This window comes from Saccostrea cucullata, unplaced genomic scaffold (assembly GCF_032062105.1).
Source record: "Saccostrea cucullata isolate Sc308-1 unplaced genomic scaffold, CSIRO_AGI_Scuc_v1 ctg2162, whole genome shotgun sequence".
NCBI lineage: Eukaryota > Metazoa > Mollusca > Bivalvia > Ostreida > Ostreidae > Saccostrea > Saccostrea cuccullata.
In genome coordinates, this window is record NW_026934230.1 from 412 (window position 1) to 60,034 (window position 59,623).

At 33.4% G+C, this 59,623-nt stretch overlaps 3 protein-coding genes, 1 long non-coding RNA gene and 1 pseudogene across 4 annotated transcripts; 3 read left to right on the forward strand and 2 right to left on the reverse strand.

Annotated features, from left to right (window-relative positions):
- Positions 1 to 681: 681 nt before the first annotated feature.
- Positions 682 to 2,835, reverse strand: LOC134240244 (uncharacterized). Its single transcript, XR_009986398.1, has 3 exons — positions 2,712 to 2,835; positions 1,176 to 1,324; positions 682 to 797 (listed from the first exon to the last, which is right to left on the reverse strand). It is a non-coding gene; the product is annotated as an uncharacterized LOC134240244 (long non-coding RNA).
- An 11,839-nt stretch (positions 2,836 to 14,674) lies between these two features.
- On the forward strand, positions 14,675 to 17,168 carry LOC134240245 (uncharacterized). The gene is made up of 4 exons (XM_062722335.1): positions 14,675 to 15,506; positions 15,801 to 15,983; positions 16,873 to 16,996; positions 17,165 to 17,168. Exons 1-4 carry the CDS (start codon positions 14,675 to 14,677, stop codon positions 17,166 to 17,168), a joined length of 1,143 nt encoding a protein of 380 aa, XP_062578319.1.
- An 8,699-nt stretch (positions 17,169 to 25,867) lies between these two features.
- LOC134240238 (uncharacterized) lies at positions 25,868 to 30,575 on the forward strand (annotated as a pseudogene).
- A 764-nt stretch (positions 30,576 to 31,339) lies between these two features.
- Positions 31,340 to 40,926, reverse strand: LOC134240239 (putative nuclease HARBI1). The gene is made up of 3 exons (XM_062722331.1): positions 40,658 to 40,926; positions 38,857 to 39,194; positions 31,340 to 31,610 (listed from the first exon to the last, which is right to left on the reverse strand). Exons 1-3 carry the CDS (start codon positions 40,862 to 40,864, stop codon positions 31,340 to 31,342), a joined length of 816 nt encoding a protein of 271 aa, XP_062578315.1. The 5' UTR covers positions 40,865 to 40,926.
- Positions 40,927 to 49,159: 8,233 nt separating this feature from the next.
- Positions 49,160 to 56,395, forward strand: LOC134240240 (uncharacterized). Its single transcript, XM_062722332.1, has 3 exons — positions 49,160 to 49,358; positions 52,703 to 54,151; positions 55,662 to 56,395. The coding sequence occupies exons 1-3, from the start codon at positions 49,160 to 49,162 to the stop codon at positions 56,393 to 56,395; spliced, it is 2,382 nt and encodes a 793-aa protein (XP_062578316.1).
- Positions 56,396 to 59,623: the final 3,228 nt, after the last annotated feature.

A 59,623-nucleotide genomic window follows, 5' to 3' on the forward strand; every position in this document is an offset into this window, starting at 1 on the left:
GTACTGCTGTCTAAAACTATGTACACGTATATCACGTGAAAAAAAAACTCGATGCTTTATCGACACAATAGCATCTACATATACGTCTCTTCGAACAATGGTTTAGGCCAATGTATTATACTATGTGTTATAAGTTGATATATATTACTTCATAAAGCAAATTTTGTAAATGTGAGCATAGAAAAGAAAGATTATACATCATTTTATATATTTCTTCCATAAATCTAAAAAAAGAATTCAAAATAGGTTTCCAAGGGACATTTCAAGTTGGCCTTTATTTTCAACACAGCTGGGTACTTGTAGTAGCCCACAATGCATTGCGACTCATTCATCAGTGGGTAAAGCTAATTTACATGCAAATTTATTCTGACGTCAGAAAATCTAGTGGTCTCGACCTGTTGAAGTAGTTTACAATTATAGAATATAATAATAACTGAATGAAATAAACTCTTATTATATAAACTTTATAATTATAATATAATAATAATAAGGCTTCACAAGTACTTACATTTATTAAAGGTAGATGTTAAGAGAATACAAAGAAATGAGGGAATATAAATACATATGAATGTATTAAACAATGTTCAGTAAAAAAATCAGTTCTAAACCCCTACCTCTTTAATCCTTACACACAGAGAATTCTGGGTACAGGTCTTTCTCAATCATGTTGCTGTCGGCAACGCCAGTGATGCCAGGTTTCTGGGTCCCCATTTCTGTTGATTCTTTTTCTCTATGGGTCGGTGGTCAGGATTTGGCGGCTGATGATGGGATATTACGTGGTGAAAGTCTAGGAGAATCTATAATATCAAATCAAATTCATGAAATAACAAGTACATTCAGAAAATGTGGTTCTTTGCTATTACTCATAGGTTGGGGATAAACATCAAGGTCATTATAACTAAGTCAAGGTCATTACATAAAAAATTTGATAAAATCAGAAAGGTCCTGTCACATAGGGATCACATTTGTTGAGGTTAAACATCAAAGTCAAGGGCTTGACATAAAAAAAAAAAAATTAAAAAATTCACCAGAAAGTTCTTGTCACATGTACATGTGTAATATATAATTTTGAAAATAAAACATCTTTTGTCTTCACTCATTGAAAAATTATGATTATACAGTTAAAGATTTTGTAACAGTCAGGCTGGTAACTGACTGTTGGACAACATACTTACTTGAGTCTATATGTTAACTGATGACATGGACAGGCATGTCCTTGTCTCTGGGATCTTTAGGGGGGACACCTGCTGGAAGAAGTTATACACTATCATTTGCCCTCATTCTGCCACTTCTCCTCAGTTAGAACAACAAGAGGACTGCTCAGCTGAAAAAAAAGATCAATTACTTATTAGCAATGAATTAGTTTACATGTCTATTTATTATGTTAATTGAATTAAAATATACTTTTAGAGGATACATATAAAGTCCGTGTATAATACATGTAGATAGTCTAAAGTTGGCGTATGTTTGGTGAAATCATCTGATTCTTGCTTTCAATAACTAATAACTTGTCTGCATGATGCAGTGGTTAGAGAGTCTGCTCTAGAGTCGCAGAGTAAGGAGTTGATCCTTAATTGCAGGTTCAATTCCCAGTGTGGGACATGGAGACCATGCAGTCCCTCGGATAAGACAAATTATGGTATAAACCATGTAAACTGAGGACCCGTGTAGAAGTAGATGACTGCTTGTTTACCTTGATTGTCAAGCATAAGTCAAAATTTGCAGCCCCCATCAGCAAGTGAATAAACTTCCATTTTTTAAACCAAACAAGTTTTAGGGGACTTCCCACCATCCCTAGGACCATAGTGCACTGACCTGTATGGACCTGCTGGGACCATACAGTACCGACCAGACCCAACCTGACACAAAGCAGTCCCAGAGCAGTCCCAGGGACTGCTTTCTGGGACTGCTAAAGCAGTCCCACAGCAGTCCCAGAGCAGTCCCACACTGTCAGCAGTCCCAAAACCTTCACAGCAGTCCCCACGGTCCCAGAGAGCAGTCCCAGCAGTCCCAGAAAGCAGTCCCAGTGGGTGGGGTTTATTAATTTAATGGGCGGAGCTAACTCAGAAATGAGATTTGCAATAAACAATGGAACTATAAAAGGCTGTAGAAATTGATTCTGGGTAGTATGACAGGACTTCTTACATGTATGCGAAGGTCATTTATGAACAGTACGCGCATAGAAACAAACTGAATGATTATTTATTGAAGGAAGAAGGGTTTCACACGTACATGTATGAATTAAACTGAACATGAACATTTAATCACAATTATCGGGTGTATTAAATTAATAATTCAATTTCTTTATTTTCTGTGATTTGTACTGTTTCCCATTTATTTTTTATACAGAAAATTAAACGTTAATTAATTATTTTCCACAGTAAGAATTGGCTTTAAATAGATCTCATCATAAAATGGCCAATTTCCATACTATCGGGATACTCAAAAAGAATTTGGCTTTTAGAAAATTCTTTGTTAATTTTGCCAAGTATTTTTCTGTCCAGAATTAGTTGACGATTGTCAAAAATTTGCACAAATAAACAATAAAAAAGCGTTCAGTTTTATAAATAAAATTAAAAAGGGTAACTGATTCTTCATTGCATCCTAGCCTTCTTCTTGCATCCTTTTCTTTCCATCTTCAAACATAATTTTTCAAACACTTTGCCTTTAAGACAACAGAAAACAGAACATTATTGATAAAGCTTACCTACTTTTTCGTTTCACGGCTGTTAGTAGTGTTTGTCGAATATTATGGGCACTACATTTTGTATCCAACCTTAGCATGTCCAGTGTACAACTGTCGACTGGCTACACTACTTCGAGGTTTTTTGATTTGACGCCAATATGAATCTAATATTTTTTTCAATCTTGAACCCGATGCAAATTTGACATAAAAAGTGAATACAGCACATGAACAGTTTTTAATTCAAATGGGACATCTTAAAAACAAAAGTGATGTGTTTGTGAAACACTGATTCAGCTGATGACAGCTCTATATAGACCAAGATGAAAGTTTTCAAATATATTTAAAACTCTAAGATCAAGAACTACATGTATATCTATCTATACAGTATCTATGCAAAATTATATTTTTGCGTATGCTTCACTGCTTTTTAATTTTTATTTTTAAGTAACTTGGACATTGACAAACTGATGGGGTACACACATTTTTTATTCGTCAGTGAGTACAAAGATAAGAAATTTGATATATTGTCATAAGTTTTCATATTCAGAGGAGGATTTTTCTTCTTAAATCTATGATATATATGTATATTACATTTTTTTATGTCTACAAGATCACAAAAAGTGCTGCTCTGGCCTTGTTTTTCATGTCTGATTGCCACTTGTCTTTTATCATAACAAATTTCTGGTGTTATATGTACCAAGACTATGGAATGCCATATACGACAGCCAACTGCTTACTGCCAACTGCTGACTGCTTACTGCCAACTGCCACACATATTTGAATAAATTTTATTTTTATATTGATATTTATGTAAATTTAAAAAAAAAAAGGCGCGGATCTATAGGACATTTTTTCCAAGAGGGTCACTCTGGTAAAAAAAAAAATCCAACCCAGAAATTTCTTGACAAGAAAAAATTACGTAAAGTCCTTTCCTAAATGTGAAAATTTATTTCGGCCGGGGAGATCGGGTTCTTATGCGTCATATCTTCATGTGTATGACATTTTTCATACCAACTTAACACGAATCCACATTTTCGGTTGGGAGGGGGGTGGGGGTTCTAAGGTCCCTTTTAGTTGATTTATTTTATACATTAAATAACTTTTAGTTGGTTTAGTTTGTGCATTAAATAACTTTACAAATTTCAGAGGGGTGTTTCGGACCCCTCTCTCTAGTTCTATGCATGTAAAACATATTTTATTTGTAGGGCTGGGCAATAATATCGATATTTCAATATATTGCAATACAATGACAACAAATATCGTATCGCAATACGATTTTGTAATATCGATATATTGGCAATAAGCTTAGATTAAGGAATTTTGTCATAAAATATAAAAATGGACTTATGAAAGTTGGTTATTAAGCCAAACAGTAAGACAGAAGTTGTTTTGTGGGAACATTTCGATCGGAGCATAACTTTAATGAAATCAACATTTTTTTTGTCAGTGTTGGTTACTTATGTACATTCTGCATGTATATTAAAGTAAATATAGTAAGAGAATGCCATTTAAATTACATTAAAAATATTGCAATACATATCGCAATACAGTTACAAATATCGCAATATATCGCAATACGAAATCTCGGGCCAATACCCAGCCCTATTTATTTGTACAAACAAAGAGATATAAATTAGGGCTGGGCAAAAATATCGATATTTCGGTATATTGCAATACAACGACAAGCAATATCGTATCGCAATGCATTTTTGTAATATCGATATACCGGCAATATGCTTTGACTTAGGAATTTTATATCTAAATATAAGAAAATGTAAGAAAGGTTTGTTATTAAGCCAAACAGTAAGACTGGAACTGTTATATTGGTGTATTTCAAAGCAGAAATTTAATAAAACCATCAATATTTTTTCTTCCTTTGCTTACTTATCATAGTTATATACATTCTGTATGTAAATTAAAGTTCATATAATAAGAAACTGCCATTTTAATAATATTAAAAATATTGCAATACATAACGCAATACACTTAAAAATATCGCAATATATCGCAATACAAATTCTTTGGCCAATACCCAGCCCTAATATAAATGTTTGATCGGCGTTTTCTAAGTGGAGGGTCCAAGGTCAGTTATACCGGTAGTTCGTTTAGTTTATTTAACGTATGACCGTACAAATTTTAAATGCCCCCCAGATCTAAGCATGTGAAACATTACAGGGACGTAGCAACGTCACCTTGACTATTGCAAATGTATATTGAAAGGATGGTTGCCCCCCCCCCCCACTTCTTACCATAATATAATGATATCAAAGATATGTAGTATTGTGTGGAAAGAAATGTAAGTGAAAGGTAGTTGGCCTTAAAAAAAGAAAAAAAGTTAGTCCCCCCCCCAAAAAAAAAAACGAAATAGGATTTTCGAGTTTGGGCTATTTCCTTTTCTTTTTTTTTTTGCTCGTCAACTTTTTAAGGTAAGTAAAAAAAATTTTCTCTGGTTGCCCCCCCCCCCCACTTTCAAAAACGATGCTAGGTGCCTGCATTATAACACAGAGATATACATCTTTAATTTGAGGAAATTTTTAACTATAGAATATAATGGAACACGGAAATTTATTTTCAAAACATCTTTCTCTGCAAAACGACAAATCTTTTTTTATTATTATTTTATTCTCTCTTCAAAGGTTTTGTTGTCTCCGGGGGAGGGGGGGGGGCTTCTTTAAAGCCTAAAAGCAGAAAATAGTCATTTTATTACCTATTTCAAATAGGAAAAAAAAATAAAAAAAATAAACAATGTACTTTATCAACCGCATACCGGTATATTGAATATTACATAAGATAAAACATATTGGTCATTTATTCAATTCAATTTTACCAGGGTGACCCCCTTGGAAAAAATGTCCTGGATCCGTGCCTTTTTTCTCCTTTTTTGTGAAAATTCATATAAATATCAATACAAATATAAAATTTATTCAAATATGTGTGGCAGTTGGCAGTAAGCAGCTGACAGTTGGCAGTAAGCAGTCAGCAGTTGGCAGTAAGCAGTTGGCTGTCGTATATGGCATTCCATACAAGACCGCTTAAAGAAATTTTTGTGCCTCTTACAAATAGCACAGTTTTAAAAAAAACTTATCAGGATTCTCAATGGGACATAAAAAAATTAAAATCTAAAATGCAGGGGAGGGGAGGGGGTTTAAATGTTTTACTGATTTACATGTACAATACAAAGGAAATAAATGATAACATAAATTAACATAAGGAAGTTAGTAATTTTTTTTTCTGTGCTAAAACACGTAATATGGGTGTGTATGATGTTGAAGGGATTAACTTTATGAACACAGGGCATATTTTTATGTCACTTTTTTTAATGAGCTTTGAACTCGGCAGTTTTAATCATTAATTGCAAGTTTGAACAACTTCCTTTATGGGTTTACATTTATCATCCCTATATTTATTAATATCAGTGAAATATTCTGGAGAGGGACGTTAAACACTATACAATCAATCTATAGCAGTACTTATTGTTGGAGATAAAAAAAAACAGATTCCAATTCCTTAATTTTATATTGCACCAAAAATACTACTACATAAAACATTTGAATGAAGCCATTTCGGTACAGGTTAATTAAGTTGCTAGTTTATGTTTTTGAAAAATGAACAATTCATAATTTGGCCCATGTAACCAATTTCTTGATCAATTTTTTCTGGTTAATGAGAAAATTTAAAAAAAAAGGTTATTTATCCCCAGTAGATTTGTGGGAACATCTTAAACCAGACAAGAGCACACAAAAAAATTGTCAAAACATTGTAGTACGGTCTGAAATTTCCTTTTTTACAGATTGACTTCGCAAAGTATATTCCTGTAAGTTATGTGCATTTGTATCGGTACATCATTTTTTTTCTTCCTTTTGATGTTCTATGATGTGGTGTCTTGCGTTGTGTATATTTTCGTCAGAGATAATCCACATTTAATCTGTTTTTCTCCTCCCTCTTGTATATTGATGCTATTGTAACTGGTAGATATATTTTTATTTTATACAATTAACAAGTAGAAAAATCCGCAATAAATCATTGCAAGCTATGAATTATCTTGGGGTTTGTTTTTTTTTTGGACAAAGAACAGAATTCACCTGATGCACAAAAATGTTTGAAATTTGACTAATTAAGGTGTTGCCATGGAGGAGTGAGCATCTCTTGCCGACTGGTCACACAAGCCGTGTGCTCATTTTCATGATCACAGGAACTAACGAAAAAGAACTTTATTCGGTAATAACCAATATTTGCCCCACAAATCAAACTTTGATGGAGATATATTTAATTAAGTTCTTAAACAGGGGAGTATATGCTGACTTCAAAACACTGAATATTTTCATAAGTTATGACGTCATATGTACGTAATGACGTCACAAACATGACGTAAATTTCAGTTTTTTACGAATTTTATAGAAAAATGTACATATTTCGTCGATATTTTGAGTAAAAGTCGCCGAGCGCATGCGTGTTCAGGATCAATATTTTAATATAATGTGTAGAATGATAATATCAATGAAATATGTCAATATTGTTCCTGAACAAACTTGCGCTCTATCAATTTCAAAGCTGAAATTGTTGAAATTTTGTCTATTTTGTCCTCTCTCTGAAAAAGGATATAAAATCGGACTAGTTTGTGACTTCATAAATCAAAAAATTGTGAATATACTTCTTTGAAACTATGATATTTTCTGTTAATTTATATTTCTCATACAATTTATTGAATTCAGCACATTTCAGGAAGTTTTCAAAATTTGACCTTTGTGGGGGCAAATATATGCAACATACCGCATATAGTTCTTTGTCGACAATTCAGTGTGTAAATAATGGAATGACAAAAAGCATGAAAAACGTCAGTATTTGACTTGATATTGAATTGTATTTGATGACAAGGTCATTGTATTGACCACTTATAAAATGAGTACTTCATATGAGGCTGCTGATATTCTTGTTTTAGCAACTTGTTAGTCAATAACTTACCTCGTTTTAGAAATTGTTCATTAAAAGAGCATGCTCTTATGTATCGAATCTACTGAGAGATAACAACTCCGTATGCAGACGATGAAGGTACATATTGCTGCATAAGTAAGGAAAGTAAATTGAAAAGTTGCTTGGTTGTTAGATTTAAGTTAACATCTTTTTCAAATATGAAACAGATGTATCAGATTCTGTGGTATCATTTATTACAAGGTCACTGGGATATATCGTAACGGCATAAGACATGATAAGAATGGAAAATAAGCATTGTTTATTGACAATGCCTGTCGTTGATATATCTGATGTATCTTGAAGCCACAGCATGTGTTTTCTTCTTTTTATAAACACAAGATTTCGCACAAATTCTGCTTTATATGAATACAAAAATAGGTCGGCTAATAATTGGGCGGAGCTCATTAAAATTCAAATAGATTGTTAGAAAACCTAGTCTTCAAAAACCACATAGATAATGTCGATTGGAAGCTCAAGCATCCTTTTAATATAAGCTTTAGTGTATTCCGCAGTTTTTACGATCAGAATGTTTTCTAACAAAATGATTTTGCAAATGATCAATGACAAGATGAGTTAATTTCATTTTTAATAATTTTTTTTTTATTGAAAAAGCAGCTGTCAATGATATAAAAAAGCTTGGACTTCAATGTATCGAGGGGGAGTGGTTGTATAAAAAGTTAAATTGTCTACTGTTAATTTTGGTAAAAATTTTTGATTTAATATTTTCAAAAAGTTCTTTGGAAATTTTAAGTATCCACATCTGATTTCCACTACTTCTGAAAACATTATTGCAAAGTAAGATAATGAACACTTCCTTACCGATCTTAAAAAAAGAAATCAATAAAAACCAGTGAAGAGGGCATTGTTGCAACCACTATTGAAATAACGACACCCACTGAAATATTTATATCAATAGTGGTTGAGAGTGCATTTCAATAGCAAACATAGTTAGTAACCACTATTGAAATAACGACACCCATTGAAATAATTATATCAATAGTGGTTGAGAGTGCATTTCAATAGCAAACATAGTTAGTAACCACTATTGAAATAACGACACCTATTGAAATAATTATATCAATAGTGGTTGAGAGTGCATTTCAATAGCAAACATAGATAGTAACCACTATTGAAATACATCCACTATTGAAATGATTATATCAATAGTGGTTGGGAGTGCATTTCAATAGCAAACATAGTAAGTTACGACTGATGAAATACGACCACTATTGAAATAATTTTATCCATAGTGGTTAAGAATGCAATTCAATAGCAAACATAGTTAGTAACCACTATTGAAATACAATCACTATTGAAATAATTTTTTCAATAGTGGGCGAGAGTACATTTCAGTAACAAACATACATGTAGGTTGTAACCACTATTGAAATAATGTTCACTTTTGAAATAAAGATTTAAATATGGATTAAATTATGGTTTTAGTTTTGAAGTTTTATCAGCAACTATCAAAAGAATTATTTAAACCACTTTTAATTTCAATAACTTTCTAAATCTTCATTTAAGGACAAATGATACAAACAAAATATGGATGCCTGGATTGATATCTATTCTTTGGTCTGATTTCATTGAAAATGATGAACATAATAAATTTCTAGAAAATAAAGAAATTGTAAACCTTCTGTGATGTTAAATATAATTTTGCCTTATTAAAACCATCCTTATTAATTTATACACTTTAATTATTAATTTACATATTTTTCACCCCAAATCCAATTTTTGTGAAATTTTGCAAAAAAAATTAAAAAATCACGCGATGAAACGTTTTTTTTTAAATATTGATCGTATTTCTATAGTGGTTGAAACCTATGGCAAAGCACTCTTCCCCCACTATTGAATAATTATTTCAATAGTGGTCGTATTTCAATAGTGGTTGCAATCTATGTTTGTTATTGAAATGCACTCTCAACCACTACTGAAATAATTATTTCAATAGTTGTGGTATCTCAATAGTGGTTGCAACATACAGCGAGTAGACGTTAGACTTGCTATATCCATATTTGTAGTTTAGGTAATTCCATGAATATCAGCTAAAATTTAGTTCTATTATATATTCTTTTTTATTTAAAGTAACTATATTTTCTGTAGAAAGTTAGTACACATAATTATCATTCATCTTTCTTTTTTTCAATGTTGTCTAGATATTCCGGCTAATTTCTACAGCTAGATGTATTTATGATCCTTTACTTTCAAAATCAATGAAAAAAATGAATTTGATATAAGAAAATGATTTCAAGCATATTATTACATGTACATGTAGTTGGTTGTCTGTAGCTCTTTGCCGATTCGGCCAGATTCAGCGGGAGCTTACTTAAACATTTGCATACATGTTTGAATGATAGGTAGGTCGATATAATAGAAAGTGTCTGTGTATTTGAAATTACTACAAAAACGGAAAACATAAAACAATTTTAGTTATCATATTTTAAACTCAATAATTTAATTTCATGTGTAAGAAAACAGAATATCTAATCCTTATATTTGTTTTAATAGTTGGGAAACCTCTATATAGCTTGAAATGTGGTTTTGGAGTTGAAATTACTAGTATTACAATAGTGGTTGCAACTTATGTTGGGTATTGAAATGCACTCAACCCCAACTGAAATAATTCTTTCAACAGTGATCGTATGTCCATAGTGGTTGCAACCTTAAAGTTTGTTTGTTTTTGACTTTGTTTTCATAAAAAAGTTAAAAACGTACTAAATGTAAAAAGTTGAAGTGTTTATGTTGTTATTAATGTTAAGAAAAGTGAAGACAAAATGGAAGTTTATTCAACTTACATGCTATCATATTTTATACTGCGTAAATCTAGTATTGGACGTTTGCAAGAAGCACTGACTTGAACAGTTGACGGTTTACTTGGACACTTTAAACTTGTGTCATGTACGGAGGTACAGAATTGATAATAGATAAGAAAACCTATTCTAATGGTCATGGGTATATTGTTAGAGGCACTGACATTTGAAGACCGGGAGTTGAGGGTAGAGTGATTGTCGTTTTCTTTGAGGACAACTTACATTGTATATATGCATTGAAATAATGCGTCAGTTTCGTTGAATTAAATGTTGAGTTAAATATTCATATCGTAAAAGAGCTGCCGTACATTGTCCTTGTGTAAAGGTAAGCAGTCAACTGTAAAAGTCAGAACTCCTTGTTAAAGTCCAGAGGGAAGTCGGAAGTACGTATATCTGGTACGTATAATTATAACAATTAGTCAGCGACTTTACCTATGATAAATAAATACTAAGAAGGCACCAAAAAGTAGTATTATTTGATGGTAGTAAATTTTTATTTAGATTTCATAAAATAAATTTGTAAAACTTAAATAAAGAAATCAACTTTCCTTTTCGATAAATTCTATTCCACTCGGTCAATTTTAGACTGGTGGCATATTTCTGTCACCACTTGTTAGATAAAGGACACACAAATACACAAATACTGCATCTCAGAGAGGCAAGCTTGTGCTCTATGTTTTCCAAACAGAAATGTATCTCAATTATGATACAATTCCACCAAAATTGGGGAAATTCTGGAAAATGTCCTACTTCTGCACCTTCTAGTGGCTTCCATGTAAGCTTTGAATCTAAATTAATACTTGTTTTATATAGTAAGCATCATTTTAACTTCTTAACTACAAACTATCACAATTTTATCAGTGTTCTGATTTTTACATCAAATAAGGGGCCAGATTCGGCCGTTACCCTATCTTGTCCTTTGTCGACTTGTCTCATAAACATATTTGTTGATTTTTAGATCTTTTTTCGATTTGTCATTTATGTACATGTTTAAAATTCAAATTGCGTTCTGACAAGTCGTCATTAATATTAAAAATAACATATCAGGCAAGTTGACAAGAGATCCAACGAAAAACTGTATTTTCTGACAATCTGCTGAATCAACTTGTCAGAAAATTGTTGACTTATCAAAGTTTCTGATTAAAATATTATTAGGTATTGATCAGTTAACAATGTTTTATTCTCGAGCCAACAGTCTAGACGAGCTCCAAAAATACATACCTCAGAAAACATACTCCGAAAAAAGTTGTGCAAACACACAAAAAAGCATTTTTCAGGAAAAATGATGGGTCTACAAAAACTATCTGTGAAAAGAAATACTAACCAAAATAAAAGGCTTCGGTAGAGATGATCGTATTTGTCAGATTTTATATTCTATATAAGCAAACGAAGATATATTAACTTTCAAAGTTGACGTTTTTAAAACACTGTTCATGCAATCATGTGAGAAAATTATTTTGAGAAAAAAAAGACACCGTGACGCACAAAGGGGAAAATTGACAAACGTACAGTAGAATTTTTCGATGACCGGTGTATAAATATGGTTCAATTCCCAAAAGTATAAGGTTTCAGAAAATTACAGGTTTTCAAAAACCAAAAAATCTATTTTTATGAAGATTGATTGATTGATTGTATATTGTTTAACGTCCCTCTCCAGAATATTTCACTGATATGGAGACGTCACCATTGCCGGTGAAGGACTGCAAATTTAGGCCTATGCTCGGCACTTATGGCCTTTGAGCAGGGAAGGATCTTTATCGTGTCACACCTGCTGTGACACGGGGCCTCGGTTTATACGGTCTCATCCGAAGGACCGCCCCATTTAGTCGCCTTTTACGACAAGCAAAGGGGTACTGAGGACCTATTCTAACCCGGATCCCCATGGGGAATTTTTATGAAGAAAAATGAAAGTTAATATTAATTATAGCATGCCCCAAAGATTTCCTTCTTCCTCCCTATTGAATGCTCGCGGAGAAGAGTTTGAATAAGTTACCATGGTCTCAAATAACCAGAAATGAATATAAGTAGACCAAAAATTTTGATGCAGTCTTTTTACTTAATTGTAGCTCACCTGAGCCAAAGGCTCAAATGAGCTTCTCTGATCACATTGTATGAATTTCGTCATCCAAGCGTCCTTCAGAAAACTATTCACATTTCCGACCTCTTCTCAAGAACCACTGGGTCAATTTTAACCAAACTTAGTACAAATCCTTAGATAAAGTGGAATTTAAATTGTTAAAATGGGCCAAGTCTCCTTCACGGGGGGGGGGGGGGGGGGGGGCAGGAAAAGACTTAAATAGGGTGGGTCATTCAAAATCTTCTTAAGAACCACTAGGCCAGAAAAAATGAAATTTTATGGAAGCATCCTGGGGAAGTTGAGATTCTAAATGTTCAAATCATAGTCCCTGGGGTTTGTGTGGGGCCACAAAATGAATCAAAGTTTTACAATGAAATTTATGGAGAAAATTCTTTAAAAATCTTCTTCTCAAGAACCACTTGACCAAAAAAGCTGAAATTTATGTAGATTCTACATTGTTCAAATCATGACCCCAGGGGGTTGGGCAGAGCCACAAAAGGGAATCAAAGTTTCATATCGAAATATATAGGAAAAAGAATTAAAAATCCTCTTCTCAAGAACCAATGAGCCACAAAAGCTGAAAATTACGTAGAAGTATTCTATAATAGTGTAGATTTGAAAATGTTCTAATATTGATCCCTGGAGTTTGGAGGGTGTCACTAAAGTGAATCAATGTTTTACATAGAAATATGTGAGGAAAAAATTGAAACTACTTGGCCGGAAAGTTGAAACTTAACTAAAAGCATCCTTGAGAAGTGTAGATTCTAAATTGTTCAAATCAAGAACCCTGGGGATAGGGTGGGACTACAGTAGGGAATCAAAAACTACTGGTATATGGGAAAAATCTTTTCAAAAGTAATAAAGTAACCCAAATACAAATCTATCCAATTTTCATAGTTTTCGGCGACACAGTCAAAATATTTTCGCATATTATGCTCCCATGCTTTTCTGTTTTCTTTCAGTGCACATCATTAATGTAAGATTTATAGGGTATTCTTATTTCCTTGTGCCAAAGATGTTTGTTGATGTATTATGTTTCAATGAGTACTAGAAAACAGTTCCGTCATAAATTACCGAAAAAATGTCTTATTGTCTATACTGAAATTAAATTATAAGGAATGAAGCTAATTTCAACTTATGTTATACGATATAACAAAACTTAAGGCAGTTTACGCTTTTTTATAAACCGCGTCGCCCACTACCCCAAGTTATGTTATATCGTATAACATAAGTGAAATTAGTTTCATTCCTTAAAGAAAAATCTTCTTTTCAAGACCCACCACCAGTAAAGCCACAACCTGTGGAAGTACATGTATCATGGGAAAGTGTAGATTCTAATTGAATGGCTCAAATCATGACCCCTGGGGTAGGATGGGACCAGAATAGGGAATCTTAGTTTTACTTTAAAATATATAAGAAAAAAATGTTTTTTTTAAAAATCTACTTCACTCGACCAGAAAAGTTAAAAGTTATGTGGATGCGTCCTGAGGTAATAGATTCCAAATTATTCATATTATGACCCCTAGGGGTGGCACATGCATGCTGAAGTTAATGTAATGTACTAGAATATTTGGTATAAGTTTAAAGTTTTTCTGTGGTAGTTTTTAAGCAATAAAACCCCAGTTGCCTCCCTTGAATACAAACAGGTAGAGTTACATTTTCATAAGAGATTTTGGTAAATTATTAACATAGAAACATAACTATATTTCATTATTGATTATTATAATGATTAACTTTAATGCAAGTTTCAATGTAGTATTTTTTTTAAAATTTATTTTACAGATCCCATTCCATAAACTTTGTCGTCGTCCGCATTGCCTTGATTAAAAAATCAGCACACTTGAGGTTTGTCTCCAGTTTAAAGAGTTGTTACTTTTCTGAATCCTCTGTACAAAGTGAAAACAGAGAAAAAACATATGACATTTAAAAAAGTTAACATACAAAATATTAGATATACATGAGAATTAACTTGACACATAATTAAATTAAATTCAAAGAGAGTCAGGTTATGATTTGAAGAACTACTGTCTCTCTAAATCTTTTAATGCTTGGGGAACCCCACGCAGGATTCTGTAAGTGGATCAACATAAAAAAAGACGAGTTCGAAATGAATGTCTGCAGTCAGTGATGTATAGATTAGAGTTACGGAAATCTATCAGAGTACCAGGTGTTAGTAGTGTATGGCATATTTCCTACGTGACGTCAGACCGGTTCTGGATCAGTGATGGTTACAATCTCATCTTAACTAACACATCAGGAGATGAACTACATCATCAGACAGATATACTTAGTGACGTATGGGGAGGACACACTGTGAGCACTGAGGGTGATTTAATTTGTATAGACAGTGAGTATAACATTAATAAACTGTCTACAGATAACAAACTTGAGACTACATTAATAAAATATACTGAAGCATGGAAACCTCTATGTGTCTACAGCTCTCCCTCCACTAGAGACCTGCTGGTCGTAATGTGTGATACAGATACAAACATTTATATAGAAGCAAAGGTAGTCCGGTATAACATCACAGGGGAAAGCATCCAGACCATACAGCACGACAACATTACGGGTAAGAGATTATATAGTGATCCTATCTACATCACAGAGAACCGTAATGGAGATGTAATTGTGTCTGACTGGGGCTGTGTAGTGGTGACAGATCGTGGTGGTAAACATCGGTTTTCCTACAAAGGACATCCATCAGGAGCAGAGCTATGTCCACTAGGAATTTGTACTGACGCGCTGTCACACATCCTGCTGTGCGATTATATTACCGAATCAGTACAGATATTAGACAGGAATGGTGAATTCCTGTCTCAGATACAGATATCATCACACGGGATAAACTATCCAAGAAGCCTGAGTTATGATGCTGACACGCACTTACTGTGGGTGGGGTCAGCCGACGACAGTAGAGTAAACATATACAGTTGCATATATGGAGACCTTCTGACCGGTCAGTAAATTTTATTGTGTTTTAACATGATTGATTTTTTCTATATTAATACAAAATAATAACCATATGACTTAATCTTTTACTTGTAAAAGACGTTAATGGTAATCTAACAACAAAGCTAAATGATAAACGTGATGACTTTCACTTTTCTATCATCAACTTCCCTTACTTATGCAGCAATATACTGTACCTTAATCACCTGCACTATGTATTGTGCATAAACCCAGTTCAAACATCAAAAACACTTTCCTTGTTGCATTAAGTGTAATTATGATCAATTTACTTTACGCACAGCGACTGCTGCAGAGGAAAAGAAGACAGGAAGTGATTTCCTTGATGAATCCCTCAAGCTGCATCAACAGAAATATGGAGAGGAACCGTTTACAGTTCCCCACGACTTTGACCCATTCATACATAGAAAAGACTTAGAAACAGAACTGATTACAACAGAAATTGAAGAAAAGACATATATAGGCAGTATGTGTATTATTTTCTTTCTACTAAAGACATCAATACATGTATATAGATAAATGCAGATTTTGACATGATAACTTAAACAGTTTTGACTGTTTTTTGAACAGAAATATTTAACAATAAGAAAAACAGAAACGTGTCTTTTTGTATCACATTTCTTAATTTGTATATAAAATATTTTGTATATATATATTTCGTATATATACCCCCGCCGAAATATGGCTTAAATATTGCCGACTCGGCGATAGAAAAAAACACGAATCGTATATATACCGTACAGTATCTTGACCTAATATTTTTCTCGTAGCTATTTCAAATTTATATACTGTGGAAGCCTTTTATTTCATAAGAATCGATGTGCCTGGACATGCAGGGTGTTGTTGATTCATGGGGACGTAATATCGGGGGATTAATCATATACCTACCTAGTCCTTGTTGCACCTGGAGGCACATAGGGCAAGGACTAGGGATTTCCATTCCTCTCTGTTCTTAACTATATTCTCTGCCTCCCCAGGTAAGATTTATCTCCTTTAGCTCTTTCTCTACAGTTCGCCTCCACGTTGTTTTTGGACGGCCTTTCCTCCTCTTCCCTTCTGGGGTCCATCTGAGTGCCACTCTTGTGATGTCATCTGTGGGTTTTCTCAAGACATGGCCTATCCACCTCCATCTGTATTTTACTAGTATTTTAGTCCTCATGTCTGTTGTTTTGGTTGTTTCATGCGCTTTTTGTTGGTTATTTTTGCTGGCCAAAATATCCTCAAGATCGTTCTGAGGCACCCATTATGAAAACTTGATAGTTTCTTAATGTCACTTTCAGTCATCCTCCAGCATTCAGCACCATATATTAGGACAGATAGGACACAGCTATTATACAGTTTGATCTTACATGTAGTATGTCTGCTAATGCTGCTTGACTTCCATATGTTCTTAAGCTTGAAAAAGGCTCCTCTGGCTTTACCTAATCTTGATATTATGTCCTTGTCAGCTCCGCCATCTGATGTTACCACACTTCCAAGGTATGTAAAATAATCTGTATTTTTGATATCTCCTCCATTCAACTGTATTTTGGGTGGGCCTTTTGTATTTAGGGACATTACTTCTGTTTTCTTTATGTTGATGTTAAATCCGATTTTGCTGGTATTAATTTGTAAATTAGATATTTTTCTTTTCATTTGTGTTTCCAGATGAGATAATAAAGCCAGGTCATCTGCATAATCTAAGTCCTCTAGTTTGTTGAAAAGAGTTCATCTGATGCCCGTATTCTCATCACTAAGGGTTGATCTCATTACCCAGTCTTCTGCTATGATGAACAATAGAGCTGACATCACACATCCTTGTCTCACTCCTGACTTAACAAGAAAGCTTGTGTTTGATGATCTACCAATGGAGCATTTAAATTCTGCATAAAATGCTTTTATTAGGTCAACTAGTTTAGATGGTATACCGTAGTGCCTCAGGATTTTCCACAGACCGTCTCTGTGAATGCTATCAAAAGCTTTTTCAAAGTCAATGAAGTTTATGATGAGTTGTCTTTGCCACTCTGTGCACTGTTCTATTATGTTTTTTAGTACAAATACTTGGTCACAGCAGCTCTTTCCTTTTCTGAAGCCTGCCTGTTCTTTCCTTAGCTTTTTATCCACTGCTGTCTTTATTCTGTTTACAATTATTTTACTAAAGATCTTGCTTGGTATAGAGAGTAAAGTAATACCTCTCCAGTTGTTACAGTTTGTGAGGTCTCCTTTCTTTGGTAGTTTGATGATGCTTCCTTCAGACCATGTTGCTGGTATCATGTTGTACTTCCATATCTTGCAGAAAAGGGGATGAAGGATATCTGCTGCAAGGATAGGGTCTGTTTTGAATATTTCAGCTGGTAATTTTGTGATCTAAAATCTGTTTTTCAGCTCTAATCTAAAATCTTGCTTGGTTTTTGTATCACTACGTTTGCCAATATCGAATCTTTTCCAGCTGTACTTGGGTATAGTTTTCATCAGTTTAAGTTTAAAATCAGCAGTTACAAGGTGCTGATCGCTGCCTACATCTGCACCTCGTCTTACTCTCACATCCTGAAGAGATCGTCTCCATTTACCATTTATAACAATATGGTCTATCTGATTTTTGTCTCTTCCTCCGGGTGATATCCATGTGAGCTTATGTATGCCCTTGTGTGGGAATAATGTCCCACCTATCACTACTGTTACTAAAAAGCACTGAGAATCCAACAAAACCCTGAGGAAGTACTGAGTGGTACTGAGCCCGGTACTGAGAAACTGAGGAGATCCTGAGTAGCACTGAGGTTTTCACTGTGCATTCTGTTGTGCTACTGAGGAGCACTGAGGTTAGCACTGTTGCTACTTTGGAAGTACTGAGGGGTACTGAGGTCATTCTGAGGCCACTGAGCTGGTACTGAGTAGCTCTGAGGTTTAATACTGTGGCTACTGAGGTAATCCTGAGTGACACTGACGCTTTTTTTTCAAAAACTTGCTATTTTTTATGAGTTTTATTGTAATCTAATGTTCAAATTTCTTTATTCTTAAACCCTTTTCAAATCAAAATGTGTAGGTTCAAGTATCTTGAAATTCCCCGTCGACAATAAAACTGAAATTCGCCTCTTGTTCATTTAATTAATTAAATTATTTGCGTACTTTGTTTGGAATTTTCAAAAAGATTAAGTGTTCTATGCATATTTTATTAAGAAATTTGATATCTAATTTATTTCTCTTTGATATCAACCAATTAATTATAAAAATAAAGTATTTTTGAAATCCGGTTTTTCCAAATTTATCCAACCAATGTTAAACATCATGATAAATAGTAGTTTCCGTCTAATAAATCTCGATCCACACCTGAAAATTTGATAAGTTACGTATTTGTTGTGCAAATAAAGATGTCTTTAATGTTAAATTAACATATAATTTGAAAATGAACATGGGGATTACTGAAAATTTTAATATTTCTATGTGCTTGCATAATAAAATGAACACCGACAGCGGAAAATAATACCGGTTTATTTTGCTTTAAGTCCGAGTTTTATTTCAAAGAAGTTTCATTTACTATTTATTTAGCACACGCGCACATGATTATAGAAAATCATGTGTAAAGATTGAATACTCATAAATTTAAACAAGAAAGTAGTTAGAATAATTAGGGGATCTCTATGTTAAACCAGGGACCTATATACTAATATAGGTCCCTGGTTAAACACGTGGCGCTTAAATTTGATAACAGTCATGTAGTTACTGAGAATTATAATATGATATCTAATAATGCAATTATCTTTTTTTTTGGGGGGGGACGGTTGTCTGTCAATCAGACTGATAGCAAGTTCACTTAAATCATAATTATGTTCATCGCTTAATTCACATGTACCGGGAATTTATCATTGTCATATGTTTTCTTAAAGACATCAAATTCATTAAATGAAAATAAACTTGAACTCCGTCTAAAAAAAATCTATCTTTTATTTATTTTTACTGGTTCTAATTACGCTGCAATATTTATTCGCTGTGATAATGTCCTACTGCCGATCGGTTAGTGTACAGCAATAATAATTGTCACGAATGATTCAGTAGACTCACTGCCTTTTATAAATATTGATACCCGTTTACAGGAAAATGAATTACTCACTTATGTTCAACTTAAAATGTGACTTTTATCTTCCTTTCATTTTGAAAAATAACTACTACCATCAGATTTATATATATATATATATATATAAAAACTCTTGACAAGCCATACTGTGAACTCTTTTTTTATTTTATTTATTAAAAAGAATTAATCGGAAATAATTATTTAGTAAATAATTGTGTACATGCAATGTATTTTTTAATTAAAAGAAGACTTTTAGTCAAACACAGCACCGTATTCATGAATATTAATATGAATATTGTACACAAACGGCAGCGCTTTGAAGTACTACACTGGCGTACTACACTGGTGCCGACTGGTAACGGAACCTCTATGAAGTACTACACAAATGGAAGCTCTGTGAATTGCGCAATGCAGTAGCGAGAAACAAGACAATAGGTGTCACTTCAATATATATACAGACGGGCACCTGCCGGATATCACTAGCAGTCAGTTACGCAATGTTAACCCAACATGTAGACTCAGAAGACACCCTCAGATCAGCCTGGCCCCTCTTTTTCATTCTTTCTCACACACTTAAAAGAAATCTAATTAAAAAACACAGAAAATTAAATTTTTATTAGATTAAATTTGCGATGCATTTATAATTATTTTCTATATAATCCAACTGGGTTTCAAAACTATATTTATTTATTAGGGTCTTCCGTCTTCAGCGGAAGACCCTTCTATTATTCTTCGGTTTCTTTTTTACCTTTATTATTATTATTAGGGTCTTCCGTCTTCAGCGGAAGACCCTTCTATTATTCTTCGGTTTCTTTTTCCCCTTTATTAGGGTCTTCCGTCTCCAACGGAAGACCCTTTAATTATTCTATTGTTTCTTTTTCACTTTTATTATTATTATTTTTTTCTGTCCTTATTTTTGTGCAGACGATTTCTCAGAGATGCTTGGACGGATTTATATAAAATTTTCAGGGATGATGTATCATGATATGAACTTGATACATTTTTCTTAATTTTTGAAAATTCACTTCCGGTCGGGAATTATCGCCCTTTAATCGCATTTTAGTGACCATTTTGTCCGGACAAAAACTCCAAAACGGCAAAAGTTAGAGTGCCGAAATTTTTAGCGAATATAGTTGACACCTTGTAGTTTTGTACCTATACTTTCAAATCTTCTGGAAGTGCCTAGTATGGAAGCTCGGTAGGGGTCGAAATTTAGGACACGAATCTTGACTGATTTTTGAGACATTTTGCTTTGCATCTTTAAAAGTATAACTATTTTGTCAAAACATATTGAACAATATTTGTGTAGAACTACAAGATCTTTCATATGATATCAAGAAAAAAGTGCTGACTCATCACATTAAGGGCTGAAAGGGGCCAAAAGTCTTTCTTCAATAACTTTTTAGCAGTCAATTTTTTGTTAACCATTACTGAAGCAAAAATGTTTATCTTAACAATCTTCACCTATATATTAACATTTTCCTGTCGTATGCTATATAATTAGGGGCCACACGGGGCCAGAATGCTAAATCTTTGACGCTTTATATCTCGATTGGGAGAAATATTTTGATAAGTAATATTGAACAAAAGATGTTCAAAATAATGTTCTGAACAATATGCAACCTTTCATTTTTCGTTAAATGTCCCTGTTAGGGAGTTGAAGGGTTGGCCCCTAAATATTTCTTTTGCAAATAACTCAAAAACGAAAATGAATCTCTGAATAGTTGTTGAACAAAAAGTGTTCAAAATCATAAGAGCTTTACGATGAAATCAAGAAAAAGGGGCTGGGCACTTCAATTAGGGGCCGTGAAGGGCCAAAAGTCTTTAATCGATAACTACTTCTCAGTTAATATTTTGTAATACATTACTGAAGCAAAGATGTTTATCTCAACCATTTACAACTATATATTATGATTTTTATGTCGTATGGTACATAATTAGGGGCCACAAGGGGCCAGAATGCTAAATCTTTGACGCTTTACATCTCGATTGGGAGAAATATTTTGATAAGTAATATTGAACAAAAGATGTTCAAAATCATGTTCTGAACAATATGCAACCTTTCATTTTTCACTACACGTCCCTCTTAGGGAGTTGAAGGGTTGGCCCCTAAATATTTCTTTTGCAAATAACTCGAAAACGGAAAGGAATCTCTGAATAGTTGTTGAACAAAAAGTGATCAGAATCTTGAGAGCTTTAAGATGATATGAAGAAAAAAAGGGTTGATCCCTAATATTAGAGGCCTTGAGGGGCCAAAAATCGATTTTTAAAGTCTTTAATATTCAATGTCTTTTTTACAGATTATGGAGGCAAAATCGTTCTTCTTCACAATCTTTATCATTATTTAAGATTGAAAATCTCAATCAAAATCTTATCTCATCTCATCAAGAATCGGACGGAAGACCCACTCGTTGCTCGCAACGAGATCGTATCTAGTTATTATGTCGCCCCGAACGAAGTCGGGGACGACATATTGATATTGTACGCATGTTTTTTTTATCCAGGCTGTTTCTCGGAGATGGCTGGGGCAATCTTACTGAAACTTTCCTCAAAGGACAATCACTGGTTGTAGTTGTGCAGTGAGGTCGTTCAGTTCCAATATGTCTACCGTTGCCATGGAAACCTGTAAAAAGCGACGAATTTTGTCCGAGAGTGTTCTCTCTGGTCCATTAAACGTTCGTCATGAAACTCTTTTTATTTTAATGATTAGTATTTGTAGTTGTGCGCCTTGCATTTAAAATTTTCAAATAATCGATTATTGCCATGGAAACCAGGGGAATGTTAAAATTCTTTAATTTCAATTTTCTCCATAACTACTCAAGCAATCGTTCTGAAACTTTCAATGTTAATTCCTTGCAATGTGTCAAAGTGATTTATACTTTTGAGATAATTGTAATGAGTCGCTCACAGTTGTCATAGAAACGAAACAGAAAAAAAGGTTAAGATGTACACATGTGTTCTCCAAGGTCTAGGTCAAAGGGTCAAAGTTCTTCGTGTCCAATAAAAGTTCTTTTCACAAGGATTACATATTTGAAATACGAAAGCCCTAGCCCTTACCGTTCAAACGTAAGGTACTATGTTCAAAACGACCCCCCCCCTTCGAAGCGCACTGCCAGTTAGAATAAACATATCTAACATATACAACTTACAACTGACGTTTTAAAAATTTCATTCATAAAATTCAGATCTCCTGATGTGATTTCATAGTTTGCCAACCTTCATTCTTCTTCTGTCTTGTCTCTAGATGTTATAATTATTTTATTTTATCTATATATAAAATAACGATTGTCAACTTCATTTATTAGCATTTCGCATTTTTTTGTATATCTATTACTTGTATATTGTTAATTTCATTAGATAGTGCAAGTATAAATTAGAAAATTGGTACGTTATTTCCATAGTTTTTATTCATTCATAAATCCTGGGATCCGCTCCTAAAGGTGGGCTAAGCCTTGATCACTACTGTAAACAAAACATTCATCTCGCCGAAAATGTTCACGATTCCGCTAAACTGAGAAAGTTTACACATGATTTATCATCTCATAAGATACACCAGCCCTGTACAATGAAGAAATGCTCGAATTGAAGGTGGCATGTCAGATTCGTTTTCCGGCAGAACCTCTAAAAATGAAAGTGAAATTTCAGAGTTCTCACTGGCTTTATAATACACAAAATAATTCGGCTGATCTTCTTAAAAAATTACATTTGCCAAGCTTTATTGGAAGGAAAGATACTGCCAATAAACAAGTATGAGGCTCAGTTCAGTACATCTGCCCAATTTCTTTTATGCAAGTCTGCAAATTAAGGAACTTGTAAATTTTTCCTGCACTACTTTCTTCTCCTACCGATTCTAAAAATAAAATGGGATGTACCCAATTAAGGTCTTCCGTTTACAACGGAAAGGACTGATACGACTCGATGGTTGTCCAAGCTTAGCTAATGAACCGTTGTTTTAGTGATGATAAAAATGAAAGTCTTGTCCAGTATGGGGCGACATATGCTATTGCTTGCAATAGCAGACTTTCTAGTTATTATTATTTTTATTCTTTTTTCTTCTTACAAAATTTGTGCAGAGGATTTCTCGGAGATGGCTCGTTCGATTTTATCCAAATTTTCATGGTTAATGCATTGACATCTGAAGTTAATTCCGGCAAGTCCTTTTTTGGAAATTCCTTTTTAGTCGAGAGTTATCGCCCTTTGATCGAAATTTAGAGGACCTCCGTGTCTGTCGCGTTACTCCAAAACGGCTCAAGCTAGAAAGCTGAAATTTTCAGGGATGATAGAGGACATGTTGCCATGTTGCACCTGGGTCATGATATTTTCCGGAAGTACCTAGTATGGAAGCTCGGTAGGGGTCAAAATTTAGGACTCGAATCGTGACTGATTTTTAAAGACATTTTGCATCAAATCTTTTAAAGTATAATTATTTTGTTAAAACATATTGAACAAAATTTGTGCAGAATGACAAGATCCTTAAAATGATATCAAGAAAAAAGTGCTGACTCATCACATTACGGACCAAAAGGGGCTAAAAGTCTTTTTTCGATAACTCTTAAATGATCAATATTTTGTTATACAATATTGAAGCAAAAATATTCATCTCAACAATTTACAACTGTATATTATGATTTTAATTTCATATGATACATAATTAGGGGCCACAAGGGGCCAGAATGCTAAATCTTTGACACTTTATATCTCAAAAGTGGGACATATTTTGATAAGTAATATTGAACAAAAGATGTTCAAGATAATGTTCTAAACAATATGCAACATTTAAATTTTTGCTTAACGTCCCCATTAAGGAGTTGAAGGGCTGACCCCTAAATATTTCTTTTGCTAATAACTCGAACACGAAAAAGAATCTCTGAATAGGTATTGAACAAAAAGTGTTCAAAATCCTAAGAGCTTTAAGATGAGATCAAGAAAAAGGGGCTGGGCACTCAAATTAGGGACCAAGAGGGGCCAAAAGTCTTCAATTGATTACTTTTTAGCAGTTAATATTTTGTTATACATTACTGAAGCAAAGATGTTTATCTCAACCATCTATTACTATATATTATGGTTTTTATGTTGTATGGTTCATAATTAGGGGCCACAAGGGGCCAGAATGCTAAATCTTTGATGCTTTATATCTCAAAAGGGAGAAATATTTTGATAAGCAATATTGAACAAAAGTTGTTCAAAATAATGTTCTAAACAGTATGCAACCTTTCATTTTTTGCTAAACGTCCCCATTAAGGAGTTGAAGGGTTGGCCCCTAAATATTTCTTTTGCTAATAGCTCGAAAACGAAAAGAATTTCTGAACAGTTGTTGAACACAAAATGTTCAAAATCTTAAGATCTTTAAGATGAGATCCCGAAAAAGGGGCTGGGCACTCGAATTAGGGGCCAAGAGGGGCCAAAAGTCTTCAATCGATAACTCTTTATCAGTTAATATTTTGTAATACATTACTGAAGCAAAGATGTTTATCTCAACCATCTACAACTATATATTATGATTTTCATGTCGCATGGTACATAATTAGGGGCCACAAGGGGCCAGATTGCTTAATATTTGATGCTTTATATCTCGAAAGGGAGAAATATTTTGATAAGCTATATTGAACAAAAGTTGTTCAAAATAATGTTCTGAACAGTATGCAACCTTTCATTTTTTGCTAAACGTCCTTATTAAGGAGTTGAAGGGTTGGCCCCTAAATATTTCTTTTGCTAATATCTCAAAAACGAAAAAGAATTTCTGAACAGTTGTTGAACACAAAATGTTCAAAATCTTAAGATCTTTAAGATGATATCTCGAAAAAGGGGCTGGGCACTCGAATTAGGGGCCAAGAGGGGCCAAAAGTCTTCAATCGATAACTCTTTATCAGTTAATATTTTGTAATATATTACCGAAGCAAAGATGTTTATCTCAATCATCTACAACTATATATTATGATTTTCATGTCGCATGGTACATAATTAGGGGCCACAAGGGGCCAGCAATGAGTTTTACTAAAGGTCGTAAATTTTGCCGTAGACGTAGACGTAAACGTAGACTTTACGACTGAATTTACGTGTGCGTAGATAGCGTTTTACTAAAGGTCGTATCTGCGCCCGTAACGTAGCCCTACACGTAAAGATTCTCGTAACTTACGACAGGAACTCTTCAGAAGGAAAGGCAAATAAACTATCCTAGTAACGAAAGCTGCGCATGCGTATTAGCTACTTTCAATATATTGCGAGTCGTCTGCAAATCATTTTGGTGATATTTGTATAAAAAGAAACAACCAAAACAAAGTAGACTAACGTTAGGCCTAATGGATAAAATTAAAATATGAAAACCTAACTGGAGTGAGATTGAGCTGGAGGTGCTAATAGAGGCTTACTGTAGAAATTTTAAGGTTATTCGGGGCAAATTCTCGCCTTCTATAACATCGGATACAAAGAAAAGGGCTTGGGAAGAGATAACAGAAAAGTTAGTTTTTATTTTTATTTATTCATTCAGGTCCGGGACTCCAATCCAATATTTATTTTTTACATTTATCTGATTCCGTACGTTAAATTTGCAACCATAAAGAAATAAATCTATAGGCCTAAACGTCATGATGAAGTTCTTAAATTGCTTGAAAAATATTCAAAGGACACTTTTGTGATTTAAGAATTAGATATGTCTATATCTATCATAGGCGTCGGAAAATTGGGGCTTAGCCCCCCCCCCCACTTTTTTTCCAAATATATACTTTGCATTGACTTAGCCCCCCACTTTTTTCCAAATGTATACTTGTATAGAACATTGCTTCGTAGGTTTAGACGCCAATGTCTATTATGTATGCATTAGACCTAATACTTATAACCACGTAAAAATGTATTCATTAACTGAGCAAGTCGTCTCCGGAGAATGTAACTTATACGCGAATCGGTGTTCTAAATCTTATCAATATTAATATCGATACATGTTATGGATGTAAGCGAATAAGATATTTATTAATTTATATAAAGATATCTTTAACATTTTATAGTATTATATTTTTTCTCAATACGAGTTAATGTACTGTGATTTTTCGCCACAATTTGGCCTATAGATCCGCATATTCGTTTCAAATACAAAGCGAAAGTAGAAAAAAATAATGACGATACTCGATAGACGGTAGTGAATCGAAGATGAACTCATGAAGATAATTCCATGTGTACATGTATGATATCTTTTGTACCCATTTAGCAGTGTTTATTATAATTATTATCATAATAATGATGAGCAATAGTAAAATGTTTTTACATATATTTTTATAATAAAAAACAGAGTGAATGCTGTAGCAGTATCATGCAACAGATCACTAGATGAAACAAAAAAGAAAATACAGGATAGTTTGTCCAGTGTGAAAAAGAAGGAGGCTTTCCGGAAGAGAGAAGCATCAAAAACAGGTGGTGGACCCTGTACAGAAATAATTTTTAAGCCATGGGAGGTGTCTGTGAGTATTTGGTAGTGGGTTAAAAGTTACTGAAACATTTTAAAGTTAAAGTAAAGTGAGTAAATAAAAATTATATTTAATCATACATACACAAGGTGATAAAGCGATTGAGAGGTTCTGAGAAAGTATATTTGAATTCTTTTTTCTAGTGATGTTTTTTTTTATTATATCAAAAAAGTAATATTGTAGTCACTTCATTATTATCATGATTATTTATATGTTTTGTATGCAAACAAATTAAAGCTTACATATTTATATGTACTTTGAATCTTTAGCTTCTTGGTACTATTCCAACAGAGATGATACATGGATTAGAAGGGGCAGTAGATACTAAATCAGATGCAGATCAAGGTAATCCCACATAACGTACTTTAGTATACACACATGTACAAATGGAAATCACTGTAGGATTTGATATTTTAAGATTTTAAAGGTAAGGCCACACCAATTTAATTTTTTGTTTGTTTCATTTGATAAAGAAAGTACGAGCGGGCTAGCGGTTAAATAATAATCTTATTACTTTTTTGTAGGCAAGATTTTTAGGTGGGGCATGAAAAAATTTGAGCGGACAATTGTATTTTTTCTGATTTGCAGAGTAAGTAGATTAAAAGTACGATAAATAGAGCGGAAATATACAAAAAACAGCACAGAATTCCCATGGTGCGGGGATTTTAAATGAATATTATTTGTATAATTTTGTTTAATACAAGCATGCAGGTCCGATAAACATTTTTTTTTATTGGTGTGGCCTAATGACTGAATCTTAGCTGCAGAACTGTAGCTCTCAATCTGCTTGAGAAAATTTGGACACATAAAGTAGAGAGCTACAGATCCAAGGCAAGCGTTATAAAAACCTTCCATTTTATACGCTGATGATTATTTGTCGCTACTGTAGGCTTTTATTTCGTGTAGTTTAATCTTTCTCTGACTATTAGATTGGTATCCTATAATTAATCATATATTTAACTATTACCCTTGATACTTTATATTAGGGATGGGTATCGCCAAAAATTTCGGATCGCGATATATCACGATTTTTCCCACAATATCACGATAATATCATGATATTTCTAAAAGCAGATTTTACAATGATTTTATATGAAAAGTCATTATTTTTCTAAACAATTTGCTTGAAAAACAAAATTTTATTTTCTTGAAATATTTATGTATATAAAATCAACTCTGTTTGGGCGGTAAGCTGCCGTTCTTTTCACGTTTTACAACATTTTTATACTTTCTGTAATTGTAATTTGAAAAGATTAAACAAATAAATGAATAATTTCTGGACTTCATAATATGTTCTTAAATACCGATATTTAGGTCTCCGTATCACGATACGTATCACGCAACAAAAAATCGCGATATACCGGTATACCGATAAAATCGCACATCCCTACTTTATATACTTTTTAGCGGTCTTAAACATATGCAAGCAAAATATCTGAAGTGAGCGACTAAGCTTCAGCGATAATCGAAGGATTTTACAATGCTTCGATCTGTAGCTCTATGCTTAATCTGTCCAAATTTTCTCAAGCAGAGAAATACACTTCTGCAGCTACATGAATCTCAGACATTTACTTTTCATAAATTAAATGCATATACAAAGAACTTTATATGTATGATAAAATTGCTTTATGATTGGAAATCTAGCTGTAAAATTTTGTAAGCATGATACATGTACTGATTTATACTCTTTTTTTATATCTGATGAACAGGTCAAACAAAGGGGAAATTGGATTTGAATTGTGATTTGAATTGTCCAGGAGCAACTGGAGATTGCAGTGCAACATCTAACAATGTTTCAGGTCAAAGGAATATATATTAATACATTTTGTTTATGGTAATCTGGTTTAGTCATTGAGTTGATTTTATAATCAAAATTCACATTTTTTGAGCCCCCTTCATGAAATTCCCCTTTCCGTCTATCATTATGATGGTCTGTTATTCCTTCATTGCTGTAGCTTACCTCAAACTTTTTAAGCAAATTAAATGTGGAGTGTAAATATATTTATTTCAACTAGTATGCACTTAGAAAATATTCATCATTTAAGAAAAAAATTAAAATTTAATTGGAATTATTCTTACATATGAAAGACATTTTCTTTTATTTTATTTACATACACTGTATGTGCTATCTAATATCATCAAGATTTTTAAATTTTAGAATGTGTGGTTGACATACATGTAACTTCTGAAGAGCCCTCAATTCCATGTACTGGTATGTATGCATCTATACTTGATATCTGACACTTTTCATTCATTATTCATAGCTCACCTGAGCAGAAAGCTCAAGTGAGCTTTTCTGATCACATTTTGTCGCTGCCAAAATCATCGAATATTTGTTGACGTTACCAAATCGAATAAGTCTAGAGTTGTTCCAAATCTGACCTCTGACGTGACCCTCTATGGGATGTTGTTAGATGTTAGTGTAGCGAGTATGCAAGCCGATCTAACATCTAATTTTAATTAGATTGGGGCCATAGTGGCCGGTCAAAGTTTTACATACAAACATATAGGGAATTTTTTTTCAATTCGTCTTTTTAAGAATAGCAAATGCATGAAGGATCTTATTTATATGGAAACATCCTCAGGTAACGTAGATTCAGTGTTGTTCAAATCATGACCCATTAATCCTTGACCTTCATGTTTGACCTAATTTTCAAAATTTTTCACCTTGATGATTAATTTTGGTGGTTTTAGCACCACCCCTCTGGCCCCAGGAGGGACGAAAACAGATAGCAATAGGTCACCAAACTTTACTCAGGTGTCCTAAAAATTTTAGCTTTAAATTTAAATGATTGAAATGCTTTTAAGCAATGTATTCTTTTGTCATTAGTGTTACTTGGATGTTTTCTTTTAAGATAAAAAATTTACCAAATGTCTTTTACATCTGTTTTCATAAATTTACATTTCAGCTTTGCCATCACAAACGTGCAAGAGTAAAAAGAGTCTGGAACCAGTAGGAAAAAAGAGGACTGGAGAATATGGTAACAGTTAAAAGAATTTCCATCATTAATAAAAACAAGACATCAAAATTCAACCTTGTGAAATTTCTATCTAGTTAAATTCATGAAACAAATGACAAATGGTTTCTGAAGAAAAATTCAAGGTAGATTTAAAACATGCATGTGTAGAGAATGATACTCAAATGGTCAACTTTTAATAACCTCCAAGGAAATGACATTGTAAGCTAAGGAATTTGCAGTCTCAATTTATTGAGTTTCAACCGGTAAACTTTTTTAGTACTGACATCAATCTAATGGATTTATTGAAACGTTTTTCCACCAACTGAACTTTTTTTCAACATGCCCTTTTTTGCAGATAATGGGATGAAAGAACTTGTTGAATTGAAAAAGAGAAGATTGGATGTTGAGGAAAGGAAGGCTCAGGCACTGGAGAGAATTGTAACAATATTAGAGGGATGGCAGAATTTAGACTCTGGACTGTCAGTTCCTCCAGTTATTGAATTTTAGCTTAAAATGAACTTCATTTGATTACACTCTGTATATTTTGTCTGAATAGATAAATACTTCTCTGTAAAAAATGCTTAAAAATACTGTATTTCTCTTCTAGGGTAACAGATAGTAATATATAAAATTATAAGATTATAGATAGTATTCATATATTATTTATTGTTACTACAATTTATTAAAAAATAAATTACGAAATCAAAATACAACAGGTTCTTCATTATTTCAGCTTGTCCTCCTATCTACAAAATAAAAATATATTTAATTAAATATTGCGTATGAAATGAAAGTTACTTAAATTGAAAAAAAGTCTATGGCAAATGAATTTTCCTCTAATAGTTATGAATTTAAACTAATTACAGTTTTCGCAAATACCTATGACATCATAGGAGGGTGAAATTACCTTAAATTTACTTAAAATCTTGATGCAATGTGTTGTCTCAGGTCTCTGGCTGACCGCGGAGGTGCTCCTCCATGAACATACATGTGTTGTTGTAAAACAACACGACCACCTTGTTGGAGGGGGATTCTCTCTTCAATTGCCTTGTTGTGGAGCCGGCAACATGTCTCGATGATAATTGCACATTTGGTTGGTTTGAAAGGCAAACATCCTCCACTTTTGTGAAGACATCTGCAAAATTTGCATGATTTGATTAATCAAATCCTCAGTGTCCTAATTATGAAGGCTGATTTATGATATCAGTATGTTTTACATGTATATACATGTATTGTTCAATGTTCATAATGTTCAGTAGATGATGACCATGAGCACTCATGTAAACTTATGATACCTGTACAACTTTTTTGTTACAAATCATACTTAATAGAAAATAATTATGATGTTTTGAAATCATATCACATGCCTGAATCTGGATTTGAGCACGCCAAATGCCCTTTCTACAACATTTCTGGTCTGGCAGTGAGCACGATTATATCTTTCCTCCGTTGGAGTGGAAGGGTTATTGAAGGGTGTCATAAGAAAATCTTTCAACGGATAACCAGAGTCACCCAGCAGCCAACCACCCTCTGGCAAATTAGCCATGATGTCCGGAATGGTGGAGTTTGACATGATGTATGCATCATGCGCACTGCCTGGGAATCGGCAATTGATGTTGAGAAATCTAAAATAAAAGTATAATCATTATGACATTGTGTGATCGTAAAGAAAATTCAGCAAGAAGAGAAACAAAATGTTCTCCATTTTAAAGGTACTTAGACACAGATTTGAAGTTAATATTTTCTCATTTTTTCTGTATAATATCACGAATTATATATTTTGATAGCATTTCACACAAAAATTGATTAACAATCTTATTTCGATTAAAAGTTATTAAAACTTTAAATTTTTTGGCGGGTTTGATTGACACATCTTTGCACTTTCACAAATTTTAACTTTATTCTTAATCCTTAGGAAAAGTGGTAATTATGTTCCCCAAACGAAGTTTGGGAACATATTGTTTTTACTTTTTCTGAATTTTTTCTTTGTTCTCCGGTACTTTTTTGTCCGCGAGTGTTCTCGTAAACTACTCATCCGATCTAGGTGAAACCTTTTTAGGGTCACTAGGTATGTTATGTAGATGTGCGGAACGAAGGTCATTTTGCGCGCACGTGCGTGCAGGTGCGCGCACGTGTAACACGTGAAATGACCAATATAATAGATTTAGCCGTAACTTTTTAAATATTGGATGAAATGCTTTGAAACTCATAATATAAGGATATAATAGTAGTATAGACATGATGACATGGTCAAAATAGCAAGATCTCACGCGCATGCAGGTGCCCTTCGCTGCGATTGGCTGAAACTTAAAGTCTAAATATCTATTTTTTTTTCTGACAAAATCCTTTGAAATTTTGAATATAGTCTTACATTATGAAGATCTACAGCATGATATATAAGAATAATCATGAACGCACGCACATGCACGTGTGCTGCAATCTGATTGGCTAAAACTTTAAATGCCTACAACTTTCTTGGTTCTCAATAATACAGGGTGAAATTTCAAATATGAATAGATATAATGATTGCCTACTACTATCAAAAGTAAATACATGGACGTGCATGCACATGCGACAGCACACAATGTATTAAAAGACAGTATACTTGAGTGATTGATGTTCGTGCAGAATTCAAAATATGTAACATACTGAAGCATGCAGATCTTTTTACCCTTGACCTTGAAACTTAGGTCAAGGTCACTGGTAACCTGAATAAAATGTTGATATTAACTATTTACCAAAATCACCTTGACCTATGAACTTGAAATCGACCTTAACCTTTGTCCTTGACCCAAGGGTAAAAAGAAACATGAAGTACATGTACATGTATCTAGAAACACCTTTCAGAGTTTATTTCGGTTGACAGGTTAGAAGTTAAAGAGGTGGTGGTTTTTAATGACCTTGACCTTTCATCCAAAAGTCACAATCAATCTTAAGTTCTTGGAATAAGATACAAGATTCAACTCCAACGTTAAATAGGTTAAGAATAAAAATAACCAACCACCACCCCCCCCCCCCCCCACACACACAAACAAATCAAATTAATGGCAACGTAGAGAATCATTGTTAAACTCAAATAACACCTCGGACCCACATAAAATTTCAGGAAAACTGCAGAAAAGAGCTCGAGGAAAGTGTATTAAAATATTTCATTTGAGTTTCCAAAGTATATAGAAATTATTAATTTATACAGAAAAAATTACAAATCCTGTCGTGTTTAAAATTAAAGTGCAGATGACCAAAGTTGGCATATAAGCCTTTTATAGCCTATTTATTCAGATGTCGTTAATAGCATTCGATTCTACTGATTTGAAATAATATTTTAATACCAAGCATCCTTTGTTAAATTTACCTTTGAAATTTATTTGAATTTTTTAGAATTATGCAATCCCCAGAAATAGCGATTTTCGGTATATTAAAAAAGCAATATACATGTACGCTCCTTCGTAAAATAATCAGATATTTGCATTCATAAAAAAATATTAATAAGAAGGTGTTAAACAATATAGGTCACATATGCTGACACGAATGTCTTTTTAAACATCTCTTGTAAAACCCAGAGAGTAGCCCCCTATGCATTGGAAAAAATGAATAGTTCCGGTCAAAAAACCTTTATATATTTATTTACAAAGTATATAAAATTTACCAGGCACAGGTATCAGAGTTGTCAAAATGGCCTGAGAGGAAATATCAAAAAAAATTCTGAACAGAAAGGAAAATCCCTTTTCCATGTATGGAACTACTATTGAATATAACCAACCCCGAGCCCGATCTTAAAAACACGGTAGTAGAAAATTAGAATTTCGCTGTTTTATTAATTTTTTTGCTTTTAACTTCTTTTCTTGAAGCCAAATGATATGAAAACACTCAAAAAGGTGAAAAGACTTCATATTGTTATCTGAATTAAAGTCAAAATTGTAATCTGAACAATTAGTCTCCTTATTATGTTCCCCAAACGAAGTTTGGGAACATATTGTTTTTACTTTTTCTGAATTTTTTCTTTGTTCTCCGGTACTTTTTTGTCCGCGAGTGTTCTCGTAAACTACTCATCCGATCTAGGTGAAACCTTTTTAGGGTCACTAGGTATGTTATGTAGATGTGCGGAACGAAGGTCATTTTGCGCGCACGTGCGTGCAGGTGCGCGCACGTGTAACACGTGAAATGACCAATATAATAGATTTAGCCGTAACTTTTTAAATATTGGATGAAATGCTTTGAAACTCATAATATAAGGATATAATAGTAGTATAGACATGATGACATGGTCAAAATAGCAAGATCTCACGCGCATGCAGGTGCCCTTCGCTGCGATTGGCTGAAACTTAAAGTCTAAATATCTATTTTTTTTTCTGACAAAATCCTTTGAAATTTTGAATATAGTCTTACATTATGAAGATCTACAGCATGATATATAAGAATAATCATGAACGCACGCACATGCACGTGTGCTGCAATCTGATTGGCTAAAACTTTAAATGCCTACAACTTTCTTGGTTCTCAATAATACAGGGTGAAATTTCAAATATGAATAGATATAATGATTGCCTACTACTATCAAAAGTAAATACATGGACGTGCATGCACATGCGACAGCACACAATGTATTAAAAGACAGTATACTTGAGTGATTGATGTTCGTGCAGAATTCAAAATATGTAACATACTGAAGCATGCAGATCTTTTTACCCTTGACCTTGAAACTTAGGTCAAGGTCACTGGTAACCTGAATAAAATGTTGATATTAACTATTTACCAAAATCACCTTGACCTATGAACTTGAAATCGACCTTAACCTTTGTCCTTGACCCAAGGGTAAAAAGAAACATGAAGTACATGTACATGTATCTAGAAACACCTTTCAGAGTTTATTTCGGTTGACAGGTTAGAAGTTAAAGAGGTGGTGGTTTTTAATGACCTTGACCTTTCATCCAAAAGTCACAATCAATCTTAAGTTCTTGGAATAAGATACAAGATTCAACTCCAACGTTAAATAGGTTAAGAATAAAAATAACCAACCACTCCCCCCCCCCCCCCACACACACAAATAAATCAAATTAATGGCAACGTAGAGAATCATTGTTAAACTCAAATAACACCTCGGACCCACATAAAATTTCAGGAAAACTGCAGAAAAGAGCTCGAGGAAAGTGTATTAAAATATTTCATTTGAGTTTCCAAAGTATATAGAAATTATTAATTTATACAGAAAAAATTACAAATCCTGTCGTGTTTAAAATTAAAGTGCAGATGACCAAAGTTGGCATATAAGCCTTTTATAGCCTATTTATTCAGATGTCGTTAATAGCATTCGATTCTACTGATTTGAAATAATATTTTAATACCAAGCATCCTTTGTTAAATTTACCTTTGAAATTTATTTGAATTTTTTAGAATTATGCAATCCCCAGAAATAGCGATTTTCGGTATATTAAAAAAGCAATATACATGTACGCTCCTTCGTAAAATAATCAGATATTTGCATTCATAAAAAAATATTAATAAGAAGGTGTTAAACAATATAGGTCACATATGCTGACACGAATGTCTTTTTAAACATCTCTTGTAAAACCCAGAGAGTAGCCCCCTATGCATTGGAAAAAATGAATAGTTCCGGTCAAAAAACCTTTATATATTTATTTACAAAGTATATAAAATTTACCAGGCACAGGTATCAGAGTTGTCAAAATGGCCTGAGAGGAAATATCAAAAAAAATTCTGAACAGAAAGGAAAATCCCTTTTCCATGTATGGAACTACTATTGAATATAACCAACCCCGAGCCCGATCTTAAAAACACGGTAGTAGAAAATTAGAATTTCGCTGTTTTATTAATTTTTTTGCTTTTAACTTCTTTTCTTGAAGCCAAATGATATGAAAACACTCAAAAAGGTGAAAAGACTTCATATTGTTATCTGAATTAAAGTCAAAATTGTAATCTGAACAATTAGTCTCCTTATTATGTTCCCCAAACGAAGTTTGGGAACATATTGTTTTTACTTTTTCTGAATTTTTTCTTTGTTCTCCGGTACTTTTTTGTCCGCGAGTGTTCTCGTAAACTACTCATCCGATCTAGGTGAAACCTTTTTAGGGTCACTAGGTATGTTATGTAGATGTGCGGAACGAAGGTCATTTTGCGCGCACGTGCGTGCAGGTGCGCGCACGTGTAACACGTGAAATGACCAATATAATAGATTTAGCCGTAACTTTTTAAATATTGGATGAAATGCTTTGAAACTCATAATATAAGGATATAATAGTAGTATAGACATGATGACATGGTCAAAATAGCAAGATCTCACGCGCATGCAGGTGCCCTTCGCTGCGATTGGCTGAAACTTAAAGTCTAAATATCTATTTTTTTTTCTGACAAAATCCTTTGAAATTTTGAACATAGTCTTACATTATGAAGATCTACAGCATGATATATAAGAATAATCATGAACGCACGCACATGCACGTGTGCTGCAATCTGATTGGCTAAAACTTTAAATGCCTACAACTTTCTTGGTTCTCAATAATACAGGGTGAAATTTCAAATATGAATAGATATAATGATTGCCTACTACTATCAAAAGTAAATACATGGACGTGCATGCACATGCGACAGCACACAATGTATTAAAAGACAGTATACTTGAGTGATTGATGTTCGTGCAGAATTCAAAATATGTAACAAACTGAAGCATGCAGATCTTTTTACCCTTGACCTTGAAACTTAGGTCAAGGTCACTGGTAACCTGAATAAAATGTTGATATTAACTATTTACCAAAATCACCTTGACCTATGAACTTGAAATCGACCTTAACCTTTGTCCTTGACCCAAGGGTAAAAAGAAACATGAAGTACATGTACATGTATCTAGAAACACCTTTCAGAGTTTATTTCGGTTGACAGGTTAGAAGTTAAAGAGGTGGTGGTTTTTAATGACCTTGACCTTTCATCCAAAAGTCACAATCAATCTTAAGTTCTTGGAATAAGATACAAGATTCAACTCCAACGTTAAATAGGTTAAGAATAAAAATAACCAACCACTCCCCCCCCCACCCCCCCCCCCCCCCACACACACAAATAAATCAAATTAATGGCAACGTAGAGAATCACTGTTAAACTCAAATAACACCTCGGACCCACATAAAATTTCAGGAAAACTGCAGAAAAGAGCTCGAGGAAAGTGTATTAAAATATTTCATTTGAGTTTCCAAAGTATATAGAAATTATTAATTTATACAGAAAAAATTACAAATCCTGTCGTGTTTAAAATTAAAGTGCAGATGACCAAAGTTGGCATATAAGCCTTTTATAGCCTATTTATTCAGATGTCATTAATAGCATTCGATTCTACTGATTTGAAATAATATTTTAATACCAAGCATCCTTTGTTAAATTTACCTTTGAAATTTATTTGAATTTTTTAGAATTACGCAATCCCCAGAAATAGCGATTTTCGGTATATTAAAAAAGCAATATACATGTACGCTCCTTCGTAAAATAATCAGATATTTGCATTCATAAAAAAATATTAATAAGAAGGTGTTAAACAATATAGGTCACATATGCTGACACGAATGTCTTTTTAAACATCTCTTGTAAAACCCAGAGAGTAGCCCCCTATGCATTGGAAAAAATGAATAGTTCCGGTCAAAAAACCTTTATATATTTATTTACAAAGTATATAAAATTTACCAGGCACAGGTATCAGAGTTGTCAAAATGGCCTGAGAGGAAATATCAAAAAAAATTCTGAACAGAAAGGAAAATCCCTTTTCCATGTATGGAACTACTATTGAATAAGTTCATTTTGATTGGTTAGGTATTGGCGTGATACCCTTAGTCGACTTTAACCCTGCCTTGTCGTCGGAATAAAACCAACTTTGAGCCCGAGGTTAAAATAAGTAGCGAAATAAAATGTGAATCGATATATTAAAAACATGACATATGCTTGAAAAATGGTAAATTTATATGTGTATTTTTTTCTTTGATTCGCGGGATAGAAAGATATGTTAATCGCTTAATCAACATGCCATAATCATCTTGCATATGCATGTACATGTACGTGTGCGCGCATGCAAAACGTTAAACAATATATCGTTGATAGTTGATATCATTGTAACTTTTATATTCTTAAATGAAATCTTTGGATACTTAGCATATTTATAAAAGGTCTTAGAGGAATAAGGCACGATAAGGGACATGGGGAGCGTTTGGGGAACATCAGTAACGGTCCCCGTTACAATTAGCACTAGTTTGGATGTGTTTTAATGAGAAATATTAAAACTTTTATCAATCAAAATATTTTTTTCAGAGTAGAAATGTTAGAAAGCAAAACACCTTCACAAGTATCGTCATTCCGAACTAAGAGATGCGTGCAGAGTTTAGCAAATCGAGCACACTCGTGTTATGTACACAGTTTTTGTAAACAGGGCTCGAGTTCTGTTATTGTTTATATTTAGAATTCACCGGGTGCGTTCAATCGTCACAGTCTGCTTACCACAACTGCACGGACTGACAATATATTGTGGGTTTCTTTTGCTTTCGAACGTGTCTACTCTGAATTTTCTGGATTAAAGTATTAATGTTTTTCATTTATACAAAACGAGATTGCCACTTTTCCTAAGGATTAAGAATAAAATTAAATTTGTGAGAGTGCAACGATATGTCAATCAAACCCGCCGAAAAATTTGAAATTTCAATATCTTTTAAACGAAATAAGATTTTTAATTAATTTTTGTGTGAAATGCTATTCAAATATATAAGTCGTAATGTTATAAAGAAAATAATAACTTCAAATCTGTGTCCAAGTACCTTTAAAGTATGTTATAACTTTTGTAAGTGGACTGCATTGTACAAATTTGCAAAAAATATTTGAGCAGACCTCATCTCTGCGTCCACAACCCCTTGGATATTAAGGGCATGAAAGTTTTTTCTCGATACATATATGTGTTCATCCTCGGTACTCATCCCTTTGATGGGGATAAGGGTCCCGTCAATGGCCCCTACCACGTTGGGGAAACGGGCGATGCTGTGGAATTCGTCTTTTATTTTCCATAAAGAGTGCACTGAAGATGGGAATTTAATGTTCTGCAAGTGCTCACAAAGGGCTTGGCACACCCTTGGTAAACATACTGAAACGGACGATTTGGAAACTCCGTGAACATCTCCAACTTCCGAAAAGAAATCAGCTTTTGCAATGTAACGCAACGTACATAGGACCTGAAAAGGAACAATGAGAATATTTTTTTTTTAAATTACAGGTCACACTTTTCATCATATACGAAGTTAAAAGCTTCTGTTTTTTTTGGAGGATAGTTAGAACTCGGTTTATGTAACTTTTAAATTATGTTTTCATTCTTATGTAAATTATGAAATTGTGTTGATAAAATAAAGTTATATAACCATATTAAATTAAAAAAAACTATTTCAAGCGTCTGTGTTAATTGAATTTTCAATTTTGTTGAATTAATTATTTTCCCGCTAAAACTCTATTACGAGCTCGAGTTTGGCGCAGAAGACTGGTGCACTGAAAAAAAAAACTAGTAAATTTACTGGTCATACAACCACTGCCTTTTAAGTAGTTTTACTAGGTATTTACTAGGTATTGAGTATTGACTATTTTAAATACGAACTAAGGAGAAAGAATTTAGATATTTCAATTCAAGATTGGTTATATATTACCCGGTATTTGGGGAACACGAACACATGTACATGTATAACTAATGTATTGTGTTTTGATTTTTTGCAGGACTGTATGTACATGTAGGCATGAATTACATGTTTATCCTTTTATTTAATATGATATACAATTATAAATATCATATGGACGATGAATACTACATATACCTGTCATTGGCGTTGGAAGCAAATTAAAAGGAGGGGGGGGGGCTAAGTGTAAGAAGAAAAAATTAGCCCTAAAAAACCATGAAAAAAGGAAATGTCCTTTGCCCGAACACGAAATTATCTTTTGTGTCGTGTGTGTGAGGGTGTGTGTGTGTGGGGGGGGTATATTACTTTAAGATAATATTCACAGTCGAGGTTTACATGTGAAAGAGAAAAAAATATGTACATTCGAGAGCCCCCCCCCCCCCCCCCAAAAAAAAACAAACAAACAAAAAACCAAGTAATATGATCTTAACTTCAATGTAGTTTAATTTTTGTGCTAGGGTTGTGAGCTTCCACTTTACCCTCCATCCGACCCCTATCAAAATGTTTGCCGTTTTCGTACATTTCGACTCCGTCAAAAAATAATAATTCAAAATACTGGAACCACTTAGTTTAGGTTGTCTGAGCATTTAACAAAATTAATGTAACCGAAAATTAAAAAAACAAACACTACATAGTACTTAACAAGATATGTGTACGTCACTACATGTATGTGTTGTGTATGAATAAATGCTCTTTCTAAAAGAATTTTGTTTACCCCCCAAAACACACAACAAACAAACAGGGGTTTTATTTATACCTTAATTTTTAACACCATAAAGAACTGTTTTCTTTCTTCATGATTTCCTTTAAGTACATACTGTAGGGTAACAAAATTAAGATATTTACAAGTATAATTTTATTATCTGTCTACTTTTACCGGATTCTTATTTTCCTGACCTAACGGTTTATCGTTTAGAAACTCCCGTTGCCACAGGATGTGACACGGATACTTTCAGTTTCAATGTTTATATTACCTGCAGCTGAGTGGGGATGGCATGTGATCTTTCTGTATATGGCCGAAGTTGCTCATCTACCCCATCGATCAAATCGAAAATTATCCTTCGAGGGAAACGGTACCTAGAAATGAGCTCCGAGTCGTCGAAAGAATCCAATGGCTGGCTTCTATCTCGGAAAACACGCTGTTTGCGCAAAGAACGCTGCATAAATAATATAGTCGCCATTTTTATTTAGAAGTTGAAAACGCTAAGTGATTTCTTACGGCTGCTATGGAGCAGACGTAGATTTTCACGTAAATCTACGTCAAATCGTAAGACACGATCTTTAGTAAAACGCAAAATCGACGTAAGTTACGTCTACGTCTACGTTTACGCCTACGTTTTAACTTACGACCTTTAGTAAAACTGCCAGCAGATTGCTTAATCTTTGATGCTTTATATCTCGAAAGGGAGAAATATTTTGTTAAGCAATATTGAACAAAAGTTGTTCAAAATAATGTTCTGAACAGTATGCAACCTTTCATTTTTTGCTAAACGTCCTTATTAAGGAGTTGAAGGGTTGGCCCCTAAATATTTCTTTTGCTAATAGCTCAAAAACGAAAAAGAATTTCTGAACAGTTGTTGAACACTAAATGTTCAAAATCTTAAGATCTTTAAGATGAGATCCCGAAAAAGGGGCTGGGCACTCAAATTAGGGGCCAAGAGGGGCCAAAAGTCTTCAATCGATGACTCTTTATCAGTTAATATTTTGTAATACATTACTTAAGCAAAGATGTTTATCTCAACCATCTACAACTTTATATTATAGTTTTTATGTCGTATGGTACATAATTAGGGGCCACAAGGGGCCAGAATGCAAAATCTTTGATGCTTTATATCTTGAAAGGGAGAAATATTTTGATAAGCAATATTGAACAAAAGATGTTCAAAATAATGTTCTGAACAATATGCAACCTTTTATTTTTTGCTTAACGTTCCCATTAAGGAGTTGAAGGGTTGGCCCCTTAAATATTTCTTTTGCTAATATCTCAAAAACGAAAAAGAATTTCTGAATAGTTGTTGAACACAAAATGTTCAAAATCTTAAGAGCTTTAAGATGATTTGAATAAAAAGGGCTGATTCCTTAAATTAGGGGCCGTCAGGGGCCAAAAGCCGATTTTTTAAGTCTTTAATGTTCAATGTCTTTTTACAGATTGTGGTAAATCTTTATTTTAGAATGAAAATCGCAATCAAAATCTTTTCTTATCTCATCAAGAATTGGACGGAAGACCCACTCGTTGCTCGCAACGAGATCGTATCTAGTTATTATTATTATTATTATTTTTATTCTTTTTTCTTCTTACAAAATTTGTGCAGAAGATTTCTCGGAGATGGCTCGTTCGATTTGCTTCAAATTTTCACAGTCGACGCGTTGTCATCTGAAGTTAATTCCGGCAAATCATTTTTTTCAAATTCACTTCCGGTCGGGAGTTATCGCCCTTTGATCGAAATTTAGAGGACCTCCTTGTCTGTGATGGAACTCAAAAACGGCTCAAGCTAGAGAGCTGAAATTTTTAGTGATGATAGAGGACATGTTGCCATGTTGCACCTGGGTCAGGATATTTTCCGGAAGTGCCTAGTATGGAAGCTCGGTAGGGGTCAAAATTTAGGACACGTTTTATGAGTGATTTTTTGAGACATTTTGTATCATATCTTTTAAAATATAAATATTTTGTTAAAATATACTGAACAACATTTGTGCAAAATACAAAGATCTTTAATATGATATCAAGAAAAATGTGCTGACTCATCAAATTAGGGGCTGAAAGGGGCCAACAGTTTTTATTCAATAACTCTTTTAAAGTCAATATTTTGTTATACATTACTGAAGCAAAAATGTTCATCTCAACAATGTACAACTATATATTACAATTTTTATGTCGTATGGTACATAATTAGGGGCCACAGGGGACCAGAATGCTAAATCTTTGACGCTTTATATCTCGAAAGAGAGAAATATTTTGATAAGTAATATTGAACAAAAGATGTTCAAAATCATGTTCTGAACAATATGCAACCTTTCATTTTTCTCTAAACGTCCCCATTAGGGAGTTGAAGGGTTGGCCCCTAAATATTTCTTTTGCAAATAACTCGAAAACGAAAAAGAATCTCTGAATAGTTGTTGAACAAAAAGTATTCAAAATCATAAGATCTTTAAGACGAAATCAAGAAAAAGGGACTGTGAACTCAAATTAGGGGCCAAAAGGGGCCAAAAGTCTTTAATCGATAACTCTTTATCAGTTAATATTTTGTAATACATTACTGAAGTAAAGATGTTTATCTCAACCATTTACAACTATATATTATGATTTTTATGTCGTATGGTTCATAATTAGGGGCCACAAGGGGCCAGAATGCTAAATCTTTGACGCTTTATATCTCGAAAGAGAGAAATATTTTGATAAGTAATATTGAACAAAAGATGTTCAAAATCATGTTCTGAACAATATGCAACCTTTCATTTTTCTCTAAACGTCCCCATTAGGGAGTTGAAGGGTTGGCCCCTAAATATTTCTTTTGCAAATAACTCGAAAACGAAAAAGAATCTCTGAATAGTTGTTGAACAAAAAGTATTCAAAATCATTAGATCTTTAAGACGAAATCAAGAAAAAGGGGCTGTGAACTCAAATTAGGGGCCAAAAGGGGCCAAAAGTCTTTAATCGATAACTCTTTATCAGTTAATATTTTGTAATACATTACTGAAGTAAAGATGTTTATCTCAACCATTTACAACTATATATTATGATTTTTATGTCGTATGATTCATAATTAGGGGCCACAAGGGGCCAGAATGCTAAATCTTTGACGCTTTATATCTCGAAAGAGAGAAATATTTTGATAAGTAATATTGAACAAAAGATGTTCAAAATCATGTTCTGAACAATATGCAACCTTTCATTTTTCTCTAAACGTCCCCATTAGGGAGTTGAAGGGTTGGCCCCTAAATATTTCTTTTGCAAATAACTCGAAAACGAAAAAGAATCTCTTAATAGTTGTTGAACAAAAAGTATTCAAAATCATAAGATGTTTAAGACGAAATCAAGAAAAAGGGGCTGTGAACTCAAATTAGGGGCTAAAAGGGGCCAAAAGTCTTTAATCGATAACTCTTTATCAGTTAATATTTTGTAATACATTACTGAAGTAAAGATGTTTATCTCAACCATTTACAACTATATATTATGATTTTTATGTCGTATGGTTCATAATTAGGGGCCACAAGGGGCCAGAATGCTAAGTCTTTGACGCTTTATATCTCGAAAGAGAGAAATATTTTGATAAGTATTATTGAACAAAAGATGTTCAAAATAATGTTCTAAACATTATGCAATCTTTCATTTTTCGCTAAACGTCACCATTAGGGAGTTGAAGGGTTGGCCCCTAAATATTTCTTTTGCGAATAACTCGATAACGAAAAAGAATCTCTGAAAAGTTGTTGAACAAAAATTGATGAAAATCCTGAGAGCTTTAAGATGATATGCAGATAAAAGGCTGATCCCTAATATTAGGGGCTGCGAGGGGCCAAAAGTCGAATTTTTAAGTCCTTAATGTTCAATGTCTTTTTATAGATTATCGAGGCAAAATAGTTCTTCTTCACAATCTTTATCATTAATTTAGAATGAAAATCTCAATCAAAATCTCATCTCATCTCCTCAAGAATTGGACGGAAGACCCACTCGTTGCTCGCAACGAGATCGTATCTAGTTTATTTTATTTTTGATACAACATGTATTTTTATCTCTACTAATCAGATCTGTTATAAACAAATATCTAAAATTACAGTGTTCGTAATTAATTAGACGTTTCTGTAAGCGATAGACATTATAATTCATTATCCCAAGACCCCCTTCAAAATAAAGAAATAAACCGAAATAATCAGAAAGAAAAACTAATTAAAAGATTTAATATGTTACCAAAAATTAAAAAAAAAACGAAAAGAGAAGTAAAAACGGACACGAGGCTTGTATGTTCTTTTATAATTGCCTTTCATGTTATATCAAGTATACAGTATAAGTGTTTGGAATTAATTTGTTGAATGTACGAATTTATCTTCAACAACCTTATACATGTATGTACGATGTACTTAAAAAAATTGACAGAATTTATAATTTATTTTCTCTCAATTTCGGACATCAGGAACAAGCATCAAAATACTTTATTTTCAGTGATGGTTTGGTAAAGATTCTTAACCGGCGATAATTAACGGCATATCATTTTTTGTCACAGATACTAGTATTTGTTCTTGAACTAGTATGTAATATCAGTAAATGGACAGTTAACAGTGGACAGTGGATGGATGTTTTAAGCTTTGCGTCGATTCTTGCTCTTATCATTCTCTCACTTACAGGATGGTACTCTATCAGGGACTTCGCTGCTGCTTTACTCGGAATAATTGCTACTCCCTCGTGATGTCTACCATCTTTTCTGCCTGAGTAAATGATTACATCACCGCTGTTTGTCATGATCTTTCCAAAATCTGTCCATCTGCATTCACTTACTCCTAGTATGTGTAACTTGTTGTTCTTCATCTCTCTGACTACTTGAGTCTGATTTCCTGCCTCGTACATGGTACGGACATTCCAGAAGCCGATCTTAAGTTTTGTTCTCGTGCTCAGTATACTCTTCATGCGACCAGCTTCCTGTTGGCTTTCACTGGCTGCATTCATACGCGCAGATTGCTGCTGGTATTCTGATGCCTCGAGAAAGGATGAAATACTCCTAGTTCTCGTATCCGTAATCGTGTAGTTTTTACGAGAAGGGGAGATTACCCCCTTGCTCAACCTCCAACTTGGTGGACCAGGGATTTGTAATCAAGGTTGCCTTCCTCTAGAATATGGTTGCCTGCCACAGCTCATGAAGCCATTCTCTCCAGTTTTCTTAGATTTTCTGTCTGGATTTTCTTCCATAGCCTTTGACTTTCCCAAGTCGTCCACAAGGCAGTGGAACTATTTAACCCATAGCTGGAAACTAGGTTTGCAGGTATCAGGGCATATCCAAACGCCGTTGGGCCATGCATACCGTGCATTTAGGGGCCTAGTTTCCTCCAAGACCTTGTGGTTCTGCTTGGGGCCGCAAGGTACCCAATTTCGATCTGCTACCTCGAGGGGGGGATCCCATATCTGGGCCACATAGGTCTTATTGCGGAGAGGCTAAACCTGGCAGAGAAGACTTACTCTTTCGCAGCAAGCTGCTAGCCAGGGGTTGAGCTGAAAGCGAGCTTGACAAGCACAGACACAGACAGACACACACACTGTACGCATCACACAGCCATTTCGCAGACTATTAATCATATACACAGAATATAAAATGAAAAAAAATGTTAACAATCTAATTTTTCAAGGGACGTATATGGCAAGCCAAAATCACAAAAATGAGCAAAACATAGTTTCACAGTCAATAAACTAGGATTATTGGTTGTAAACTATAGTTAACAAAGTTAATCTATATTTTACATCTTTAAACTTTAGTTAACGCGATAATCTATGTTTTACAACCGTAAACTATACTTAACACCAAAAACAATTATTTGCTATCGCAAAACATAGATTATCTGATAAATACAGTTTAACGATTGTAAACTATGGTTCACAACTCTTAACTATAGTTAACGATCGTAAATTACAGTTTACAGATGTGAATCTATGTTTATCAACAAAATATATTGTTAACGTTTTATTACAGACAGATAAACTTAGATTATCATTCGTACACTATCGTTAAAAACCGTTAAATATAGTTTTACAGATTAAAACTATAATACATGAACACTGGTTCACATCCACAGTAGACCCAGCTGACATTTAGAGAATGATCCTTTTATGGTCTTTGTAACTTTCTGTGTATCATCACGCTGCATGATAACTCAAACAATTAATTCTCACCAAAATTCTTTTATTTCTTTTTCAGAAATACATTGCAATAAGAGAAAATCCACACCTCTAAATAATTTAACTCTTTCTCTATTTTTACTTGGTTTTAGGAGACCCTTTGACATAGCATTATCAGATTTATTTTTAACTTTCTTCACCTAGGAGAAAAAATAGGCCTAATGCATACCATTTTGTGGGGATCGTTTTAGAGATATTTAGAGTATAGATATAAATTATATTTCATGACCTTTCAGATACCAAACGACTGACCTAACCAGTAGACATGAAGGTCAAAGGTCAATTCATAGCAAAGTTTTATCGATATTTTTACATTTTAATCTCCAATCTAAAAATTTAGCTTCTTAAGATGGTAGAGTGATATATGTTGAAAATTGTAATTCGGAATATATGAATTTATACTGTAGTACATAAAACACATAATTTCTTTTAAATCTGCATATAATGACGTAAAATGGGTTGCTTAGCAACGGAGCATTTTTGAATTTTCACTCATTCCATACATATTTTATGTGTTCCTGCAAATATTAAAGTCAGATATGAGAACTATTTTAGGAGGACAAAGGTCAACTAAGTGTAAAACTTTAATTATTATTTTTTCAACAAAATTCACTATTCTTGCTGAAATTTTACACGATGGATGCTGAAATAAATAGTTTTGAATACACTCTCAAGAAGGCATCAGAACTTCAATATCCATGCACCATTTTAATTAAACTGTCTGTTAAGTGACCTTTTAATGGCTGCTAAGCAACAGCTTTTCAATTTTTGGCTGTATACATTGTATGTTTGCCTTTGCTCAATCTAGACACTTTGTATATCCCAGGACACTGTAAGTATGATATAAGCCAAAATAATGAAAAGAAAATTTAATTAAGTATTGACCTTGACATTTCTGTACTTATGGGAGTCAAGGTAATATTTGTTGTGAATTCTGTCCTAAAGTGTTAGTATATATGTGTTCAAAACGTACACATCTATTCAATACCGACATTAAGACATAAATTCTTTAGATAATGTAAAAGTAGAGGAAATTTTCAAAAATATGTTATATAGTTTATATACCTTTATGCTGTCATGAAATAGATACGGAGATCTTATTTTAGCGAAGTCGTGTTTTAATGCATCAGCGGTCAAATTGTCAGATGCAGAAGTAAAGGTGTTGTGAATATTTGAAGTACGAGGGGTTATCAAAAAGTTCGTGGACTGAGGCTATAAAATGATTGCTATGTAGTCTGTGCTTTCAAAATTATATGGAACATAAAACAACAAAAAATAAATGTTGAAAATTTCAGACCGATACGTTCATTATTTGCCAAATTATTATAAAATGATGACGACATTATATGATCACTCGGCGCTGTCGTCGTTTATTTTCATGACGTCAAATAACGTCATTATTTTTTAAAATGTCTGCTTCTTCTACCTCATACACTTTTTTGATGAGATTCCCTGGAGCTGAGTAAGGACTTCAACCCGCCTTGTTTATATGACTTTACAATGCCATGAACAGTGGCCTTCAATGAATATAATATTCCAAATGGATTAATACATTGGGAGAGATCCTCGCTTGATTGTGCCGGCATAGTTTGCTTTTGGGAGTTCAATATCCACAACACGTGATCAGCGTCATTTTTTGACGTGATTGATTTTTCACACCTTGACTGCAAATCGACATTAACCGTACATCCCTTTTCACCCTGAATCAATTTTGACATTAAAAAACAAGTACTCTGGATGCAAATTATTTCTCTGTAGACAGTTTCAATATATTTTAGGTCTATACTAGTTTTTTCAGGGGCAAAACTTCATAGAATATTGGAAACGGAAACCTCCTCCTCCTTTTGACGTCATTTTCAAGACCTCATTTGTTTGGACATCCCGTGTAAAATTTACAATAAAATATCATAGAGCTTTCAGAATAAAGTGGACATTTCTTATTTTATGGAACAACTGTGTCCCAACATTTATCTGAATTAACGGGATTTTTGTATGTCAAATGATCATATCAAAAGAGTTTTTCTCATTTACACATAGGTCGAAAAAACGTCGTTTTCGAGGTTGCGCCGCCTGGACATACCATTGCTTATAAATACATTTCAAATTTATTATAAAATAAAAATTATGATTTATGATTTATACTTAAGATAAAAAAGATGATGCTAACTTGATATTTCAAATTTCATTGATGTACCTAAAGCGGTTTTAATTCTATGACGCTAATCCACGAACTTTTTGATAACTCCTCGTATATCTTTTAAAATATATAAAACATTTGTCCTTAAAAAGACACTTATCAACAAAGACGATTTTGGTATTTAGAGTGTCACTGGGACTATAACATGAAGTTGGTCACATGATCAAATCCTACATGTATAAACCTTGAGAGAGTTAAAATTGAATGATTACATAACAACTTAATGTCTTTTCTCTATGAAATTCTAAAACAATGATATACATGTATTAAATTTCTTTTTACAATTAGATTTCTATTTTGATTTGAGTTACAAGGGAGTTTGGGTTTTCTCGAACTGTAACTGTTTTTAGTTCCTTTTAAGATGTTACAGGTACATGTAATGTATATATATGTACTCGAATGCTAGAAAATAATGCCACAGAACAGTATTTAACAAAAGAGTTTTACTCTTACTTAGGGACTCTTGTGAAGGAGAAAATGTCTGGAAGTGAGAGTTCTGATTATTTCAATATACCACATATCGAGCTAAAATTAAGAGCAAAAGAGGGTAGAGAGAAACAGATAAATATAGAAGAGAGGGGAAAGACCGAAGGAAAGGGTATATGTTATTCATATTATTTGATAAACATATTTCTCTGAAAAGAAATCTCATATTAAGAAAACCTTCTGTTTCTATGTATAAGTATTGCACAAGTATTCTGAAATTTGTTTTTAATGAAGATGCTAAGGTACTAGTATACAACTGACAAAATCAATGTGATCTGTATCTACTTAATTTCCAACAATCGTTTGGAACTCCTTAATATATTTTTGTGCCACTTTATAAGCCATGTTTGGTTAACTCATTTAAGCTTTAAAATCAATTGAGTTTATATGCTCTTCTGAGCCAATGAGCTCATGCTGCAAGTTAGGCCATTTGTGCCCTGTGCAGAAACGTTTTAGCATATAAGTCAGAAGTCAAGAACCCCTTGGCCCATCACTGTCAAATTTGTTCTATGGTATCCTTTGCCAAAGAGCTCCCATTTACAGTATACTATAACTAGGGTTGAAACTCTTAAATAAAGGATGTTAATCAGTAAAGAAATCAAAAGGTACTGGTTTCTAAAAAGATTCTCACTAGCCACAAGGCAGATTATCACCAAACTTACGTACAAGGATGAGGATATGTCGAAGATTAAGAATTATCTTTGGTTGATCAAATCTTGTATTTTGATGCATCTTAGGACGTCATATCCTATTAACTCAAAAGTAGGTCACGGTTAACCACTTTTTGAATTTTGAAGACATACCTTTTCAAATTGATTTGTAGGCGTATTTAGGATACATATGATCATCAAACATTGACAGTTGGTGCATCCTGGGTCCTCAAAACAACGCCAACTTAACGATGGGTCCCCTTAACCTACTTTTAAAATTCTATAGCTTATTGTTTTTAAAAGCATTTCATAATTATTTCTGATACTGAGACATTTAGAATCATCAAACCTTGCAGGTTGATGCATCTTGGGGCCCAAAAGCATATTTATTTCAAAGAAGGTCACAATGACCTATTTTAAAAAAATTTTATAGGCATTTCTTTTCATCTTGTATAAAGTGCATATTTTTGAAACTGTTCGGCTTATGATCATCAAACTTGATCAGTTGCTGCATCTTTTGTCCTCAGACAATGTGAATCAAAAATACGTAACAGTATGGCTATATCTAAAATATCTAGGGTAAATATTGACTTAGAATCATCAAACTTTGTGAGTTGATGTATCTTGGATCTTCGGATACCGTCAACCTAAATCACCAAATTTTGTTAGTTGATTCATCTTTGCTCTTTGGAGAACGTCAACAATAAAGTATGAAAATGTATCACTATATTTAAATTCTCAGGTACTTAAAAATTAGAATCATCAAGAATTGTTAATCGATCATTTTGGGTCCTTGGACAATGACAACCAGAAAGTACGTCACGGTGACCTAAGTTTGAAATTGATGGTTATCTTAAAATATTTCAGCTCCTTATTGGCTTAGAATCTACAATCTTTGTCAATTGATGTATCTTAGGTCCTTGGAGAATATCAAACAAAAAGTATGTTAAGATGACCTATTTAAAAAAATTATAGATATATTTGAATATTTCTGATTCTAATTGGCTAAAACTCAGGGTTTTCCATCGTTTTAAATTTTACTGTGTTGCAGAGTTCACGCGAAGCACTAACATTTTTCTGTATTTTCGCGATCAAATTCGCAACTGAACCACTATTCATTATAATTACAAAAGAATACATGCAAACACTTAAAAAAATCGCAAATTCGTTACACAAATGGTGTGGTCGTACATATTGATAAAAGTAAAAACACGCGTTCTGAAAAGCAGAGGAAATTCTGGTCGATACAATCGAACTACTTACCAGTTTTGAAAGTTAATTTGCCGTGATTAATTGTCAGTTTTTTAGATCACCGTATGCAACGGGTAACGCGGGGTGAGTCGCTAAAAAGTATGTGGGAGTCATTTTCAGCGTATGGTGGAGTCGATTTTCACCGCTTCGGAGTCAGAAGAGATGTGGGTCACGTCTTCTTTCGGTATAGATAGTTTTCGATAGGCCTGAATTTAGCGAAAGTTACCTCCCGTTGGCCGCCATATTGGAGGTCGACTCAGTGATTTTCCCTCTTTGTCTTACCAAGTTTAAGAAAATATAGCAGAAATATTTGGTGGAAATTCTTTATCAAATAATTTTTTTTAAATAAAGGAGGCTTCCAAAAATTTATATACTTCAGAAAAATAATGATTTCTAATTCAAAATAGCAAATATAAAAATTTTAAATTGGTTGAACAATGAAGGAATATGAGCATTTGGACCTCCAGTATGGCGGCCAACGGGAAGTAACTCTTGGTCAATCGAAAACTATCTATATGTAAGATGTATTTACAATTAACAAATAGCCCACGGAAGGTAGCAATAATTAAGCTCTCTGTTGGTCATTTGTCCGGCTAGCATATACGTCTTGTTTTCTCAAACACTTCGAAACTATTCGTCAGATTTCATATTTACGTTGATCGAGTGGTTAAAACATGCAAAGTTTGCATAATCTACGACTTCGACATGCATGGTTTGCATAATCTACGACTACGACTGTCAAAACTGCAAAAGCAAATGTTAATCTTTCAAAAGCAACAATTCAAACTTGGCTAGACTTTATAAAAATTAATAACCAAGACATTTTCTCTTCAGAAAGTAATTGTTACATGGGGGGGGGGGGGGGCTTATTTATGGAAAAACTCAACGCTAGTATATTATGTTATGGTAGTGTGTCAGTGTGATTTAAATAAACGGGTTTGTTGAAACGTACATTTGTTTTCCAGAAATGTTCGATTTTCATATAGAATGGGTTCAGATTCAATTGTTTTGGACAAATGAAAAGATTTCACATTTGCATTTACATCACTTAATCGTTAACTCGGAATAGAGACTTGACCCATTCATGTTCCAATTTCATTTTTTATACCTCTAATCAACCCACTTTCCACTAAATGTGCTCAACTGTTTACTTGGACAAAAAAATTGTCAAATGATAAGTCGTTCAGCAAAATAAAATGATAAAAATGTTTTGAAGATGACATCACTGAGAACATTATTTAAAAAAAAAACTTTTCCGTTAATTTTGAAAACTAAGAAGCATTTATCGCAGCACAGACAGGGGGATTGTCTAAGCCTTGTTCGTCTTCTTTCTTTGCTTCTTATCTCAAAACATTAAGAATGAACTGATTCTTGTGAACTTGTATACGTATTGCAGTTTGACATTCCCTTCAATTAAATCAATTGATACAATTAATTCTAATACAACTCCCTTTCTGGTTACTGCAGAAGTCATTTATGTGAGACGATTGGCCTTTAGATGTATTTGTTAATTTCTTTTAGGGTGAATTTTTAATTTTATAAAAAATAATTTCAGAACTGACCACGCCAAAGCTGTTGCCTATTGACCAGAAACCTTATCAGCTCAGGAAAAACGGAGAAGCTAAAGATAGGATTAAAAAACTAATTGAATCTCTAAACATTGAAACAGTTTTACCTCAACAATATCTAAGAAATCAGATGAAAACAACTGAATATCAGGACATTATTCAGAGAGTTGATTACCTGGACTGCTCAGGGCTAGATTTTAGAAATGCCGAAAAGCAACTGATTTGTTTTGAACCATTCTTTCAAACCCATGTGAGCGATTTTTTGGGATGGATTGTAAACTGTGACGCATTCATCCGAAAAACAAAGTCTGCGAAATCTCGATCTATTTTATCCATTTTATTTGCTGCACATACTAAAGATGCAATATTAGAATTCAAATCAAAAAATACTTCATCAATTATTGACATCTGCATGGATTACGCTATTGAAAATGGAAACCACATATTAGTTTTAGAGCTTGTGAAGTTATACATGTTTGATTTCAATTTTCATCTGCAAAATCGTTTTGATGGTAGGAAGATAAAATCAGTTGTTATCATGGACACGCTCTTGCAAACAGCTAAATACACGATTTTAAGAAAATGCCCAAGGCTTCGACAAAATGCAATCAGTCTATCATTCTGTTATGAATGCAGTCAGGAAAGTCGGCTTGTGATGTTGATGTCATACAAAGGTATTATAGAAATGAAAGATGGAATCCCAGGGAATGGCATGGGGATTGATATAGTACTGTATAACTATACACAACTATCTGATGAAGCAAATACTGTCTTTAAAACCACGGTGACTTCTGGTTTCGGGTTAAACTTACCTGTTATCACAGAAAAAGAAGCGAAAACACTTTTTAAGAAGCATTCCAACCTCACCCTTATATCAGTATCTCCATTTAAATCAACAGGATATTTAAAAGGAAAACATAGAATTGTTGAAAAAACTTGCATTAGTCTGTTGTGTCTACATAAAGGATATATTCCTTTCGGAGAAAGAGAGTTTCCAAAACAAATCAATGGGTTTGATGTAGATGTACAGGAGGGATACTGTTCTTTTGGAAGTGGTAGATCTATAGACTTCGGGGGACATATCCGTCGTGCCAAAGGAATAAATACTCCTGGAAATGGAAGCATTGGAGGTTTTGTTGATTTGCCAAATGATACAGTTGGTTTGATTACATGTGCCCATGTTGTATTTTCATCAGATGAATTGATAATACCAAATAGTGAAATTCAAAACTATGTACTGGCCAGAGGTATCGATTTAAACGTAGAATTTTTTGATAAAAATCATCATAATTTTCAAGTATGTGGCACCATTGTGGATAAATGTTTTCCATTATCATCTGATAACACTTCGGTTGATGCTGCTTTGATAAAACTTGATCCAACTGTAAACGAATATGGATTTCCTGTAACCCTTCCTGATCAACTATATTCAGCAGGTATGTTTAAGTATACTTTTTAAAAGATCTTGTGTGGATCTAGAGGGGGGTCAGGCGGTTTTGGAATTTTTTTTAGGTTTGGGTGGAGCCCCACACCCCGTTAAAATTTAAGGATCTGCGCCCATGACATATCATTAATTTAGATTCCCATTTTTAGTAGACAAAGGCGATAAAAGCTAAACCCCAGCGTCGACACTGCTATTCCAGTTAAAATTTGAGGAGAAAGTCCATTTACAAGTTACTACAAGCCTTGCCTAGACCAAACTTGCATGAATGATGCATTTAGGGATGGACACTACTGGACTTACCTCGGATCCTGTATTTTAATTACATTTTCCAGATGAATGACCATTAAGATAAATGTTTTGGAGCAGGTTCATTCCAATGTAACTATAAATCTACATATATCAAACTTGCATGAATGACACATCTAGAGATTAACATTACCGGACTTCTGATGCTCTATCTGACCAATATTTTCTAAATGAGTGACAAGGTCAAATTTTGGAAGATGTTCATTCGTAAGTAACTGCAAGTCCTACCTGGACCAAACTCGCATGGATGATGAATCAAAGGATGGATACTACAAGACTTGATTTGGATGTTACATCTGACCTACGTTTTCTACATGAGTGACCAGGTTAGATTTTTTGAAGCAGGTCCATTCTCAAGTAAATATAAACCCTACCTGGACGAAACTTGCATGCATAATGCATCTAGGAATAACCCTTAACGGACTGAAAAATTCAAATTGAATTCCTACAAAAGTTTTATTGCATGTGGCAAATGTGACACAAAAATTTTTGAAAAAAACATGTGTGACTGTTCCTGCGACAAGTGCAAAAATAAATTTGAAAGTCACATGAAAGTTCAGATAAGACCTAATATAAACTGAGGTTCTGTTTCATGGTAGATACAATGTAGGCGTGATAAAAATTATCTATTTAATGAATCTGAGTCCTGGGTATTGGTCTAAATTTGAAACCTTTAACTTTTGTATATAGTGACGCACTATGTATAAAAAAAAATCGAATGGAAAGTTAAACAATATACAATCATTCTATCAATTCAATGAAGGACCATGCGAACTTCGAGACCTTTAAGGATATGATAGTGAATGTAATCTTCACGAAATTGTAAAAATAAATCCAATTCTAATTTGGACTGAGAGTGCGAGTTGCTTTTGGTACCCTAGTATCTACCAATCTCAATGGTTTTTTTTCTAAGTTTTTTTAAGTTATAAAGTTTTATTAAGTTTCTGCAACTTCTATTTAAATTTTTCCTTATAAAATCTGACGAACAAACGATTTGATTTAACCATTAACAAGAAATACGTTTAAATAATTTTCCATGGAATCTGTCAACAATGTCAATGTATCGATCATAGAACTTAAGAAATGATGACTAAAAATTAGACTGCTGGATATTCTTGTTTCATTGTATTGAACAAATGAATTGAGCAATAACAAAATGAAATGTGTCATAAAAAATTTCTTTCTAATAATTCCAGGGTTTGATCCAAATAACCCCCCTGTATTTACTGGGGAGGTTGTTAATGTCCCAGATCCTACTGTAAGCTGCAGAATTCCTGGAAAACTAGACAGTGTCATCAAATACGGAAGTAAAACAGGCTTCACAATTGGAAATCTGTACTTTAATGGATCACATATTCGGTTTGTGGACGATATTGGAGAATTGCCGGATAAAACACCTGTTCATATGTGCAACCAAATTGAAATTCAAAGTCTTCCCCACGGTACGTTTTTTGAGCCTGGTGATTCTGGATCCTTTGTCTTCTGTATCAACCCTGACAAGACACTAAGCTGTATTGGGATGGCTATAGGTTCGACCACCAAAGGCTCCTGTTTTGTGACACCAATGACTAGAATTTTAGATTCATTTGGTCTACCGCATAGATTGAAGCCATGTTCTCCCCTTGCCTCTATGAACAACCCCAAAGAATCCGAATACCATTCTAATCCAGAGTTAACACAAAGTAATGTTAGCAGTATGCCTGGTGATAATTTAAAAACTATACTGTTGGAATTAAAACTGTCGATGACGAACATGCAAACGACTTTGACGACTATGCAAACATCAATAACAGAACTTCAGAATCAACAAAGGGATAATCAGTCTTCAGTTCAAAGTGAATTTGGAAACTTGAAAACAGAAATTAAGCAAATCAAAGATGAATTTCACACTAGAACTTCTGGGAGCTCGTCAGGTCACATGCAGAAATGAAAAGAGTCAAATGTTAGATATAAATACATGTACCCCCGAAGTGATTTTTTTTTTCATCGCACTTTATTATTGATGTATAGAATTATTGATCAATTATTTACCATTTATGAATATGTATCTATTTCTTGACATTTAATTACTACAATCCATCCTGCAATACAATGAAATTGTTTTATTAAAACAAGTTTTGTCATATATTTTCAGCATTTTTGTCACAATTTCAACGTGTTTAAGATGGTTTTAATTTCTATTGTATATAGATAAAATATTGCCGTATGTGTCATTTTGAGCTATCTTCAAATGAATTTGGAGATGGGAAAATTGAATGACGATAAAAAAGCTGAAGTCATCTTGATCCTTTGTTACAACTGTGTTTATTTAAGTGAGGGCTAATCCTTATCGTCTAAATCTAAACACCCGAATGTAAAAAAAAAAATTGACAAACTCTGTCCAATGGTGTCCTATAATTTCATTCAAGTTTACATGGGTTTACTGTACTTTCTGATTTTTAAGCTGTAACATTTCGAAAAATAATAACCAATAACTAATCGGACACTATGACACGTAGAGTCTCAGAACTACGACAGCTGTGCACAAAACACAAAAAAGACCGAAAAGAAAAGACAAAAAGTCATCAAATCCTGTAATGTTTGGCCCTTTGGCAAAGAGCAATATTTAGTCCTTGTTCTTGATACATTGCAGGGAACTAGTTATGTTACATAAACCAGCATGATTAGCATAAACATTCAGCTTTTTAAAAACAACATTAACAGTATCAGCATCAGCACGCAAAGGATAAAACAGCATTGACCTACTTAAAATCTGGATTATTCTCCTGGCAGCAGAAAATTCTAATCTCTATTCTTCTATATACAAAAGAAGACATAAGAAACCTAACCCTAACTTTTTAAATTATTCAAATTACTAATAATTAGTGAAATTATATGATTAAATAATTATAGAAGGCACATTTTTTGCTTGAAATGAAAATACGGAAATCCAATTATTTACTTTCGGTAGCATTGACCTTATTGTAAATCAGCATCAGTATTATAGTAACTGGCATTGAATCAGCCAGCAAAGGAAGCATAACAATCAGTACTTATACTGTATACAGTTTTCCTGAAAATAATAATCTATTAATTTTTTAATTTTTGCATTGAAAAATATAATTGTTCTTATCCAAAACCACACTACACATTTATAACAAAGTTTATACTATTGTCGCCCTTTGTTGTGCGTCCCTTTTAAACTGATCAGACGAACTTTTTTCATTCAGTTAAACTTCAAACAATCAAAACAAAACTGTATTTTCATATTATATGAAATATAACAGAAATGCCATTATCCATTAACATTGATGCATCAGTTTTAAATATATAAAGCGCGTTTACTATTTTTATATCTGTAACCCAATAGTGCTGTACCAGCAATATATATAACGAAACCTTTTTATATATACTTTTGATTATGTTTTCAAGTACATGTAAAGTACTGCACTTTATCGGTATAATCATACCTGCCTATGAGATGAGGTGATGTACCTGTAAATACGTAGTAACGTAGAAAAATTCTATAACAGAAAAAGTGTTTTGAGCAAAATTGAACGAAAGGTTTGGAGAGCGAAATCCCCAACATACATGTTTTTACTTACAAAATATATATAAAGCATTTTAATTATTTACAAAATATATAAAACACTTTTTGCAACTGTTAACAATATACCGATTCACTAATTACAGTTAAAAAAAACTAAATTGCAATTGAAATCTCTACTTTTAGGTGGGAGCCCTTTCGTCAACATTTTGCACGAATTTCTTGTGCACACAATATACATCATAAATATGTTTCTGATATCCTGTTTTAGCTAAATGTAGTCCACTTTGACTAAATCAAGTTTGAACATATACCCCTTTCCTTATTTATACCTGAATGGAACGGTTTATTTTCAGATGGAAATATCCTACTTTTTCTAACTAGAAATGTTTTCCAACAATCAGAAGAAAATATGGTCCCAGTCTTATCGTATCTCTTTGTAACTGGAATAAAGAAGCTGCATTTCTATTACCCACAGAATCAAAGTACACGCGTGCTAACATTTGTTCTCTCTATTTCTCTTACGGAATTCTTGTCTCGCCAATTTTCACTGATTTACTTGGTCATACAATTGTTTTTTTTTTCTGCAAAGTAGGTATGCACACCGTTTAACAGAACATCACCAGTTAATTATTGAATTTTTGCTGCCTAATTTTAAAACACTTGAAATTCAGTAAGTCATGAATGATATTCCAATATAATTAAGTTTCTGATTTGTTAAAGTAAAAGGCGTGGTTTTGAAAAGCGAGACCCTCCCCTTCAGATATTTTCTCATTACACTTGCAGTTTGTGCACCTGCACCGTCCTTTTTTAAAGTTATCTTCAAAAAGACGAAATGTTCCTTCTGTACAATTGTCAAACACAAAATTGGAGTCTGCTAAAAATGACTCGGCTTGAAGACACAGTTTAAGGTAACAATCTCCTGTTTTTGTAAACTTTATAAGTATCGTCATAGATATTTAGGATAAAATCAGATAGTTCCTGTTCACAACTTCATATGACATAACTTACTTTGTAACAAATCAGAAGACACGCTCGAGCCATGTACAGTATATCTATGGACATCGCAGGTTTGGTATTTGATCAAGAGCAAGGAAATAGTTGATTTCTTTTGGATAATTAGAAAATTCTAATTATTAAACTTCGTTAATTAAACAAAGAATATTGATATCAAAAAATTGATAAGGAAATTAAAGCAAATAAAAAAAAGTAAGGCATTTTTAAACAAGAAACGGTGACGCGTGACTCAATTTTACACAGTTATTTGTAAGTACCGGTACCGGGTTCTAAAATAAGTTGAATTGAATTCTCTCCCTGCTTCAACTTTTAACAAGGTTTGACTTAAAGTGACCATCCTTTTAAATCCTTATAAATATAAAATGTTTTCTTACCTTTACAAATTATTTATTTTAAAAGCATTATCTTTCAAAACCAATTTATTTACTAGGTAATAGTCATAAATTGTGTGTCTCAACATACTTCGAGCTATGGTATTATATGACTAAGAGGTCTTTATTGCTCCCCCACTTTTCTTAAGACTGAGCCTCGGTTAATGCTGCTCCATCCGAAAGACCTACGAAATATGAAACTTAAATGTTCGAATTTCATAAAAGGACTGCCCGATAATAAAGC

Bases quoted from the DNA above. Each gene is read 5' to 3' on its own strand.
- LOC134240245 (XM_062722335.1), top strand. From the start codon at position 14,675: ATGTATAGATTAGAGTTACGGAAATCTATCAGAGTACCAGGTGTTAGT. The intron at 15,507-15,800 runs GTCAGTAAATTT...CTTTACGCACAG, and splicing joins ATATGGAGACCTTCTGACCG to CGACTGCTGCAGAGGAAAAG. The intron at 15,984-16,872 runs GTATGTGTATTA...TCTTACATGTAG, and splicing joins AGAAAAGACATATATAGGCA to TATGTCTGCTAATGCTGCTT.
- LOC134240239 (XM_062722331.1), bottom strand. From the start codon at position 40,864: ATGGCGACTATATTATTTATGCAGCGTTCTTTGCGCAAACAGCGTGTT. The intron at 39,195-40,657 runs GTAATATAAACA...GTTCCTTTTCAG, and splicing joins CCATCCCCACTCAGCTGCAG to GTCCTATGTACGTTGCGTTA. The intron at 31,611-38,856 runs GTCTGCTCAAAT...CTTTTATTTTAG, and splicing joins GTTGTGGACGCAGAGATGAG to ATTTCTCAACATCAATTGCC.
- LOC134240240 (XM_062722332.1), top strand. From the start codon at position 49,160: ATGCTAGAAAATAATGCCACAGAACAGTATTTAACAAAAGAGTTTTAC. The intron at 49,359-52,702 runs GTATATGTTATT...AAATAATTTCAG, and splicing joins GGGAAAGACCGAAGGAAAGG to AACTGACCACGCCAAAGCTG. The intron at 54,152-55,661 runs GTATGTTTAAGT...TAATAATTCCAG, and splicing joins TGATCAACTATATTCAGCAG to GGTTTGATCCAAATAACCCC.